At 39.0% G+C, this 72,089-nt stretch overlaps 1 protein-coding gene across 1 annotated transcript; it reads left to right on the top strand.

Moving 5' to 3' along the window:
* Positions 1-29,854: 29,854 nt before the first annotated feature.
* On the top strand, positions 29,855-65,098 carry TPPP (tubulin polymerization promoting protein). Its single transcript, XM_080609874.1, has 3 exons — positions 29,855-30,977; positions 56,965-57,118; positions 64,109-65,098. The coding sequence occupies exons 1-3, from the start codon at positions 30,667-30,669 to the stop codon at positions 64,301-64,303; spliced, it is 660 nt and encodes a 219-aa protein (XP_080466000.1). The 5' UTR covers positions 29,855-30,666; the 3' UTR covers positions 64,304-65,098.
* The last annotated feature ends 6,991 nt before the right edge of the window (positions 65,099-72,089 follow it).

Raw genomic sequence — 72,089 nt, 5'->3', positions numbered from 1 at the left:
ATAAGGTGAATGTGTTTTCCAGCTGCTGTTTGTAGATCCCAGTTGCTAGGGTGCTTGATATCACAGAGCATAACGATGTCACATGGTTACGGTTTGCATATCTTTGCTTTTCTTGACAACGAGGTTAAAGACTATACCCTGAGCACTTATCTGATCAGAACTGTCCCAGAAAATTAATGCAAAGAGAAAAAAATCTTATGCAGCCCATATAACCATAAGGATGTTGGATCTCATTAGGAACTGTTATACCTGCAAATGGCTTATTTGAGGGGTAGACATGAAAATCTGCCTTGCTTACACATTTTATTAACTATAATTAAGGGAAACATGTTGTTCCATAAGATAACTTTCTGCTGTAGGCACAATGTCTTTGCAGAAAAGAGAAGCTTTTACTCTTTAGAACAACGCTGGCTGCTTGCTTCTTGCATTAAAAGAAACAGCCATTTAACCATGTAGTCACTGGACAACCAAATCACACACCTCATTGCCCTCATCTGTGCTTGTAGATTGTAGCACGCTGCTCCCTTCTCAGTTAAATTAAACAGCTAGTGTTCTAGGAGTTCACAAAGAAAGCAAGCAAGAGTTTATTCTTGGAAAACCCCTATGCTCTGTGCTTGAAACAAGACTAAAACAAATCAAGACAAAAAAAAAGTTACCAAAATGCTCTTTCAGGCTTTTATTTTCCTCTACTTGGCAATTATGATCCTATGTCTTCAGTGTTAAACCTTGTTCGTTCATGATCTAAATCAATTCTGTCCTGAACTCATCATTCTAGCTGTTGGCTGTATTCTAAGCTACGCAGCTGCTTAGTTGCATTTGACATGCTGTACTCTCTTTTTCTACCAGCAGTCAGGATCAGAACAGCTCACAGGGCTCTAAGTTCCCCAGGAAATCTAACTGCTGTGAATCCATTGGCTTGTTAGAACCATTCAGTGTAGTGACCTGCACAGTACTTGAAATCTTGAAATGACAAGATTGTGATTTTTATAAAACTGAGATATATACATGCAATAGAACTTTTTAAAATAAGCTAGATAGGATATTTTGATTAAAAATGCTTCAGTGTGTTTCTCAGGTTTTCATTGCATTAATACATTGGCATTAAGATAAAGAATCTTCATCTATAAATTAACCTTCTATGAAAGATACTATCTTAAAAAGTTCATTCTGACAAACACCTTGCAGTTATCTTGCCAAGGCTCCTCTGTTCTGGGAGGTATATTGCTCCCGGATTTCTGGCTTGTGATAAAGAAATCTCAGGATTATTTCAGTTTTCACATGAGCAGTAAGTGTTCTAGAAATGGCTGTTAAGAATCATTTGATTGGTACGCCTCCTTTTGGCTGTGCTTTCTTTCTCTTTTCCTGCTTATGTCTGAACATGAGGGAAGGAATGAAAAATTAGGATGCAACTGGTCACTTACTTTCAGGAAGTGACTTTCTTCTCTTGAGTTAAGGTACCTAAGCTGTTCCATATGGTCAGTATAAAAGGCAGCTAGTATGAAACTGTTAGTAAAGTTTGTAGTTGTGAATCTGTCATACTGAGCACATTTGTTTTAGAGAGCACGACTGATCCTTATTCATTTATCTATTCCATTGCTTAGGGAACCAAACTATTTAAAAAGAAGAATTACAAGAATTACAGACTAGAGTCATAATTTGAATGACCAAACAGCATGGTCCCCATTTCAGCAGGGACTTGAATGGAAAGCTGTTTAATGGACAAGTACAGGATCTGACTTCCACTGCTATCAGTAACTTATTAGTCTCCTGTTTTAGATACACATAAAACATCTGTAAATGAGCTTCAAACATTCATGTAGCTGTATGAGAATTATAACCATATTGTAATATGAAGGTAAACTGAAATTATTAATGACCAGTGTAAAGGAGGCAGAATATTAGTCCAGAAGAATCATTGTCTGCTTTGACAGGAATTAATTGAAGACTATCAAAGAACACCAAACTACCAGAGAGATGCTCTAACCACCCCTAATGTTCCAATATTCATGATTCTTTAAAGATACTCTTCTGAAAAAGTAGAGATTGAAAGAATCACCATCAGAAACCAAGCAGTTCTGCAAGAAGGGTACTGAAGATTTAAGTTCCTACAGTTTCCTTAAAATCCTTAGCCTAAAATATGGTCCAATTCCTTATGATCAGTCATGTCAATCATGTGGTAACAGAGGTGTTAAGTTACCAAGATCAATTCCAAAAGAGCTCCTGTCTGTATAGTTGTGGCTAAAAATAGCTGATGTTACCACTTCCTAGTCTTATCAGGAATTTGTTATCAGGAACTAACTAAATCCTAGATGTGAGAGAATCCGTATCTGTTCCTGAAGGCTCATGGGTGCCAACATGAGAGTTCTGTGAAATTCTCCAGTTTGTCAGTCAGATTTTCTCTTCCCATGCCTGTATCATATTTTTCTTCCTTGTTTTGTTGTTCATAACATTTTTTCTGTTTACAAAGGTTCACAGAAATGCTGGATCTCTGGATATTAACTGGCCTGACCACCTTGGTCAGCTGGAGGTTATCAAGTTATCCTAACTGCGATTTGAAAACTTCCAGGGCTGGAGATCCCAAACCTCTTCAGCAAACCCTTCCAGGGCTACACAACCCCCCTAGGGGATGCTTGTCCTGATGTTTTTCCTAACTTCCAGCAAGAAAATGATAAAACAAGGACTGTGTACTTCATCTTGGAACAAATTTAGAGCTCTAAAATAGCATGTAAAAAAGCAAGACATCTTTCTTCAAATTACATCCAAAGATTTAGCTATCTGTATTTTGAAGGTGAAGAAGTGGGATGTATGTCACACCAACATTTATCCAACTAAATAACGTGAGAATTTGTACCAGGTCGAAAAGTAAATATATCACATAAATTTTGCTGGTTTTTTGAGGTAAAAACCTGGCAATCCTGAAAATGGAAACTCTCATTTCTCCTGCCCCCTAGCTGCTGCCTTTTTTTAAAGGATTTTCCAGACATTCAAGGCCATCCTTCTAGGGCTGGTTGGGAAGAACATGCAGACTCCTGTTAGAATTACTTTATTATTAACATCCACTGATAAAGGGATGCTCTATAAGGAACTTTATACATCCCGTGCAAGCTTCCAAAGCCCTGAAGTGTGCTTAACTGAAGAAATATCTTTGTACAAAACCACACTCATTTTTTTCCACATGTGAGATATTTCTTGCCTCCCCTTTTTTCTTAAAATCTGGCTCACACTGCGTTTGACAGGAGTGTTACAAATCTGTGCCATGCTGCACATTCTTTTTCTTATAAGTGACAGAAAAACTTCATTGTGCTTTTGTCAAACCCCTTCAAATGATTATGTAGGAGAAAAGTGTTGCCTTCTTTTTTCATTCATTGTCTTTGTGGGTTTATTGTTTTCAACTGGGGGTTTGGTTGGGTTTTTTCTTTAATATTTTAGTGTAAAATTAGTTCTGCAGGGAAGTAAAAAATATGCATTTGTATGTTTATTCTATTTCAGAACATTAGTATGCCGAGGGCATGATGAAGCAGATTATATTGTCTGCTTTGTTGCCTTTGGGAAGGAGTCAGGCTGTCACAGACTGGCAGCCGAGCAGTTTGTGGAACAGCAGCTTTATAGTATGATGTAATGTGCTTTAGAATCACTTCTAAATCGGGTCAAAAGAAAAAAAAAAATTGATCACAGCGTTCCTTTGAGAGGATTTTTTTTCCTCCCTGTCGGGGTGCTGTAGTAGATAAGAAGGTGAATTTGGTCATACAAACCAGGCAGGCTCTGGCCTCATGTAAATGCAGTTCTTCCTTGTTGCTACCCAGGGGGTTTTATGCGTTTAAAAGAGAAGTACATTTGAAACAGATCAAAGGCATTTAGGTTCCTTGTTCAAATGGCACTGTGAAGGCGCTGTAAGTAGTATCATGCAAGAATTGCCTGGGATTTCCCATCTAGTCCTATTCACTAGAATTGTCGCACGTGTACTCCTGGCCAGCAGGGAATTCTGTAGGCATCACTGCTGCCTTTTGATCACTGCTTAGCATTCTCCATAGGTGAAAATTCATCCTGACCTTCATTGTAAGTTTTCCACTGTTTGACGAAGTACTAATTGTAATTATATATAACTTTATAAGTGTTTGTTTTTTTTTTTTTTTTATTTCAATAATCTCCCTAGTGGACTCCCAATCTGAATACAAAGCTTTAAGAACATTTTAAGAATGTTTTGACTTCCTGTGTTTGTGGGTAAGTTTGTTTCAGCTCTAAGAATATGGACTTTTGCATCCTCGGTCCTGAATATAAAAGTGTATAGACAAGTTTCCAAATGTAATGGTTTCCCACAGAAATTAGTAAGAGTGAGAGTAGGTAAAGCCTGCAAAAAGTTCCACAGGGAAGTCTGTCTTTGGAGATAGCAGAGAACTTGACTGAATAAAACACTGAGCACTGAGCCTAGCTCTGCTTTTGCTGTGTGGAATGACATGACCTCAAGAAGTTGTCTTCAGCCAGTAAAAGTTATTTTACTATTGATCTGAATACATCCCACAATGTTTCTCAAGGGAAATTTAATTTATATTATTAGCAACAAAGTTTTTAGCAGACTTCTCAACGGACCTCTGAGAAAGTTACCATTTAAAGGTGCAAAGAATTGAAATAGACTAGTATGGATTGCAAAGTGAGCCAGTGGTGAAAAATAATTTCTTTGCTCAGAAGTATTTTTTAGTTTTCAAAATGTTTGTTAGTTTGTAAGAGAGCCAGTGATCTGATAGTATTTATTTTAAATCTTTTTCATTTTCCTACCAGTTCCAATGAGTGTGGGCATATGAAACAGAATAATGGAATTTTCAATTCTTAATAATTCCATTTGGTAATTAGTAGCAGTTCTTATCACTCTTGTACCAGTTGAGTTTTATGCTCCGTTTGATTTTGCACAATATTGCCATATCCTATTTAATATCTTTTTAACATTCTGATTAAGGTGTTCATTTTAAATAGCTTTCATGGTAATGAAAGATATACTTGGGGAGATTTCCTTTTAAATATTATCCTTACTGCTGTATTCCAGTGCATGTCTTCTGTTGCTTAATAAAGTTACGTATTTATTTTACTAACAAGCTTTCTGAACAAATTAGACACGGTAAGAACCTGTATCATGGGAAATATATGCTTCAGCTTTCCTGTGGCTTATTGTTAATGCTTGGGTTTCTTTTAGTCTTTAATGACACCTGAAATGCATATGCACCTGAAAAAAGCGTTTTCCATTCCTTTTTTATGTTACCAATTTTGTGTGTATGTGTTGCGATTATTGCTGGAGAAGTTTAATTTATCTTCTTTGAACAGCGCAGCTTTTGTTAGCTATGTTCCCACAAACATGTATAAAATGTTTGGGCCTTTGTGTATGTATACTATATAATCTGAGAGGAAGAACAAGTTATGTCATGTAATACTGAGAAGATACAAGGGAAAAGGCATGTATCCAAACAATTACTTAGTGGCTGGAACTATTTGACAATATTTATGATCTGTTTGTTTGCTGTTAGTGATATTCCCAAACAAAATGTAATATATATCGAAACTGAGTACAGATTTTCAGTGCAGTACCTTTAAACAATATATCCAAACACATTCATTCACCTTACCATTTATGCATTAGTTCTTTTCAGATTTTAAAGTCCATCTTCAAGGTACAGGTTTTGATATTCCACAGTCTGTTCTAGATGCAGTGGTTTTTTTTGCCAGCAGTATTTATAATTGCCTTGTTTTTTGGTATTTAATGAAAAAAAAAAAAAGCAAGCAGAATAAATTTTAATTTTAACTCTTTAAAATTAATTAAAATTTAAATATAATTATTTCCTTAATCCAACTTTCCATAATTCTAGTATTTAGCCTTGTGGAAAAAATGGACTATTTTAAAACAGGCTGTAACAAATAATTAAAAGAACTAAATGAAGAAAGTAAAAACTCAAAGCTTTGTACCAGTTTTAATTTATACTACTCTGCTGAAGAATTTGAAGGATAGCCATACAAAAATAGAAAGAGAAAAATGCAATAATTTAGTTTCTTCAAAGCAACTGAATTTCTTGGAGATGGTACAAAGTATTGCTGGTTTGTATGCTCGGAACTAGCTGATCTAAATCTGAGAATTTTTCCATAGACTTTGGCCATTTTGAATTAGTGTTTGGTTTTAATCTGTAATGGTTAACTGGGTGGCCAGAGACATATCGGATGTGCCTATGAAATTCTGTGCAAAATGACTAAAAGCTTTTGAGGATCTTGCTCATAGTGGCTTACATAAGGCAACTGCACCATGTGGTCTGTTCTAGACACATGCAAAACAGTCTCTTGCTTAGCAAATTGCCAGGATTATCAGGATAAATCTATTTTTGTCTGCTACAAATAGAATGTAATATAATGTTATTTCTCAAATAGTGCAATTTAACCCCTAAACATTTCTTCATTTCCTCACCACCTTTTTCTGTTATGATTTCTTTATTTGCTTGTTATTCTTCATTTGCAAGAAGATCTGTGCTGCTCTTTGCTGAGTGAAGATTTTTAATTTCCTGTGTAGGGTCTTTGCTTCACAGGAGTAAATTGGGATGTAAACAGTAAGAGGCAGACTACCCCCCTGTTTGTCATATGTTAGCATCTAATGTCGTATGTAAATATCTAATGGAAGAACCTGCATTTAATTGTGATATGAAGAAAAACATAACCTACTGCACATGTGTGGACAGCTAAGGAAATCAAAAGAAGAGAATTAGCTGATCTTGTATTATTAATAAAAAAAAATAATCTTATTTTCACATTCTTACTTTTTCTTTTATGGGACTGTGCCCAAAAGATGTGGGCTCTATTTCCCATTCCATTTTATGATTGTGAAGAAGTTAACATGTGCTTTAGTTGTAATAAGCAGCAACCATAAACTGTACAGTGCTTTTCAATACAATAAATTTTCAGTAGCTTGTAATTTTGCAATAATTTGGCCTGAAATCTTGCATGAGACATATTTCAGCCACTAATAAAAATCCTCCACAGGGAGAACCTAGCAAAGGAATTTGGCTCTTCCAGAGTTTAAAGGAGAGAGGATCAGTTGCCCATGTTACACATTCTATAGGGTTTTGCCTTTGGAAGACTGCATTCATCAGTATTTCGCTGTCTGGGGAAATGGAAAAGAAGGGGAAGTTTCCAGATACTAGAGTAATATGTTTTGTTCATGCTAGAAGGCAATGCCCAGTGATGAGGCATCTGTTTCTACATGTTCAGAAGTCTTGCAAAAGCTTGAAACATAACACTGGAAGACATTCATGTGCTACAGGGGCTTAACTGGCCTCCCTCTGGTAGCTTGGAATCCTGATGTGCTAATTGACAGCATATGGAGATTTATCAGTTCTCCCTCCTCTCTTTTCACTGGCACCCTGGTGCTGTAGGGCACGGAAGTTTAACTGACTTGAATACAGAGATGAAACTAGTAGAAAGTCAATGCAACCTGGGAAGAATTGGAGCTCCTAGAGATCACTTACAGTTTTTCTGCAGTGTGATAGGTTATGTATGTATGGACTTCTCTTTTGATTCAGGGGTCAGAACCAAACTCCTAATAGCATGAAGGAACACAAAAGTGTAGATTAGTAAGTTGCTGCCAGCACAGTCCTGTAATCTTTGGTGCTGAGGTTGGGTGGTGACAGAGGCAGGGGCATTCACTTAAGGGAAGAGAAAGGGAATTCTACAAGAAAACAAGTGTTCTCACTGATAGGTAGGTCCTAAAAATAGCCTTTGGAAACTATCGGTGGTTTTTTAAATGGGAAATTTTAAACAAAGCTGTTTTGCTCTTCACCCCTTGTGTCACTGTACCTACTTAATAGATGCTAGCAGAAAAACAGTAACTTAAATTCGACTGTTCACATATTCTTGGCTACACATGGTCCCTCCACTGAGCAACATTGTCAAGGTTTTGGTAGCGGTAGGGCTGCAGGGGTGGCCCATTCAGGAGGAGATCAGGCATGGCCGAAATAACAGAGAGGAGACCCAGGAGGAAGTATGACTCAAAAGGTCCTGTGACTGTTGGAGGAGCTCACGCTGGTGCATCTGACTAAGAAACAAGTAGCAGCAAAAGAAAATGAGAATGATAATGCACTGACCCCAGCCTCCTGCTCCAACTGTCCTAACCAGCGGGACTGAATGTAACTTGCAGTAAGGAGGCTGGAGACCAGATAGGTGTCTGGAAGGAAGCTGAGGTGTTCTTGCTGTTTGTCTTATTTATGGAAAGAAGGAATTGTGGAAGAAGGTCTAATATAAACACCTGAAGACAAGGATATTTTGAGCAGCTTCATCAAAGTTTGACAGAGGGTATGTCTGTGCCTTTTACTGTGAAAAGATCATTCTTCACCTCCACTGAATAGCAAAAAGGATTCTTGTATTAGCTCTCATTATTGACCAGAAAATGCTCTGATTTTACTCTAGTTGACTGTTTTCTTCATATTTTGTAATTGTTTGGCTTTTGTTTGTAATAGATGAAGGCCTAAATTAAGAGCAGGATTCAGGTATTCAAATAAGCACTAGGTGGCCAAATATGACATTAGACCTAAATCAACAACACAGAATATGAGAACCTTTATTGTATTTGGCCCTTTGCTTTTTGTCATGTTGAACATATGCTCCCTAAGCAGTACAGAACAGATTCAGTTTTGCTTTCTTTTATTTTGCTTTCTTTTAAACTGACTTTTTATGGCTTTATTTAGTAACAGTACATGAGAAAGTAAGGGAATTGTAAATAAAATGCTAATTCCTTTTATGTTAGTAGTAAAACTCTTAGTTTTAGTGGAGCTCGAACTTCACATGTTGATTCTAGGCTGGATTACAGTAAATTCACATGTGGTACCAGCATATATTCACACTGATGGGATGAGGCCTGACAAAGCTCTGTTTGTTTTAACACTGCTAGAAAAGAAAGTATCACAACTAGAGACTGTTGGATAGGCTTCTCGTATTGTCTCTACCCAAGAAAAAAGATGACATGTGGTACCTGCTTGGATAACAATCAGTTTTAACACAAACCTACATATCACTTTGTTTCCTAATCGATGAACACTTATTAACAGTAGTCTGTTATAAATTGTCATAGTAAAAGCATTCTTACTTTTACACAAAAAAAAATATCGTGGAATTTAGTGTCAGGCACAGTCATCAACATTTGAGCTGAACAAATGGGTGAGTTAAAGAATGCTTCATATGTTTTCACATCTGCTGACACAAAATAACTTCAGCTAAACGGCACAAAAGAGTACCCAGCTTCTCAGATTCTTGCAGTTAATTGCTGTGAGTACCTGAAGGGCTGCTTCTATTTTGTGGGTAGCCTTGGTAAGCTTTTTATCTTTTATTTTGACTTCTCCACCTCTCCCTGAAATATTTGAGAACGTAGCTCACCAGAGGCAGAACAGTGTTGAAAAAGTCTTGCACTAACAAAAAATCTTGGTGTAGCCATTCCCACACAAATGACATCAGATTCGTTTACTGTCTTAACTGCAATGCTGAATCTTTGGTATTACACTCCACTGATGCCTACGCTGTCTCCAGTTCTGAGGTTCACTTCCTGGCCATTTCTGCTCCTGCCAAAAAGAAAAGCGTGATTTATATCTCCTCCTAAGAGTATTTTAGATCTCCGTATAAATGCTGAGCTAACAAAGATAGAGTGAAGTTGGGACTATATATGATAAATTGAATAAACTACCAAAAAGGGACAATAAAATGTTTTTCAACAATCAACTGAGGGAAAAAGAAATCAGAAAATTAGTAAAGCTGCAGCAACTATTTTAGTCTTTGTCTATTGTATGAAATCATAGAGTACATAGGCATTTAGAAGTGTTTCAGTGCAGTGGGCTTTTGAATATGCCATATTTAACTATAAAGTCAGCAACTTTAACTACAAGGTCACTTCACATAGAGCTAAGATATTCAGTGAATGAAGGACCTGCCTTAAAAAGGTTTTTGGCTTGTTTTTGTTTGTGTTTTTTTTTTTTTTTAAAAAGAACTGCTTCTTTTCATAACTTTCACATCACTGGGTTTTTTCCTTTTCAGTAATGGCTTTGCGCTACAATATATCTATGCCTCTCAGATATCCGTTACTGCAAAACGGAGTATCCTCAAATTACGTCTGCAAAACAGATGCAGAGGGAGACTATGCATATTGCTAGCTACTCCATGGAAAGCCTGTACAAAACACACTACTGATAATCTACTACAGTACTGGAAACACTACTACACTTTCCTGAATCTTGATCCAAATTACTGGATTTACTGCAGAATTGTATCCTGTTCTACAGCTGTTCTGCATTGTCCTACTTTTTGTTCTTTTTCAGTTTTTGGTAGGGGGTTGGGAGGAGAATATAATATGGATTAGAATAGCATTCCACTTGAAAGAAAGAGCATGTGATAAGGGACTTTCAAAAAGGGCCTGTGTGCAACAAAGGAGAGTGAATGAGATAAGCTGGTTTTAACTTTATAGCTTCTCAAGCATTATGTGCTGTGATTCGGGCTCAAGTTTTCATTAACTTTTTTTTTTTTTTTTTTAATGGGAGCTTTGGCAAATAAAAATAAATAATGAATTTAGTCATGGTCAGGAATTTGCCCTGTACTGTTAGTGAGATCAAACTATTTCATTGATACGTGTGCACGTCTTCTGAACTCTGGCTTCCATATTTGCATTATTTTATTATTAATTTATATTTCAGTAAAACTGATGTACAGCATAAATTTCATAAAAATAATGGGATTAGTTTTTATTCAAAGTTACAGAACATCACACTGCAAAATGCAGAACATCCTAAGTGAAACTTCCTGTGCATGAGAATGGCCCTTTATGCTTGTTTATCTACTTGAAATTCTGCCACATTGTTTAGACAATTAAATATTCCTTGCAATTTTATACATGAAAAATACATTTGTACTGCTACTGGGGATCTGGCAGGTAGCTAGTTTTGCCCTCCTGTGTCTGAGAGTATACACATAGCCCTATATAAATCAACTATGTGTAACATAGTATAACTTATTGGCAATACGAATGTTGCATGTAAATATACAAATGATAATATATTTATGACTATAACTTGGAAAATTGTACTTGGTTTTCACCAGATGAAAGACTGGAGTAGACTTGATTGATTTTTCTTTCTATTCCAAGAAGTGGTTAAAAAAAGCAACAACAACAGAAGAAGCCCTATTTTTCTAAATGGAGTGACTAGCTGACATTTAAAAATTATTCCATTATTTTGATGTAAGTTTCAACTAAATTAATACCCTTTGATTCACACAAATATTCTGATTAAAACTTGTCATGTATGAAAATCACAAGCGAACTAAAGTTGGCTTTTATAATAATAATGCAATCTTAGTGGAACATTTTCCTACCAAGGCCAGATGACTTGAAAAAATTTTTCATTTACTGTTTAATAGTTCTGGCTCAAGACACGATATATAACTGCTGATTCACTGAACACCCATTGTTCATGTAATCTATCATTAAGTCAGTGTTGCATCTCATCTCTCTCAGTCTGGCAACTGATGTTGGCCACGAAGTTTTCCAGCTCTGGTGGAACTGGCCTCGTGTATTAGCAAAGGAGATGCCTAAGCAGCAAAGAATTCCCTATCTTATAGAGAACTAGAGAAGGAAAGAAAAAAAAAATAAATAATGAAACCTTTGAACAGAATTAAAATGAGGATAAACATAGAAATAACAGGGATGGGCAGTAAGTGTGGGAACTTGAAAAAGAGCCTTATCAACTGAAGGAAGCAGATCTGCATCCCTCCCAGAAGACTTTGTCTTGAAATGAAAGACGAACTGGCATGTTAGCTGATGGGGAGAATGAAATAGGGAAATGTGTACAGTTTTATTTTGAATGGATCTATATACTTCTCATAGTGTTAATTAAAATCAGTAACACTCTGGAATTCAGCAGGAAATCTGTTTGTGCTTTTCTTATTGTCAAGCACTGAAAGGGGAAACTAGGGCCAGTTTTTCTACTCTGCTGCCATCAGCCCAGAGGCAAGAAAGTTCATCCTTAGGCTTGTAGGAATTTTACGTTCTGAAAGTCCCTGCAGGACTCAGGGTATGGACAATGCCTACACTCTGTTCCATTCCTGGATTCTAAGGAAACATGTTTCTGCTACAGTGGCTTGGGAATGTCTAACAAGAGTGTTTCAGAGAGAATGACATTTGATCAACCATATTTTCAAATGTTTCTTTAGAAGACCAAAAAAGCATTTAAAATGCCAGGTCACACTGACAAATCATCAGGTTCAGGTCACATGTGAACTTACACAGTGGCCTGCGCCTAGAAGAAAAGACAGTATCCTTCAGCCACAGCTACAGCCTACAAACACAGCTGTACTACCCTCCTGGGGAAATGCAGCTAATCTTAGGATAAGATAGTGAGATATTAAAGGTCATGGTCAAAGGTCTTTTCTTCCTGTGAGTGAATGGACTTCCAGAGGAGATTGAGCTAATCAAGGGTTGGACTGCTCCCTGCTCTGCTCTGTTCTGTAGCAGAGCACTATTACCTTATCAATGTAAAACTGAGCAGATTATTTTCTGGACTGAGAAAGAAAATAATTCATTGTGCAGGGATAAAAGCAGGCTTCTGGGAGCTCTAGGGAATTTACTGTAAGAGTGTAATTGTACTATGTAAAGTAAGTGTATTGAGTGCTGCAGAAATCCACAACATAGATGCACGTTGGCATTCACGTTATTTTATTTCTCAAACAAATGTCCCAGCCACACATAGCACTCCATGATAGCATTCTTGAGTTAAAAATGAAAACAAATGCAGACAAAGAACTTTCCAATCTCCTGCCTCAAAATACCGAAGGAGTTAATTTGCACACAGGATTACAATTAATCCAAAGTTTCATTACTTTATTAATGTAGTGTGTTAATATGATGGGTTGATCTTGGCTAGCTGCCAGGTGCCCTCGAAGCCACTCCATCACTCCCTTTCTTCAACAGGAGGTAAGACAAAACGCTCAAGGTTCAAGATAAGGACAAGGGAGATCACTCAGCAACTACCGTCATGGGCAAAATAGATTTAACTTGGGGAAATGAATTTATTACCAATGAAACGAAGTAGGGTAGTAAGAAATAAGAACAAACCTAAAAAACCCTTCCCTCCACCTCTTCCTTCTTCCTGGGCTCAACTTACTTCTGACTTCTCTACCTCCTCCCCCCGTGCAGTGCAGGTGGATGGGGAATGGGGGTTCAGGTCAGTTCATAATTCTTTATCTCTGCTGCTCCTTTTTCCTCACACTCTTCCCCTGCTCCAGTGCGGGCTCTTTCCTATAGGAGACAGTCCTTCAAAAACTTCACTAATGTGGGTCCTTGCCATGGGCTGCAGTTCTTCACTAACTGTGCCAGCACGGGTCTTTTCCATAGAACCATATAATCATAGAATAGTTAGGGCTGGAAAGGACCTTAAGATCATCTAGTTCCAACCACCCTGCCATGGGCAGGGACACCCCACACTAAACCATGTCACCCAAGGCCTCATCCAACCTGGCCTTGAACACCGCCAAGGATGGAGCACTCACAGCCTCCCTGGGCAACCCATTCCAGTGCCTCACCACCCTCTCAGTAAAGAATTTCTTCCTTATATCCAATCTAAACTTCCCCTGTTTAAGTTTGAACCCGTTACTCCTTGTCCTATCACTACAGTCCCTAGTGAAGAGTCCCTCCCCAGCATCCTTGTAGGCCCCCTTCAGATACTGGAAGGCTGCTATGAGGTCTCCACGCAGCCTTCTCTTCTCCAGGCTGAACAGCCCCAACTTTCTCAGCCTGTCTCCATACGGGAGGTGCTCCAGTTCCCTGATCATCCTCGTGGCCCTCCTTCAGGAAGTCCTTCAGGAACAGACTGCTCTAGCACGGGTTCCCTGGGTCACAGGTCCTCCAGAAAACCTGCTCCAGTGTGGGCTCTTCTCCACAGTGTTTTAAGTCCTGCCAGGAGCCTGCTCCACTGCAGGGTCACAGCCTCCTTCGGAGACCATCTGCCTGCTCCAGTGTGGGGTCCTCCACAGGCTACAGGGTTGATACCTGCTGCACCATGGACCTCCATGTGCTGCAGGGGGATGACATGCATCACCATGGTCTTCACAGGCTGCAGGGAAATCTCTGCTCTGGCACCTGAAGCAGCTCCTCCCCCTCCTTTTCCACAGATATGGGCGTCTGCAGAGTTGTCTGCCTCACATTTTCTCGCTCTACTCTTCTGGCTGTTGCTGTTGTACACCATTTTTCCCCCTTCTTAAATATGCTGCCACAGCGTGCTACCACGGGATTCAGCTTTGGCCAGTGTTGGGTCGGTCCTGGAGCCAGCTGGAACTAGCTCTGTCTGATATTGGGGCAGCTTCTGGAATCTTCTCACAGAAGCCTCTGTAGACCCTCCGCTACCAAAACCTTGCCACTTAAACCCAATACAGGCAACCCTAAAATGAGGTTTTGTGATTTTATACTACTGTTTTAATAAAATCAGTCTGGGAGGTGTAAAAGACAAGCATCTTGAAAAACAAACATCAGTTGAAGAATGGAATAAAGAAACTAACCTTTTTTTCTTATCCCCACCCTGGCCCCTGGAGGGTGAGCTACCTGGCAGACTGTGAAACCAAGGATGGAATGAAGGCCAGCAATGATTAGATTGGCAGAACATGCTTGCCCTGAGGTATCCTGGATTTCTTTTTGTGACTTATTTGTGTTTACTAAAACTGGATGATGGAACATTGTCAACAGTATTCAGGACTAGGAACTAAATTCATAAATTTAGTTAAATTGCTAAACTAAACCTCTAAATCCCTCTCTATTTGAGGACAGGGTGTCTTAAAAGTGTGACCAGAAATTAAGAGTTGCTATTTGGAAAAAAAGTCATCTCCGCACACTAAATGACACACAAAGACACACTCCACACACACAGAATAACAATGGCAAGCAGTGGAACCTCCATCCCTATGGGGAACTCAGAGAAACAGATTCTACGCCCCAGTGCCCCTCAGGACTCTCACAAAAGAGAATTCAGGGCCATTGTCAGCTTCTTTCTCTGTTTTTGGTTGGGTTTTTTTAAGGAAGACAAATTGTGAAATTTGTCTGAATCCCATCACAAAATCAAATTTGGAAAATTCCCATTATGCAGCTTTTTTTGCTTAAATTGATGGCCTGGATTCTGGCAGAAAATTCTATTAGGGAAACAGAAAATTCCATTCTGAACTGTGTGGGGTGGCGGAAGGAATTGACAATAATACAGGACTAACTCCATAATAAATATTAGGAGAATAGTCTCCACTGGGTTATTTACCATACCGTGTTTTATGTTAATCTATATTGCATTCACTTTTGCCTTCAAAACTACGCTCCAATTTAAAACTACCTGTCTTAACCCAGTTTTCAGCTGTACGGTAGGGATTCTTCTTAAGATTTAAGCCAGCTCAAGCTTCATAAAAGGTAGGCTTCCTGTGTGTGCATGGTGAAGTTAAAAACTTGGAGACAAAATACAAGCAGATTTTGGGTTGTGTTCTCAAGAGAGATCACAAGTGCATCTGCCATACTCTACCACAAAATCTTCATCAGTAGTGCAGCCAAATTCAGCCCTAACGTGAAGGGGCCTTAAAGCATTTATGACATTCTGGGTCATTTCAATAACTGCATTAAGATACTGAAATAAGAGTTTATAGAGTAGGTTTATAATAGCTTAAATTATTGTTGCGCATCTTAAGGCAAGTATAGGCATGTAACTATTTAAAACAGTTAGCTATGTGTCTATCTTGCATTTGAAAAATTGAGACTCCATTCATTGCACATTAACTGGATCATTTTGATATTCTTCCTCATCTCTGCAGGTAGATTGTTTTAACTTGATTCCAGCACAGCAGCTCTCAAGTTATGGTCCATGAAGTTCTTCCGGGTCATTGGAGACTGGTTATAAATTCACGAATAGGAATGCAAAACAGTTTGTCACATTTCTGCTGACTTCTGAAGTGTCTCTGTACTCTCAGATTTTGAATAGGGTTGCTGAAGATCAGGTTAAGCGGGGGCACCTCCTCGCTGTGCCAACGCTAGGCTTGCTCCTAGGCAATTGGCAAGCTGAGGGAACACGAGGCTTTAAGGAACGCCTACTGCACCGCACGGCCCAGTCTTCTACATGATTTTTATTTACTTTATATCAACAACCACAGCCGAGCAGCAATCTAGACCCAAACCTGCCACAGCCTGGGAGGATACAGAGCACTGCCGCGCCACTTGGTCTCTGCTTTTCTCTCGGGAAGGGGCAACAGGATGCTCGACAAGGCAGAAACTGCTGGACCTGGCGCCGCCGGGGTAGGGAAGCCGCTGCCCAGCCCCTCGTCGCCTCCAGCTCCTGCCGACGGGAACTTTGAAGGAACCGGCGCCTCCCGGTTTCCCTTGCACCTGCCCTTGCCCACTTGCTGCCGAGCACCGGGCAGCGAGCAGGGAGGAGAGGGCAGCGACGCCGCCAGCCGTAACCAACCATTTAAGGCAGAAAAGGCAGCAGCTACCCCTGCGCTAATTCATTACCTCAGGTTCTGCGGGGGGCGGGAGCGACCGCCCGCAGACAGCCCGCCTGGCCTATGGGGGCGAGCGGCGGAAGAGCGGGCAGGCGGTGCCGGGCTTTCGCCAATGCCTGGGCAGCGGGGGCGGTGCCTGCCGGAGCCACCGCGCCGGCTTCGCACGGGCTGCCGATAGCGGCGGAGCCTGGGCGAGCGTAAGGTTGGGCTGGCGGGACGTGCCACCCCTCGAGAGCCGGTGGTAAGCGGGCACCTCCTGCGGGGCGGGCAAGGCAAGACTCTCTCTTTGGGGGGTGTGTGGGGTGTATGTGCTTCTCTTGCTCTCTCCCTCCTCTTCAGCGCGCTGGTTGATTTCTGTTAGGTTAGCGAAGATGCAAGATGAGGGTGCGGGCACGTTGGCGGAGCTGCCGTGGGCTGGCGGCCCCCGGTGTCGCGGCGCGACTGGCGGCTCCCTACCGTTCACCGCCTTCACAGCTCAGAGGGGCGCAGGGCGCGCTGCCCTGCTGCGCGCTGCAGTTATGTAACGTCCGCGGGGGGCTGCGGGCACGGCGGCGGCGGCAGCAGCTTCGCCGCACCAGCATTAACCCCCTCGCTGCCTCCCCTCATTCTTCTGCATCCCTCCTGCGGGAGACCCGGGGAAGGAATCGGCGGGGAGAAAGGCGCGGTGTGGAGCTGCAGTCCTGTACCTGCCCCTCGGGATGGGCCTCGGCAGGCGCATCTCTCCGCCACCAGGGAAGGGGTGCGCGGCCACAACCTCTGCGGAGCGAGAGGAGGTTGTTTGACGCGAGCTCTTTGATCCGAGCGTGAATGAGCGATGCTGGTAGCTGGCAAGCAAGGTCTCTGCCTGCGAGCGGCTCCCGGAGGAGCTGCGGGAAAGATCCACCTTGCGCGCACACGTTCTGCTGTTAGCTGTTGTTGAGAGACGACAAAGCCTCAACCGCTGCAGCTGCTGCTTGTCGAGCAGAGCAGGCGGTCCCCTTTTGTGGAGATTGATGGGTAAAGACGATTTGTCTTTTTTTTTTTTTCACCTTTTAATGCCAGAATGTTAGCTGAAGTGGCTTTGTCTCTGCCAGCCGCTCCTATATGGCGTTCTCCAAGAAAACCAGCATCAGATGAGGGAGACTGTTGATGGACTGCAGCGTAACACCCGCACGTAGAAAGCCGAGTGCAATACTCCAGAGTGAAAAACAGGATGAGACAGAATCCTGTGAATTAATCTGCTTCCCCGGCTAGCTAGTCTGAAAGCAAATACACACGCATGCACAAATAAGCAGAGGTTGCACGTATTTTTCCAGTCCTGGGTAAAAGTACCTGGGTGAAATCCTTCCACGGGTAAGGTGTTGAACACACACGTGAAGTGTGTGTCTTAAACAGCAATAGCTTTGAATCTTGCAATAGATGCTGACAAGCAATTTCCCTATTCGTGTTTTGCAGGGTCCACAGGGGAAATTCTTACGGATTTTATAGAGAATTGCATAACTGCTTATGTTTATTTAAAAAGAAAAGGAGGGGCAAAACCAACCCCCAGCCTGAAATGAAACACGTGATAGGAGACTGTTTTCACTGACTGGGACTTCATGCTGCTTTGTCAACCAGTATCATTAAATAGCATGCTTTAGAAGGTTGGCAAGCATTAGCATGATAATGAAACATTAAAATTTATGTATTTCATTCCTCTAGTGGTGTGAAAACTCTAGGGAGAAATGGAGAAATACCATACACTTTCATAGTCTCTAGCTTAAAATAGCATGACTGTTTATTGAGTGTATATAATTATTTATTTTTAAGATGTTAATGGCCATTTTTCTGATCCTTTAGTGATGAGGCATTTCTTTTTCAAATTATGGTTTTTCCAGGCCTACCCCCAACTCAATCTTACCCCTCCCAAATCTAAAATAAAATGCTGTTTTGAATACTTTTGTACATCTCTGGGTCACAGCCATATTCCTTTAAATAGTTTATCATCTGTAACTGCTGAAGTGTATGCCCAGTATTAAATCATAGTACAGTGTAATGCTTAGACAGCATGCCATGCAAGGATCAAATTGCAGATAAAGTTCACATAGGAATCTTCTGCAGTGCTTGCACTTGACCCTCATAAATGTAAGAAAAGATCTTTATAAATGGAAATATACATCCAGCAGGTAGTTCTTTCTGTGCCAGATTTAAGCTGTGGATTGGCTGTGGTGCCGAATAATGTATTTAATTTTTATAGTAGATACAGTCAACTGTATGATAGAGGTTATTTTTACTTTTTGTACCTTGAAGGAAAAAAAGGCTCTTTAAAGGAGGGAGGGGTAGGTAATTATGTCAGTTTATGTTAAGATTAGTGGAATTAGTGTATTTTGATTGTAGAGACAATTAATTACACTTCATATATCTCAGCATGCTTTAGAGAATAAGCCAATGTTTAAACTTGATACCTTTTTCTCAGAATATAAAATAAAATGTAAATTAAAATAATACCAGATATTTTTCTTGCTTTGCATACATTGATTCTGTAAGTCTTCAGTGTGAGAATGTGACTGTATTCACAAGCCTGTATCACTGTATGAAGAAAAACTTATAACAAGAACAGTCTTTCCTGTGGTATCGTCACTCAATGATGTCATGTCCTTTCTATTTGTACATGCATACTGCTTGCAGCAATGAAATGAACTCTTTCCAGCGAGCAACAAACTGGGATTTTTTTCTTCCTCCAAAACCCATTTTTATGCCATGTATAACTGAAATCAAATGCAGATATAGAAGTTTTATCCCTAGGTTTTTCTCTGCCTTGCTGGCATGACTGGCATGGGCATAAGTGCTTCTAGGTGCCTCTGTCAGTTGAGAAGAAATATTTTGCTTACTGTTTGTATTGCCATGGTGTCTGGGAGCTGTGATCTTAACTAGCATGTTAGGTGCAATATAACCATGGAACAAAATTTTGGGCCTGGACCCCAAAGTGTTACAAACCAAAATAAAAAGCAAGACACTGTAAATGGTACAAAAAAGAACAAATGCAGCTGTTAAAAAGGATACAATAGTATGTGTGTCCATTATCCGGCTATGTATTTTATCTTTCTTGTATGCTAGACCAAAGGGAATTGTAGAACCTCATGTAAGACTTGCACAGTTCTCTGAGGGAAGCTCTGGTGTCAAAGGGTACTCTTGGGACCTGTGAATAATGGTTTGATTTTGGGGAATTTTGTTTAACTTGACTAAATGCTGAAAGTTGAAATAAAAAAAAAGCTCTACACTGACCCAATATGAAACATTTTATCTTCAGGCTACTTAGTTTTTAATATTCTTTAAATTTCAGGTAATTTTTTTAATTTTTGAGACTGAGCTTTTGTTTCAAAATCAAAGTGTTGTACGGGAAAAATCACATTGTTTTGCCTTTTACCCAGTGTTTCATATAAGCTGGTTCAGCTCTTTATTTGCTTCATCTCCCTCATGTGTCCCAAGCCAACAAAAAATTCTTAGGAACAAATACACCTTCAGCAGAAAGAAATTTTTTAGTGAGTGTATCACCCTGCCCATCCCAAATTACCCATACATAAAAGTACTGCAAGGATTTCCCATTGCAATGTAGTCTGGTTATTCGAATACTTGGAAATAGCAGTGGAAGTAGCTGTGCACTGAGTGGATATTATTAGTAATATACACCAATAAAAAAATTGTCATTCAGTAACAGGGCTTGTACATGTGGTACAGGACAAGTACACATAGCCTGTTTAGGTTTCAGGACACATTTTCTGACTCGGTATTTATCTGAAGTGCTGACTGAGCAGAAAAGAATGTTTTTGTGCTGGTCATTTTTCTTGGCTCACAGTGGTATATCCATCAAAACAGATGGGAAGTTTTTCTGTATTGTTGTTATGTGTAGTGGGTGGGCAATTCAGTTTGCTTCTGCTAAAAGGGAATCTTAGCTGTGTCAGGACTCAGACTAATGTGGAGAAGATTAGGTTCTTACTCTTGCCAGCTGTCTTCAGGTTCCCTCCTCCTTATCTTTCCCCTGCCTCATATTGACCTGAGTGTGTGATACAAACTTACCTTGTCCTGGATAGAAAACCAAGAGCTAAAAACCAAGAGTATACAGAGCAAAGCTTCAGTGCATTATGAGGCAGATGAAAAGACGAAAATAAATCTGCAGTTCAACTGTTTTAAATGTTGCGAAGTTAATTATTTCCCAGCTTGGCTAAACTCAAAAGTATGCTTGTTTGTCAGTGTTCATATATTGGAGCAATCATCAAAATGAGTATGGAGAAACTTAAAAAAAAAAAAAAAAAGATAATTAAGGATGTAACAGTTTTAGCTTGGATCTCTGAGGGATGCAGTCCTAGTTCAAAGAAGTTCTTAAATGCACATTTGAGGTTCCTATTTGGAACAGTCCTGTTTGGGTCAGTGCTAAGGACACTTGCAGTGGAAGTTCAGATGCTTAGAGGTCTTGCTCACAAAAGCATTTTTTCATTGTTGGTGACTCTGCTTATTTTTAGATTAAAACCAAATCTGTATCTGCCTGTCTCATCCAATTTCATTATCAGAAACCATGGCCACTACTCAAACAGTTCATCCTACAGGACCTCATAGGTGTGAAAGAATTTATTGATGATTTAGAAAGGAAAGTACTCTCCTATTTTGTACTGAGCTATGGGTAGTTTAAAAAAACTGTACTTAAAGATTATTTTTTTGGGTTCAGACAAAACTGAAGCAGCAGACTTGTAAGTCTGTAAGGGATCTTCAGACAATCTAATCTGACTCATGTACTAGTTACTTTTAACTAGTTATCTGAGATGAGTAATGTACATTTGATAGAAGTCTGCTAGAGATGGCAGTGTATCTTCTGTGTTAAATGGAGCCTAATGTGCAGATATCAGGATGTGAAATATTTTCAGCTATTCTTATTAGTGTTTCCAATGGTTGTTTGTCTTTCCCTAAGAAAGTCTTATTTCTAATTTATATTGGCATAACCTGAATTTTCAGCTGTTAAGTTTTTTGATATCTTTGACGGTAAAGAGGCATTTTATATGTGATGCAGTTTTTCTACAAAGGTGTTTGGATACCTCACTGAAGTGACTTCAATTACCTGACAAGTTTCACTGGTGGAATTCTGTCTTTTACAGTAAAATATCTTGTCTCGTGACTTTGTAGCTCTCATACCTTCTGTAATTCTTTGATCAGAGGTGATGCTGTGTGACTGTTAAATCTTAACAGTGCTTTCAAGACCTTGTGTATGTGATACAGTGGCATTATACTGTATTGTAGAGCTAGATAAGAGTTATTTAGTTAGATAGTTTTTGTGTAGTTTCAAGTATTATCAGGTGAACATGCATCTTTTAAAAGAAAAAAGTTCTAACAACAATTGCTGATAAAGATGTGTGTGGCTGTATAGGTGCTCTGTTTATGCATATGTGAAGTGATATTTTATGAAGTGGTTCTTTGCAATGGAAGAATATAATTTACTAAGAACTAAATTTAATTTTGTATGTAAGTGATATTGTAGCAGTAACTATGTAGATGGGTAGCAATTGTTTTTGGAAATAGAACAGTAACAGTCATTTGTCAGCAGTCAGTAATCTCTGTGCTTGATAATGTGTTTTCTAAGGTTGTTCCTTTAATGGCATATATAACTTCACCACAGTCTGACATACTGTTTTGCTAAGGAGGAACATTCGACTACTTGAGTAACCACCTTTTTGTTACTCTGTGTGTGTCCTGCAAAAGGTCTTAATGTAGCTGTGTGAAATAACCAGCCTTGTCCATAGATACATGTATATTGTTAAGAGAGCTCAAGGTTTAACCGTGCAGTTCCTCATACAGCCTGTGAAAGGATTTTTCTTTAAAGATGGGTTTGAATGTAAATAGAGATGTGTTAGCTTTGCTTAGTCTGCAGTATTCCCTGCTCATTTTCCTGCTGTGTTATGTGATAGGGAAAATGTGTGGCTCTCATTCACTTGAACATCAGATGTGGAGAAATATACCCAGAGCAGAACTCAGAAGTGCCTTAATTCTGATTCCTACAGATAGCTGTGAAGGAAGCTTAAGGGAAGCTTTAAGAGCATTGTCTAAAACACTGCATTTTATTAGGAGAATGTTGCATTTCTCCAGCTGTTTATCCCTTCCTTCAGCTTGGATGTTTATGTAAAAGTGTGGGATAAAGATTCCATCTGCTGTACTTTGTCTCTGCTGTTTTTATTTGGCATAAATTATTACAGACAGAAAATGAGAATTCATTTTAACTGCAATTCTGTAATATTTTTAAAACAAGGGAAAGATAGATCAAGTACTAAAATAAAACAGAGGCAGACAAATTCAAATGCCTTACACAAATTGATAATGTTATGAATCCATTTCACTCATAAAAATAGCATCTTTCATCCTCATTGAAAATTTGTGCTGGAAGGTCTTGAGAAATTTTAGATGGCAATTATTTGTGGTGCAGTGGATAAGTTTTACCAACTGTACATAAAAAGATTCTGATAAGAATTACAGCTTAAGTACTTGTGTGCTTACCAACACTTGATGTGCAGGAAGGAGTAGCAGGAGAATGGAAGGTAAAACCAGGTAACAACATAAAACTACTAGGTGATGTGCCTGTGGCCAGAATTTTTTGTAGTATGCCTTTTTTCTAAAAACCAATGACCTTTCAAGTTTAAGACCCTCTATGAAATATCTTTAGGAGGGCTGGAAGCTTAGCTAGGTTGAGGAGCTGAGAACATGAGAGGTTGAGGCTGATACACTTATAGGAGAATGGTGTAGAAACAGGAAGCTTATAGTGAGGTTAAACCAGAATGTTAACAACATATGGTTCTTCTGATCTTTATGTGTTAACAGACTTATATTGACTTGCTGGCTGTCTTAACTGCATTGCAAGGGGTCCACCGTCTTTCTACTTTCCCCCTACTTTATTTCCAGTTCTCAATAAAATCGATAGATTCCTGGATACTATTTTCTTGAGCATTCATTGAAATGTATGATGTGATCACATGCATGAGAGGTGCTATCTGACTGAATGTAGAATCTTTTTCTTTTCTTGGCCAACTAAATACATGTATGGATGGTTTTGCTGATTAATCCATTGTATTTTCTCTCCTTTGGAAGTTGAGGATGCAAAGAAGACCAGTTGGATAAAATTCGTCCATGAGCTAGGGAATTTTTTGATCTGAATACCTGTTACAAAGAGCAAGAGTGTTGCAAAGCCTACATATTCATACTTGTCTTGAGGACTGGCAAAAATGGAATAGAATACTTGAAAGATTATGGTTTTTTACTTCCTGGTGACATTTTGCAGGTAGTAGAACAGTATCTTTGCTTATTAGTCTAGAGTTTGTGCTGCGGATCACCTTCCCTTCTCCCTTCAGAGATCATGGAGACAAAATGTACAACAGAATTGCTGGGTGGCAAGCAGGCTGCATAAAGACTGTCTGGGGAATTTCTGTTTTGGATTATATCTTGGTAGATATTTAGGGTACATTTAAGGTACCATCTCCACTCTGCCTTTTGGCCAAAGCCCTGTGATGTGACTGTAAGCAAAGCAGGACCTTGCACTTTACGTAAAAGCAACAGCAAAAGGATTTGCAGAACAAAAGTAAATTGAGGACAAAACTTGTAGATTTTCATGGCTTATTTGTGTGAGACATATCGTCAATCTTAGCAGTTACCTGAACTGAGGTCTGCTTGATGCTTGAATGCTTTCTGCCATTAAATAGCTTGCATTGAAAGTTTTCCTTAGCTCACAGGACTTTTGACCTCATTTTAGCCAATTCTTGGTTAGTAAATATTTTAAAGAACAAATGGTTTCAAAATAAGCTGCCTTTCCTATTAACTGGATTATATCTGATTCTGTAATAAGTAACTAGTGTTCTAGTCTTCTATACTGTCTTAGACAAATACAGCCTTACTCATTTCCATGGCAGTTGATGCTGCAAGACTTCCATTAAAAACTGTTTTTGTAATACTTGCTGCAAATAAAAGCAATTCAACTTATACCGGAACAGAATACTCCTAGCATGCTAGGAGCAAGCTGGACAAAGCAGATAAGAAAGTACGTGGCAGAGCCCAAAATGATAGGTAGTCACACCTTTGATAGTTTCCTGTTGACTATTTTGTTGTTGTGGGAAAAGCATTTTTTAGTGTGGAGATCATAAACTGGGTTTATAAGTTTTCAGGTTTATAAGGTTTCAGGTCTTCCTCGTTGGTGCTGAGAAATGGGTTACTTCAAAGAGCAGTTCTCCCAAATCTAAATCAAAGCCATACCAGAATTCCTGCAGTATGTTGACACCTGGAAAGGATGTGGATAAGTGAAAGAGTGTAAATGAATATAAATCTTTAAGTAGACCTGACAGTTGGCCAGTACTGAGTCTTTGTGCTTATTTATGTATTCCTGGTAGTCATGCAGCTATAGAGAATTGGCAACTGAAATTCACGGAAACAATAACTGCATATCCCCTCAGTCTTGGAAGAATCCATGTTAATACGTGACTTTATCTAGAGGAGTTCTCCCAGCTATCTGTCTGCAGATGAGTCTGTATTGTAGTCTCTGGCTGGAAGGAAGTTTATATGGGAAGGCTTTTTCTAATGGGTTAGGCATGTGCTGAGAACACAGATCTGCACTTTCAGTCTATTTTAGCATGAACTAGTTATGACCTCAGTCAGTTTGATCCCTAGCTCAATCTGTCTGTATAGATATCTCTGTATAATGTAATGTATATTTACCTATTGTAGAGTGAGACAAGGTATGAGAACTGTTGGGGTTTTTTTCATGATACCAAAGCAGTATTACATGACACAGGCTATAGCAGTCCATAACACAACACCTAGTTGTCTAAATATTCTGTTGGTTTCTGGAACTCCATTTTTTGTGACAGTTGTTCTTTCACAAAGCCTTCTGAACTCTAGCAACTGCTTATACCCTTTTCTTAATGTCTTATATGACTGCTTTTGGTGATGTGGACCTGCTAGGTTGGAGTCAGCAGTAGATAGAGAGGATGGGATTGATTGCTGTATTCCTGCTTTCGTTCCCTCTGCTGGCTCTGGAAAGAGATAGTGTTATCTGAGTGCAAATTAGACTTTTGGGATGGTGATGAAAGATGATTCTTTGGTTATCTGTAATTGTTATAGTCTGCATCTACACAGCCCATGCTTTTGAACAGTGTCTTGATTTACAGAATTTTAGAATTGGCATTTTAGAGTAGCCACTTCTTTGTCACTTCCGACTACCACCCTACTGTGGCCTCTCCCTAAATTACTGCTAATCTTCTAGCAGAAGCTAGCAAACATGTAATCCCTTTGTCCAGGGAAAAATGGGTGAGACTCAAAATTGTATTTGATCTTGAATTTTTGGCAAACAGGTTATTCTTTATTTCTCTTTGAGAGATCATTTCTTCAACATGACATGATCTCCTTCCTCATCAATAATCACTGAAAAAAGTTAAAGCTGACCCCATTAAACATTTGATTTCATATCCCGTGTTGTGTAATTCTTTACCTTCTAATACAGTATATTAGTGTACATATTTCTCTTCAGAGTGTGTTCTTTCTAGTGTTAAGAAACAAATTTTAAGATGAGACTAGATCAATATTTTCATAAACCAGGTAGCTTTTTAGTAAATTTCATGCTATCAGGTGGGATTTTAACAAGTAAACTGTAATTATGGTTCAGCAAGAGAAGGAGCATCCATGACAATTTTTGGCAACCAATGTGGGTTTGATCTCATGATTTGAAACCACAAGTTGCTTTTTAACACACATTTCTGCTGTGATGTGCATAGTTGAGTTACAGTTGTGGGTGACATGGGATTAGGCAAAGCAAAGTACTGACACTGGCTAAAGAAAGATTTTTCTTCAGAAGATACTTAAATGTAGGCATGTTGTTATTTTTTCGAATTTCAGATGAGACAGTGGAATAGACGTTTTCTTTTTATAGTTTGTAAATTGTGCAATTGTTGAATCTTTCAAGGATATTCATACTGAGTATAGCTTCTTGACAGAATTGCTAAGAGCAAGAGGGTGTTATACCTGAAAATGTCTTGGAAGGTTTATTTGGCACAAGATAAAACTGCAAAATGATAAGAGATACACATACCTTACTTAGCAGATCTCTACCTTCTTTTGTCTTGTTACTTGCTTAAAGATGTAACTGGTTTTTGATATCCTGTACAGACATATCCTAGACAACTTTTTGCTTCCTCATTCTCCCTCTTGCCAGTTAGTGTTATCCTAGAAAATTTCTGGTTCTAGTTTCCAGCTCCAGTGAATTTGAAATTGTATGAGCTTGGAAGAGACTGCTGCTTTTGGAAGTCAAGCTTCCTTGAAGATTAATCATAGATCTTAATGTAATTCTCTTCTGCATAGATTGTGTCATCAGTGTTTTTGTTTTCTTCTTATTTTCTCTCACCACTGCTGTGGTAGAAAAGAATCATAGAATCATAGAATAGTTAGGGTTGGAAAGGACCTTAAGATCATCTAGTTCCAACCACCCTGCCACGGGCAGGGATACCTCACACTAAACCATGTCACTCAAGGCTCTGTCCAACCTGGGCTTGAACACAGCCAGGGACGGAGCATTCACAACTTCCTTGGGCAACACATTCCAGTGCCTCGCCACCCTCACAGTAAAGAACTTCTTCCTTATATCCAATCTAAACTTCCCCTGTTTAAGTTTTAACCCATTATCCCTTGTCCTATCACTACAGTCCCTTGTGAAGAGTCCCTCTCCAGCATTCTTGTAGGTCCCCTTCAGATACTGGAAGGCTGCTATGAGGTCTCCACTCAGCCTTCTCTTCTCCAGGCTGAACAGCCCCAACTTTCTCAGCCTGTCTTCATAGGGGAGGTGCTCCAGTCCCCTGATCATCCTCGTGGCCCTCCTCTGGACTTGTTCCAACAGTTCCATGTCCTTTTCCTGTTGAGGACACCAGAACTGCACACAATACTCCAAGTGAGGTCTCACAAGAGCAGAGTAGAGGGGCAGGATCACCTCCTTCAACCTGCTGGTCATGCTTCTTTTGATGCAGCCCAGGATACAGTTGGCTTTCTGGGCTGTGAGTGCACACTGAAGCCGACTCATGTTCATTTTCTCATCAACCAACACCCCCAAGTCCTTCTCTGCAGGGCTGCTCTGAATCTCTTCTCTGTCCAACCTGTAGCCATGCCTGGGATTGCCCTGACCCAGGTGTAGGACCTTGCACTTGGCATGGTTAAACTTCATCAGGTTGGCATGAGCCCACCTCACAAGCGTGTCGAGGTCCCTCTGGATGGCATCCCTTCCCTCAGGCGTATCAGCCGAACCACACAGCTTGGTGTCATCGGCAAACTTGCTGAGGGCACACTCAATCCCACTGTCCATGTCACCGACAAAGATGTTGAACAAGACCGGTCCCAACACCGATCCCTGAGGGACACTGCTCATTACCGGTCTCCAGCTGGACATCGAGCCATTGACCACAATTCTTTGCGTGCGGCCATCCAGCCAGTTCTTTATCCACCAAATGGTCCATCCATCAAATTGATGCCTCTCCAATTTAGAGACAAGGATGTCGTGTGGGACAGTGTTGAACGCTTTGCACAAGTCCAGGTAGATGACGTCAACTGCTCTGCCCCTGTCCATCAGTTTCATAGCCCCATCATAGAAGGCCACCAAACTGGTCAGGCAGGATTTCCCCTTAGTGAAGCCATGCTGGCTGTCACCAACCACCTCCTTGTTTTTTCCTGTGCCTTAGCATGCCTTCCAGGAGAATCTGCTCCAAGAATGTGTGTAGCCTGATGAATTAGACAGTTTAGACCAATCCATTTTGGAAAAAAAACTATACATCTGTAGTACTTGGACCTTACAGTTTAGTGTGGATGCTTATTGTTTTGGTGTTTGTGTTGAGCGACTTTCAGAAAAGTTTATTGAGGTGCAATTGCTGACCTTTGGAGAGCAGGCAGGGAGAAGAGGAAATGGAATTGGGAATTGAATTGATTATATTTTTAACTTTTTAATGAACTTTACATTTTCAAACTCTCTCCCCCTCTTTGTGCTTTTCCTTTTATTTCACAGGTGCACATATAACTCTCTGGCTACGGTTAGTAAATTCCTGTCATATTAATTTTAATTTAGCGTTTTGGTTTGTTGGCCAAAACTTATGCTGACAGTGTAAACAAAATAGAAGGATACCCAAGCTCAAGATACAGCAAGGTTTTTAAGCATTTACTGGAATGTTTTCAAAATTGATAATAATGCTTTGGCCATGCTGCATCTGTAAGGGACAGAGGACCTTCACTATAGTTTTTATTAAAAGGTTGTTTCTAATCATGAAGCTTAAAAGTAGCTGCTGCATTACTGGTAGTTATGGTTAATTCTGTTGCAGCGTGCAGGAAAGGGTATGCCTTGGTTATTGAAGTGACAGAGGCTAAGCATTATCAGAAGAGGTAAAATTTTAGGATTGTTTCTGTTGCTGAGGAGTTTGTATTGAATTACAGTATATAAGACAAAGAACTTTTTGTCTGATGCAGAAAAAGACATTAATTAGAAATAAATACCAATCTTTGCATGTGTTAGTCACATACATGTACAGCTGTGGCTTTAGAAGAATGGATGAGGTGAGTATGGTGAACTTTCCAGCCCTTATCTAGTATTTGCCAAACTTCTGATACCTGAGGCATACCTTTATGGGTTAAAATTTGTAGCAGCACCACGGATGTGAGTCTGGGCAACAGTCTTCCTGTAGGTGCTGGGACATCAGCAGTGCACCCTGTCCCTAGGCTTTTCAGTGCCTCTTATTTTTGCCAAGCTAAGATGTATGGGCAGAAGGCAAAGACTTCTGTGACATGCTTCTGGCAATATTAGGGTTTTTTTTTTCTTTTTTGCTGCACATTCAAAGTATTTAATTTTTCAATTAATAATTAAAAAGCCACAATCTACGAAATAAATGGCTGTTTATTAAAGCCTGGATCAATGGGCTGTGGCTAGTAGTAGGAGGTTCAACAAAGCAAAGTGACAGGTCCTGCATTTGTGCCACAACCCCATGCAATGCTCCAGGCTTGGGGAAAAGTGGCTGGAAAGCTGCTCATGGAAAAGGACCTGGGAGTGCTGATTGATGCCCGCTGAACATGAGCCAGCTTGTGCCGAGGCAGCCAAGAAGGACAATGGTATCCTGGCCTGCGTCAGAAATAGTGTAGCCAGCAGGGCCTGGGAAGTGATCATCCCCTGTACTTGGCACTGGTGAGGCCACACCTCGAATACTCTGTTCAGTTCTGGACCCCTCACTACAATGTTTATAAAAGAAAGACACTGAGATGCTGGATTGGGTCCAGAGAAGGGCAGTGAAGCTGGTGAAGGGTCTGGAGAATTAAATCTTAAGGAGCAGCTGAGGGAACTGGGGTGGTTTAATCTGGAGAAGAGAAGGCCTGGGGGGACCTTACCACTCTCTACAACTACCAGAAAGGAGGTGATAGTGAGGTGGGGGTTGGTCTCTTCTCCCAAGTAACAAGCGATAGGACAAGAGGAAATGGCCTCAAGCTGCACCAGGGGACTTTTAGATTGGATATTAGGAAAAAATTCTTCACAGAGAGGGTGAGCAGGTATTGCAACAGGGAAGTGGTGGAATCACCATCCCTGGAAGTGTTCAAAAACTGTATAGATGAGGCCCTCACCAGTATGGTTTAGTGATGGTCTTGGCAGTGGTGGAGTAATGGTTGGACTTGATGATCTTAAAGGTCTTTTCCAACCTAGTTGATTCTATGATTCTATAATTTTACCTTCAGAAATAAAAACAGATAGCAATGCTTACAATGTAAAGGGCATATTTTCTTCCAAATCAGTAGAATGACTGTGATGATTGCTATTTAAAACCAAAGACACAGTAAGTGTTCTCTTGTTGGCTGATGTAATGATGATGAAATATGAAATTAGGTTTGTACTCTTTTTGAAATGTTCTTTCTCTGCTTTTTTTTTTTTTTTTTTAATATATGCTAGCTTTTTTTTTTTTTTTCTGTTCTAGGTGGGCAGAGTGTTAAACAGTTCTATGTATATAGACTGTTGGTTGACGGTGGAGGGCACTGAGTTCATGCTGACTTTATAGATCTCTTATTCTTCATACGTTGTGACATGGATTGTAGCCTGTAGCTTAGAAGCTAAATTACTGCAATTTAATGTGATGAGTTTACCCTCCTCTTCTTTGTAGCACAATGGCTGACAATAAAGCGAAGTCGACCAAACCTGTGAATAAGACTCCTCCAAAGTCTCCTTCAGATCCAGCAAAGGACCGAGCAGCAAAACGATTATCATATGATTCAAACAGCTCCCATGAGGGAGCCATAGCAGGAGAATTAAGTGCTTTGGAAGAGGCTTTTAGAAAATTTGCTATCCATGGTGATACAAGAGCCACAGGAAAAGAAATGCATGGGAAGAACTGGTCAAAGCTATGTAAGGACTGTCATGTGATAGATGGGAAGAACGTGACAATCACAGATGTTGACATTGTCTTCAGTAAGATCAAGTAAGTTCGTTTCTGCCATTGTTTCCTTGTCTCCCCAACATGTTTTGTAAATATCATAAATATGTTGCTTACAGATGTTGAGACACTATTTGTCTTTGTCACAATCAGTCTCTTTCTTGTTCCTTTATCAAACTGTGTTGTTTTGTCTGAAATAAAGCTTTCAGCTTCTGTTTTTCTATCTTAAACTGACTTCAGTGTCACAGATGTTGCACTGTACAAAGACGTATGATATGAACAGGACAAACGCAGGTTATTCCAAGAAACAATTTTTTTGACTGCAGTAAATGATGTGAATGTTTCCTGAAGGATATCTGAATGAAGTCAGGATGTAGTGTTACATCTTGGCAAAACTCAGCCTCAGAGGCTAAGATGGGATATTACTAAAAGCCATTATTCTAACAGTCCTGATGTCTAGCACAACATCTACTCAAGTTTAAAGTGTATGGCCACATCAAACTGATGTTGGATTTGTGATGCAAATCCATGGTTATGATTAATTGGTTAGGATTATTTCAGTGATCCTAGTTTATGTTTGTAAGCAGATTAGAGTTTTCGTGAAAATTCCTCCAGAAATTGAAAACCTAGGCAGGCTTGATCCAGAAACTTGTCAAATCCAAGAGAAGACATTCAACTGTTTTGACATATTCTGTATGAAACTCCAGATAACTTGTTGTTCTTGCTTTATGTGTAGAATTGGATTATTTTCACCTTCCCTTTCCCCTGGTATATGATCTGATAGCCTTGTTTATTATGGTTTTTCATTACCACAGTAACTGTTTAAATTGTCTCACACCTCCATGTGTTGAGGGACATGTTTGAAGAAGGGCCCCTTAATTGTACTTCTAGCTTGTAGGAACATTTATTTGGCTTGTGCTCCCAGCTACTGTGGTGTAATGCTGGGGAGGACATGCAAACTGAGTGGCTTACAAGGGTAGTTGGAAAAACTTCCTAAAAGCACTGATCGTGTGGAGTGCATCAAAGCATAGAAAGGCAGAGAAGGCCCTTGATCTTGAAAGGTTGTCTAGTGTTAACATGCATAGTTAAAATGACATTACTTATTTGATTTCTTTCTTTCTTTTCTCCTCAGGGATCTTACCTAGACAACTGAGAACACCATATATGCATGTATCAGTCCTTTTGTTCTTGTATCAGTCCACTTTCTCTTTGAGTCCCTAGCTGTATTTTTTGGAAGTTGTGTTGCCAGAGTTAGGTATACTATCAGTGAACTAGCTTATTGAAATGGATGTTTAGGCTGTACAGTTGTTTGTTTCTTGTTATAATAGACAGTGCTGGCATTTAATTTCAACTTTTATTTGGGTTTCATCATCTTAAATTTCTCTGTATCTGTCATCACAAGAGATAATAAATCTTAGCATTACTTAAATTTCTCTGTATCTGTCATCATAGGAGATAATAAATCTTAGCACTACTTTCTCATTACAGTATCTAGGCAAGTTAGTGATAGGACAGCCCAATGATATGGCGTAAACAATTGTGCAACATTAGCAGATATAAAGAGGTATCAGTTTTGGTGCCTGCTGCGGTGGAAGGAATTTGAACCTATTCTACAGGAATAAGTTGTGAGGTGGTGAGGACCTGAAGCTCAAAGGGCATGTCAGCATATCCCCTTGCAGTTGTTCAGCAATATCAGCTCTGGGGTTCTTGACTTTGCCTCTGTGGGGAGGTGCCTGTTCAGCAATTTCTCAGACATTCTTCCCATTACCACTGTGAAATGCTGTCATTTCTCTTGGAAGAAGCACACCATAGAATCATAGAATAGTTAGGGTTGGAAAGGACCTGAAGATCATTTAGTTCCAACTCACCTGCCATGGCCAGGGACACCTCACACTAAACCATGTCACCTAAGGCTCTGTCCAACCTGGCCTTGAACACCGTCTTTTCCTCTCTATTATTTCATAGTTTAGAAGATACCTGTATCAAATGAAAAAGTATTTTTATCTTGTTTATTAATTACTTGCTCATTCCTCACCTGCACATGTACATATAACATGCGTTTTACAAGCTCTTCTCTTTTAAAATTATTTTATTTTTAAATTAATATTGCTTAAGTGGCAGATGGGGAAACTTAGATGAGATTTCCTGTCCTTACTAGGAAGGTCTGTTTTTTCATGTGCATGCTTTCAATAGGTATACTTCCACATTTTCTTAAGTGTGGGGTTTTGTTTGTGGTTTTTTATATATATTTTTATTCTTGAGAGCATATGTCAGCAATTCCTTTTAGTCTAGATCCCATTTATTCACATCTAGTATTTTAAATTTTAACAAGGGAAGATATAATGGCTGTAGTTACTCAACTGTTAGTAATACGTTCTAACTTAGGAAGCTTATGCATAGGCTGAGTGTACAGGGTTTCTTGAGCATGTTTAGACAACTGCTTTTCATTGCTTTCTTGTTTGCCTCACATTTAGCCCTAAACTAGAGGATAATAATAGATTTGATAATGCATCAAAACAGGCATACTCACAGAATAAACCCCTACTCATTTCCATTTTACCAGCAGCTTTTTCCCAGCAGAGCACTAAGGTTTTTTGACAACCGAAATTTTTCCCCTTCTATGTTGAATTAAAAACATTGAATGCTATAAAAGAAATCTCTCACTCCCCAGAAAGTGCAGAGTACTGCTTCCATGCCTCAGTAATTGAGTTATGCTTATGAGTATCAGAAGGCTCTGTACTTCACTGTTGTTTTCAGGTTTTTCAGGTAGACTGTGTTTCAAAAGATGGACTTTGGCCTGAGATTCTTGTGGTCAGCCATAGTGGTTCAGTGGGATGGGGCTGGTGGGTCTTTGCAGTTGTAGTCTGGCCACAGAACACATGCAAAGATAAGAAAAAATGTTCATCATATCCAACTGCACCTGCCATCTAGCACTGTGAAACTTCCAAACAGGTTTTCTGTTGGGTATATTACTGGGGAGCCACTGTGTTTAGCAAGGTTTGTTTTCTAGCCAGCTATACTTACAGTTTATGATAACAGCACATGTTGTTCAGACAGTAGAAAATAATTAATCCAGCAGAATTGTTCTTTGGATTTATGAATTACTATGTAGGAAGCCCATGTTTGTCATCCTGCTAACTTTCCCAGGCTTCATTTATTGTTCTGCTACAGATACTAGCAAAATAGATAGGAACTGTGTGTTGCTAATAGGGTAACAGGGAAATTAGTAAGAGATATGTTTACCTAAGAGCTACTGAAAGATAGGGTTTTATTCTGTGATTGGTAGCTTTCTCTACCGCAGGAGAGATTTTATCAGTTCAGTCCTGAGGAGTAATGAAGACTTTCTTACCCACCTCTACCAAACCAGGTGAACAAAACTCCTGAAGTCTTAAATAGTCTATAATACTTCTTCAAAGCTGGGACTATGTGTCTGTTTTTCAGAGATTAGTTCATTTGAGGTTAAGTTTATGGTGTTATAAAGGTTGAGGAAATTCTGCTGAACCTTTGTTACAAATAAGAAAATAAGTGTAGAGTGCTGTTTTTCTTCTGCATGAAGATGTCAGGTCAGTCTGAAGTGTAATTTGTCTATTTATCTTGCATAAAAGGTCCACTGAAAGCCTTCCTGTAATCACAACATTTGACTGTACTTTAGGATGAGAAGAAGGAATGGTTTAATGCAAAGAATGTGGAGTAGTAGACATGAAAGAAGAATTACTAGAATTGCATTGTTTGGCAAGAAAAGATGTAAATTGGGTGATCTCACACACACACCCCCTGCTCCCCTCCCCCACCAACTATTTTTGTTCAGCCATGATTTTTATGTTCATAAGAGTCTCACAAATCCTTCCAGTTTGGTGGATTGTTATATAAGTTGTTGTGTGTTTAAAGCTGATTTAATAGATGTCTTTTTCTGCCTTTTTTCTTTTCTATTTTAAAAACTTCCTATTGTCAGCTCAGAAGTATACAAGAAATTTAGAAGCAGTGAATTGTGCAATGGAATTACTTGAAATGAAAAGCCAAAGCCCACTTCTGAGAGTAGCCACGTGTATGAATATTTATAATTTGCATCCCTAGAGATCAGAGGAAAGCCACCTACATTTATGCCAAATATTTGGATAGTATTAATACACTTGGCATAGACTGTCATTTCTTTTCTTTTTCTTTTTTTCTTTTTTCTTTTTTTTTTCTTTTAGGCTATAAAAACATGCAATAAAGACATCTCACATGATACTATCTTTCTATGCATGTTGCATCTGGAAAAGCAGAAGGAATTGTGAAAAGTGATCACAAAGCTTTAAAATATCGATGGGATGAAATTATTAAAAATGCAGCCAAACTAACAAAAGTGTGTATATGTATAAATACAATTATGTACTAAGCTTTCCTTACTGTATTTTATACTTTCACAGTCAAAACTTTGGGCTCTTTTCTTCATATGTTCTTTGGACTGCATGCAACAGTAACGCTATGGTTGGACGGTGGAGTCTACTGAATTTAGAGACATACAACTTGCAGCATGCAATAGCATTTGAAAATGGAGGCATTTTATGAGAATGGGAATTCCATGAGTATCTTTTTAGTAGCTGAAACAATTACTTGCCTTGCAAATTTTCCTCATGAACTGTTTCTTTTATGTTACTCTTCCAGAGCTGCAAAAGTTTGTAGGCTGTGTATCTTGTGTTATGCTTGCAGAGTGCAAATATAGATTTAGTGAATCTTGTTGCCTTGGAGAAAGCAAGCTCGTTGGTGACACAGGAGAAGGGCTCAGAAGTGTTCTGTATTTGATATGAAAAGCAACATGTGGCTGCATTCTTCTTAATTCAGCAAGACAGTGAGACACAACAGCATCAGAACTTCAGAGGTTTTGTATTAAGGAAAGCAGAATACCCAAGAAGAATAGATATTAATGATCTCTGACCAGCATTCCGGCATGTTGCCTTAGGAACTTAAATTTCTTTGTTTACGGGGGTCAACAACTGCTCTGGGAAATTTGATATGTTAGCTATGCCATACGCATACTCCACTTGTTGTATGTAGTTAATATGGTAATAGTAATAGCTCTGATATAAATACTTCTGATCTTATTTTAGAAGTGTTACCACTCAGCACTGCAAGAATATGGTTTAAGCACTGCCATAAAACTGCTAATTCTATGACATTATTAGATAGAAAAATAAAAATATTTCTGTTTACACTGGCATGTTACTATGGTTGCAGGCAGGCTTGGGTGACGTCATGCCTTGGATCCATTGTGAGCATTTATTTAGGTAGTTGTCTCCATGGAAACATTTGTTTGTTTTGATGTTACTATGTGTTAAATTTTAAACAAATTTTTGTGGTTCTATACTGGATTGTTATTGAGGACTAGTTAATCTACAGAAGCTTTGTAAATATACCTTACTCCCTGCCCTCTAAAATATTTTTGGTAAAAGATCAAGTGAAAGCATAATTGTCCTCTCAAATTCCAGTAATAGTTTCTTATGTTGCTTTGACATGTTTTCTTGTTGCTGAGGAAGCCATGTGTTCTAAAGGCCAGAAACTCTCCTCCATCTTTCTGAGAAAGGAAGGTTTTGTTCCCATGGAGAATCTTCACAACACACTTTATTGTGCCCTGACTTTTGAGCAGTCCCACCCATACTCTATCCTTAGTATATCTTGCACAGTCAGCTGTTTAGCCTAGTTCCCACAGTTAAGATCAGTCAGGTCTCTACAGGAGTGCTTCCACCTGAGATCAACTGGATTTTAATTCAGCAGTAGTTCACCAAGACTGTGAAAGAATTAAAATGGATAATGTTTGCTCTAAGCAGCTGGCAGGATAACTCTTGGCAAGAATGAGTACATGCTTTCCGCATTTGTCAAGTATAATTGTTGCTTTTTCTTTGTATTGAACAATTAGATACTTCTTGTTTTCTTAATATGTTTGAAAGGAGTAGTACTTTGACACCTGCATTCATTCAAAACAAGTATCTCTCCATTAGGTTTCTCTTTAATTTGTTTTATATGTAAATGGATATGAAATGGTCTTTATATGAATGAAGCACATAGTAGTTTTAAGTTGTGTTTTACTCCTCTACTGGAGAGATTCTTTTAATAGTGGCATAGAATCTGATTTGTGTAATCCTACTTTTTGCGTGAAGTAGAGATAACAGTTAACTTGTGTACTTTAATATGTCTGCATCAGGAAGCGAATTTTAAGTGGATATAGAATGATATGCAGAGCATAATCTGTGCTAATAAATCCCTCCCAGGAAAACTGTGAAGTAGTAGTGCAGTTACAGGTAAAACTCCAGGTAAGTTACAACAGAAAGTGTTGTTTACCACAGTTTCTGTATGTTAATTGAAATTAAGATCCAGTTTCATTTCTTGCCTGAGAATGCCAAATTTAATGTTGCCTTTTGCACTTTATTCTTGAAAAGCTTTTTATCTAAAAAACCAAAAACAACTCTTCTCCCCCTTCTACCAAGAGGCATAAATTCTGGAAGTAAACGGTGATCACTTACGAGAAGATGGATGTAGATTCACTTTCAGATACGCAGGCTTGTTTTGTGCATGTAGTGTGTAAGTCCTGTACCCATAATGATGAATGCTTATTATGATTTTAAAAAAATGCCTTTTTTTTCTGTCAGTAGACATCACAGTAGACACAAAGCCTACAAATGCAGTAGTGGGTGATTCATTGCTCAGCTGATACGGAATGCTGCATGATACTATATACAGTACTATAGAACACTACTATAGAGCACTAGAAGTAGACCTCTGGTATGAGATCTTGTCTTGTGCCTTTTCTTTTTTTTTTTTTTTTTTTTTTAGTCAGCCTAATTTCATCAGATTTTACCATCATTAAAAATTGCCTTATTTTAATTTATAACAGCATCTATGTGAAATCTATGTTAGTTTTACTGATTAGGAAGCAAGTATTTTCTAGACTGTGACACAGCAAAGTAGACTTTGTCTCTCAGTTTTCATGGATTGAAGTAGAAGTTGGTTAAGATATAAAGGATCCAGGTCCTGTCTACAGGATGCTCTTGCCTCTCTTTGGAGGTCAGGGCAGTGGTGGCCTCTCTTGTGGAATATGTGCTGTGGTCAAGGCCCTGAGGCTCCAGATTTTAAAGGGGAGGATGAAGATGACACTGGCGTGGTATTTGTGGAAAACCCAAGCTACACAAGGTGAGGAAGAGACAACAGCTGGAGACCAAGTGGACAGAGACTGTCAAGCTGGAGAAGGCTGAAAGTTTGTGACTTCTGGCAACAAGGAGCCATGATATGTTCCACCTACAGAGGGGCTTTGGACTATACAATTTCTATAACTTAGTGGATTCTGAAGAGGCAGCAAGGCAATCAGTATGCAAGAATTTTGGCTGCAGGAGACAGCAAGCTGCACATGCATAATGATCTTTATCTCTTCCTGTCCATTGTGTCCTGCCTACACGTTGCCCTTGCTCTGACCTGATGGCACTGCTCCCAGCATACATTAGGCCTTAGCACAAGCTGTGTGTTAGCCAAAATCTGAGCAACAGTTGAGTGAACAGTCACAGGCTCAATCCTTGATCACTGAAAGATCATGTCTTTTGTCATCCAGAGTATCTGATGTGCTGTTACACTTCCCTGTCACTGTCACCATATTCTGGCCACAGTGCTGTAGCAGGTGTCAGGAGCAATGGGTACCAGTCACAGATAGTTACTGGAGATTCCTCTTGTGAATGATCCAGGCATATATCTTTTGTTCCCACCATATGTCTCAGGAGTTTCGTTGTTTAGCAGGTGCGGGATCTGGGATTGTTGTAGATGGACTGCAAAGATTTGTCGAGCTTTCTAAGATTGACTTGTTCCTTGTCTTCCTCATGGGTACCAATAGTAGTGCTCCAAAGGTAACCTGGAGCATATCAAGAGAGACTTCAGAAATCTGAGAATCAGAGCGAAGCACATTGAGCTCTGGTCGCAATCCCAGGCCTTGGTACTCATTAGTGCCATTAACCAAGCTAAAATGACTGGAAGTGATCCATGAGATTTCTGAACTGAATTAAAAAAAAAAAAAATCTTTTGTGTATGGTGAATGATTTAAGGAGATACTCTGGACTTGTTATTCGCAATCAAATAGAAGAACTGGTTAAAGATGTAAAAGTTGAGACAGCCTTGGCTGCAGCAACCAGGTGACTGTAAAGTTGTAAGATTTTGAGAGAAGTGAGCAAGATGAATAACAGAATTACAAACTTGGCCTCCAGAAGGGAAGATCTCTGCCTGTTCAGTTTCCCACCAGAAACTGCCCTGGATGGCAGAGGGGCCCAGGAGAGCTGCTTAATCTTTAGGACAGCTTCCTATGAGCACAAGAATGGTCCATTCCCAAGTGCAGGAAGTTAAGCAAGCCTGGCAAGAGGGCACCAATGGATGAGCATGGAGCTTCTGACTGAGCTCAGACACGAAAAAGGAGTACACAGGAGGTGGAAGCAGGGAGAGACTATGTGAGAGGAATATAGCCCATGTATGAAGGAACAGAGTGAGGAAAGTCAAAGTTCAGCTGGAGTTGAAACTAACAAGGGGAGTAAAGGAGCAAAAGTGTGAGCCAGCTGCTCGGTGTGGCAGGCAATCTAGTGACAAGTAGAAAAGGCAGAGATACGCAGCACCTTCTTTTGCCTCCATTTGCAACCAGTAGGGTGTGCCTTCAGGATTCCCAGGTCCCTGACTCTGCTAGTGGAGCCTGTGGGTTTGAAGCAGTACCCACAGTAAAGAAAGATAAAGAATCACTTGAACTGGTTAGATGTAGAGGAGTCCATGTGTTAGGTAATGGTTGCCACATCCTACCTCGTTTGATCCCATAGGTGCTAAACGACATAATACCTACAGCAGAAAGGGAAGGTTTCTGTACTATCTGAACATTCGTAATTCAGAGGAAAACTTTACTGCAGTGTTTTGCATCAAGCAAGTAAGTTTCTGCTTAAGCTGTGGAACAACTTTAAATCAAACCTAAATCTTTCTCAGTGGTGAAAAGCAGTGGAAAATATCTTCAGGTGAGCTGTTTCAGTGGAGACAAGAATTCATTGTAAAAAACATCTCACTTCATGTCTGTTTAGAATGTATGATATTCCTGAAGTCTAGTAGTTTTTCTTGCTGTGTTTAGCTCCCCATAATGGGTTTTGGAGATCCTTTTTGGGAATGGTGCCATGTTCTTTGCAAAGCTGCATGGCTAGTGAGAGCTTGCCACAAACTATGCTACCTGCAGAAATGGATGCAATGTAGCTACAGCTGTGTGGTGCTGCACTGATCTGGTTGCCATGGGCAGGGCCACCTTCCGCTAAACCAGGTTGCTCATAGCCTCATCCAACCTGGCCTTGAACACTTCCAAGGATGGGGAAGCCACAGATTCTCTGGACAGCCTGTGCCAGGGCCTCACCACCCTCACAGGGAAGAACTTCTTCCTCACATCTCATCTAAATGTCCCCTCTTCCAGTTTAAAGCCATTTCCCCTTGTCCTGTCACTACATGTCCTTGTAAAAAGTCTCTCTCTGTATTGTAGGCCCCCTTTAGATACTGGAAGACTGTTGTAAGGCCTCCTCAGAGCCTTCTCTTCTCCAAGCTGAACAAGCCCAGCTCTCAGCCTGCCTTCATATGAGAGGTTCTCCAGCCCTTGGAGCATCTTTGTGGCTCTCCTGTGGACATGCTCAAGCAGGTCCCTCTTGTGTGAGGGCCCAGAGCCCCAAAGGAAGAGCCTGACCTAAGCAGCACTGAATTGTTTTCCTTCTTTTTTTCCCTTGACTTTATTCTGGAAGGAAGAGCCCCGAAAGTTTGGGGAACCTTTTAGTCTTACACTGTTACCCTTTTTTCACAATTGTGGTGCAAGCTTCATAGGATACTTAGGCAAAAAGTTTTCTAGAGTGCTCCTTCAGCAGACAGAAAAGTACAAGACTCTAAAAGAAAGGATAAACCACCATCATCTGGTGAAAAGGAGTCTGTGCTGTAGATCTGTTCATCTGTTTGTCTCTGCTGATATAGCAGAGCATTGTACGGCCTAGTGCCATTTGTGATCATGGGCACCAGCAGCTGCAGAACAGTGGTGATCTTTGACACCAGGCTGTGACTCTCATGACATATGACAGCACTTGCTTCATTGCCCAGATGTCTTGGGTCTTTATTCTATGTCGCTTAGTTGCAAATTTTGTTTAAAAATGAAAGTAAGCTAATGAGAGGAGCAGTTGTACTCATTGTCATTGTAAAAGACAATTTAGACAAAAAAGATAGCTTTTACATAATCAGAAAAGTGTGTGCAAGGGTAAGTTGTTTTTCTTTCAGTTAACAGCAGATATACAGTGATACTGTAACATGATTGTAGTTCATTACACCATAACTGAAAAATAAGAATGAGAAAACAAGATAGGTTTGTGTTTATTGTTTGGAATCTAACTCAGTTATACAAGATCTCCAGACATACTCATTGTAATTCCTAGTGAAGTATCAATTAAGCCTGAATTTATCTGCCTCATAATATTTAAGGTGTTTGTTACTCATTGTGGAGTGGTGATTGTTGAGCTTCTGAATGGAACTGATCATGCTGAGAATGGAGAGTTTATCCGTCCCAGAGCAGTGTGGGTGAAATACAAGAGGCTACTGATGAGAAAATCGTAGAGGAGAAGGGGGACAGCTCTTACTCATCATCACATGCAGTCTATATTTCACAAAAAGGTGTTGTGTTTTCACTTCTGCAAGAATGAGGCTCTGTGATATGGGATAGATGAAAAGCAATGACTGCACTGTTTGCCATCCTGTCAAGTCGCTTCACCATGTAGAGTGGCTACTACTGCTGCATGCAAATCTGAGAGTAATGACTGTAATCTGATTAAACATTTTTTGTTTCCAGTAAATCCTGGGACTGATATAAAATGAACAGTGAAGAGTATTTAGTGTAGTATTACCTTGAGAGGACCAATATATTTACCATTTGTTAGCAGCTCATCCTATTAAGACAGCACAACTAGCATGATTGGTTTTCCAAGCTTTTGTAGTAAAAATAAATAAAAATTATTTTCTTTTACAGAAAAGCTGGAACTGTGGTTTAGTTTTCCAGGGAGGTTGCTTTTCTTTCATTATTTCACCTCAGATGAGAGCAATAGGAGAGCTTTATATTATGCTGAAGTGGATGGCATAGCTGGAAAAGCTGTTGGACTGAAATGCACAGAACTAACTTGGTCACTTTTTTCAAGACAACAGACTGACCTATTGGGTCTTCTCTAGCCAGATGAAGAAAGTTATAGAAAGGGTACTCAGCAGACATTTAAAGAAGCTGTTCGGTTTTCATCCTGAGATGAACTGTGCTTGCTGATGTAGTTGTCCGATTTTGAGTTTAATTTGCGAATCTAGCTGATTGCAACTTCCATCAACATTGGCCGTTTTTAACAGTTTGTCTAATTTAGTCCTGTGTTCTGTGACCAGCAATACAGTGTCTCATGCATGCCTGGGAGATTGTTCCTTTTATTCCCCTTTTAGATGCTACACAGGGTCGCCCAGTCTTTGGCTACCTGAAGTTATAGTTCTGTGTCTTCAAGTACTAATCTGTGAAAGGTGTAGTTGAGGTGGACAGTGAAGTGACAGTCACCTGAGGTAAATAGTGAAGGTACATAACAGCTATCAAGGCTTAATGGTTGCCCATAAAGAGCTGGATTTCTGTAATGTTAGGGACACTGACTTGATGTTATCTACCATGACAGTTGACATTTTTGGAAGTGTTTCAACTCCATTTGTCAAGGCCTTGAGACAAAGAAGATGAAAAGATGTACTTTCTGGAGACAGTTATCCAGCTTATGCCAAGTGTTGATTAGATTCATGTATGTGCTTGCTGCAAGTGTAATCTCTTAATCATGGAAGAAGCCACTTGCTGAACAGCACAACTTCTTCAGCATACGTGATGATACAGTAGTTAAGTATTGACTAACCTCTTAACAGTGTTGTTAATTGTCATATGCTGGGGTTTTTTTAAAAAATAAGCTCTTAAAGTGTGCCTGATTTGCATGTATTAGGAAGAATTTGGCCAACATTTCTGCTTGTCATCTTTGGTTAGTTCTACTTGAAAATCTCTGAGGCTCTTGGGAGCTTTGAAGAATGAAAGGATTTGCCTTCTGATGCCTCCAAGTGGTGGACACCCTGCTTCTGCTGCAGGGTAGAAAGGCACAAAGGCATTTTTTTGTAGTTGTGGTCTCATAGAGCTGCTTTGACCTGTGTAGGTGTAGGATAAGGTGTTTAGCAGTGCAGAAAGCTTGCTTTGCCTTGTGTTCTACCTTATCAGACTGTTTAGTAATTGAGGCAAAGTAGAGCATTGGCCTGAACTAGTTGCTGTTGAGCTCCTCCTGGTTTTGCTATTCTTATTGTGAGAAGTTAACTATAAATACATGCATCAAGTACTTAAGCTAGTTTTAAATTAACTACATGTATCAACATACCTAATATAGAGGTTTTGTGGTTAGAAATGGACAGCATGTAACCCTGCAATGATGTATGTTGCTTGTTAAGGGGGTTTCCACAGTAGACCTGCACAGGATGGTATCTGCTATACAGCACATGGAGCTTAACAGTGTATATGTACATGACATTGTCTTAATCTATTGTTTTTATGTCATTTTATTTTTCTGCAAGAGACATAGCTTTACAGGCTATGAGGATATATTTGACTTTCTTATGAACAACAGTCTACTCTGTGGACAGCGGTAGTGGAGTATGAGACACTAGCTGTTTAATTAGCTCCCATGGAAATTTTTCAGCATTCCTCATTCAGAAGATTCTATATTTCAATCAAATGGGTATATAAGAATATAGTAGGTAAGACAGTCTTCTGACATATGCGCTGGAGTAAAAGCACAGAATTCTAATACTAATTGCAGCATTAACTGGCCACAATTTAGAAAACTTACCCTCCTATACCAAACATTGTGGGAATTAATATTGCTACATTGAATATTCTTCTTGCACCAAAATAACGTACTGTCAGCAAATGACAGTTTGGAGCAATACTTGACTTTCTTGTTTTAGCTGCTAAAATCAGAGGCTTTGAAAAAAACGTAAGCTTTAACACTTAAGTTATTCAGGAAAAAAAAAAGATGGGAAGCCTTATTTTCTAAATGTAAGTAACTAAGAGCTGCTAATATTGCTAATTGTAATAATTCCTGTTTGGAAATGAAACAGAAAGTGCCCTTTGTACAAAGCAGAATTCAAGAGGGCAGCAGTTTGTATTCAAAAGTTAGAGTTGTGACCTGACAAAGAAAGAGATGTATCAAAAGGGAGTTTGTATTCCTCTTCAAGAAGTGTTTTTCAAAGGAAAAGCTTCTATGGTATTTTGTGCTTATTAAATGCTATTAACTATTTAGTGATATTTGATCACAGCAACGTTGTTCAACTGGACTAATCTAACAGCAGCTTTAATTTCATCCTGGCAGGCGGGGGGGTCCTGTGCCTTGATAGATTTTGCAGCAGATGTAAGATACAGGCTAAATTTGGCAAAAAATTCTCCTAATAGTTCAGTAATTCTAGCTGCTTCTTTGGTTCAGTCACTGAAGTTATGTTAGACATCTCCAAAATTGTTGGAATCTTTCCCAGCGTTGGTTTGATACCTTCCTTCAGTAGCTGTTCATCTAAACAAGTCACAGATTTCCAAAAGAATGTACACTTGTTCTTTCATAGTCTCCTCTCTGCTTTCACTATTCATTCCAACATCTTGGAGGCTTCCCAATTGTTCCTTGTCATTTTGGTTTGTGGTGATGATGATGATGTCCACAAGATAGAAAACTATGTTGGTAAACCTCCTTTTATTGTAAACTTTTGGATATTCTAAATGCAGCTCATGCTCTGAATTGAGAGAATGTCTTTTTTGGTGTTAACTGTCATAATTTGCTGCATTTCTTCTTGATTGGTTTCAGATGCACGTGAGTCAGCACTGTAAAGACAAACCTTTAATCCAGGGAGGGGGAGCAGCACATTTTTGTGAATGTTAGAGTTTTAGCAGAGATATAAATTTCCCATACAAGGAACACACATAGCATGGAAGATTGGAGACCGACTTTCCTGTGACCATCCAATTTTCTCTTTCATATATGAAGGCTGTCTTCCAGAAAGGGAGGCGTGTGCAGTTTCTTCTTTATTTAGGTTATACATCTTATTTATTTGAAAGAGAAATCGTGATATTTCTGCTGTTGTGTAGCTGCAGTCTGGAGCCTCATTTCTTGAAGGCTGTGATTTGGTCCTTGGCTGTTGATTATGACAAACTCATGTCTTGTGGGTTTCTCTGCATGTGACTTCCAGATACGGACTGCCATTGTAGTTAGTTTTTCTTCTTTCACTTGGCATTTCATTCTTAATTTCACACCTTGCTGTCTCCCTCCATGGTAAGTCCCATAGACTGAGCTTGTGCTCCTAAGTTAACCCCAGCTGTCTATTTTTAATGCTGCCACCTTCTCATATTGCCAGCAGAAAATTTTAAGATATACATACATTTGTGTTTTCTCCCTGTCTTCAGGATCACTAAAACAGCCCCTCCCACATACACATGCTTTTTTACTTACCTGAATATATCTGACCTCTCAGGAGAGTTCACTGTCATTGAACTGTCACAGGGTTCAGAAATATCTTTCATGCCTATATGTGATTTGATATGGAAAAAACCCAACCTTGTGAAATACTTTGAAAAATGGAATTTTGCTGTTGTAAAACCATCTGATAATGATGTTTTCTTGTTGGGACAGTCTGATAAAAATGTGTTAGTTTTCAATTTGATGTTATTAAACTCTAAAGGAAAGCCCCATTTTGGATTGAATGAGACTGATGCTCTGGCTTTCATAGTCGCATTTTTGGAAGCAGTGAGCTGCTATCACAGTCCCAAAATACATCAATCCATGTCATTCAGTGTTCAAATTATATTTCAGAAATAGCTATAAAAAAATGCTTCTGATGTGTAGTATGAAGTACTATTATATTCTTCTCTCAAAAAAAAAAATCCCAAATCCAAACCAGTCTGCAACTGGAAATATTTACTTAGAGGGTAGGGGGAAATGTCCTGGAGCTGGAATGGAGCTGGGTTCCTCAGTTATCATTTAGTGCTTTCTAAATATCTTTGCCACAAAATATGAGTAAGCTTGCTGTATTTTGGCAGTACAGTCATTAGCAAACAGCTGCAGTGCCTGAATAATAGAGTGAATATGCTCTATATTCATTAATTAAAGGTTGCTTTTTCTATCCCTTTCCCTTCATTTTTCTTGTCTTCAGTCAGTGACTTTTTTCCTTTATATTGAGCAGTGTAACTTCTGTATTAGTGTAACTTCTGTATTAGGATGGGAGTTTTGTCAGAGACATCAGTGGAACAGTGTGTTCCAGACGTCTTTCCCTATAGGAACAAGTAACAAAATGTTCAAGTTGCACTTGCGATTTTACTTGAGCTCCCTAGTGTTTTAAAAACATGTCCTCACAATACACACCCTTTGCCTTGCCACCATCTTGCATTGTTGTTTTCGTGCTGTTCTGATGTGGATTGGCCCAACGTGAGTGAAATAGCCATTGTAGTAACTACAGATATTCTGCCTAGGAATTCAAAAACCTGAATAATATTAGACATAATAAAGATATGGAGCTAGGCTTTTTGCTGAAACATCACAAAATCCCAGGAGAAACAAGAAAGAAATTCAAGGAAAGTTTACACCACATAAAACTGGAGGGTTTTTTAATGTAATTTTGAGGAAAAACTGAGAGGAGAAAAACTTTTGGGTAAGGTGTTGCTAGAACAAAGCTTGGATCCTCACTGTTGTTGTGTAATAATGAGTTGGATTAAGTTATTATTCTGTTCCTTGTGCAGTGGTTCACTTTTAAGGTCCAGTTCAGTTCTTAATGAAAGCATAATTTAAGCTCTAATATCTTGAGATCTTACAATGCCAAGTCCTATTTAATAATACCATTGTTCTTTGACCTCTTGTAGTTGTGTTTTAATTTTGTCTCAATCATGCAAGATGTCGTATCAGATAATCATACAGTATTAGTCCTCCATGAGATACTGAGCTTTTCTGTTCTGAGTCTCGTTAGTAAAAACAGCACTGTCTTATGTAACTGTTTGATTTCTGTTGTAGAGATTTCATTTTTCCTTCCACATCCTATTCTTAACTGGTCTCAGGAAAAGAGGTAACTTGTCTTCCCTGAATATTAGCACAGTCAAAACATAGATACTGCATGGGGAGAGTAAGCTCTAAGGAAAGCACTGGCTATCAAAAGCCTGAGGGAACTGGGTGCTAGCAAGAAAGTTCATTGAGTTACATCTCCTCCATTTCTGAGTGTCCTGTATTTAGCTAATAGCTAATTTAGCTGATAATACTTAATAGTCTGAAAGCTGTCCTTCAGGATCTTTTTCTTCTCATACTTGCAAGCAATTTTGTAAGTTTCTATGGATTAACTGCTTGGGAACACTTTTGCTTAGAAGACATTTAGCTGTGCAGCATTGGCCTTGCCCACAGTCACAGCTTGTGACTGTACTTAAGCTTCCTTTCAACAACGTTTGTGTTGGAAATTGTTTCATTGTATGTAGACTGGTCTCCTTTTTAATCAGTTTTTTTTAATACTGCTGGGAAAAGTGACTCAAAATAAACCTAGCTGCTGGGTTGTGGTTTTGGGGTTTTTTCTAGGACGTGAATGGGATGTGCCAGCTCATATGGGATTGCTGGTGAGCTCTGGAAGGATGCTTTATCTGTGTTTCCTACTTTTCTTTCATTGGGTTACCAAGCAATGGGTTAATGCGCACTGCTTTAACTGGCAGAGAAAGTACAGGTGATGCCAGTTCCTTGCCATATACTCTCATCTGTAATGCCTTTGCCGTAAGCCTCTGCACTTCAACAGCAGAAAGAGCTTTTGAAATTGAGAAAATAGCTTCTTACCACTAGCTTGTGTAGTAAGCTCATCACAGGCTACAGAAGACTGACAGATGAAATGATTAGCTATTGAAAATCATTAGTAGATCTTCAGCTATCCTTAACTGCTTTCATTTATTGGTATAAGGCTAACTTAATGAGCACTATGACATCATCCTCTTGGATTTTCATGTTTTGGATGTGTTCAGCAGTGTCCCTGGCAGCTGTGAACTGTATTACATTGTTAGACTGTGGTTAACAGTTTCTGCTTCCTTCCCCTATGATATGTGTGTGTGCCCAGCCTCGTGCATATCGTTAAGATGACAAGAACCAAAGAGAACAGCAAATAAATTGAGCCCTCTGGAGAAATAACCAGCATATCTGCAGATGCCTGATTGTGAGGCACAGTCCTCTTGCTTCAGCACTAGTTTATCCCTTGCCAGTTGGGTCTAAGACCTGTCTGCAGGCTCTCTTTTTTTGCTATTACTTACATCTGTCTGTACTCTGACTAACTTCCCTACTGCTGTCACGCACCCCTGCTACACCACAACTTCCACACCAGTTGTGCTGACAAATAGTGCCAGTCATGCATGCACCCAAAAAGTAGATTTCTATGTTACTGAAAAACATGCTCTGTAAATTGCATGTCCCTTACTGGATTCTTCCACAGAAGTAGACAGCATTCTAAGGATAAAAATAATACACTTGTGATAAAATTACTAACCAAACCCCAAATAAGTGGATTCTGCTACTCTTACAAGCTAATTTCATCTCTTTCTTTAAGTCCTATATAATCATCAGGCCTACTTTCTGCTTGGACTTTTCCTCATAGTTTTTAAGTCCCATTAATCTCTTCAGCACTTTTAACTCATTCCGGGGTTTGCTTTCCTTTGGAAGCTTTTATCCACTACATGTTTTTGCCAAGTCATTTTCCTTCTCCAGTCCCCCTATTTATTCCCTTCCCAATACTGTTTCATCTGATAGGCTCATAACTTTTGCATTTGTCCTTTTTTTATTGTTGTTGTTTTTAACTTCAGATTTTATTTTAATGGAATGGAATTTTCACTCTGGGCAAAGCGTATAGGAAAGAAATACTGGAGAAATAAAATCAAGAGGAGAAAAAGGTTAACTTTAAATATAGAAGAGAGTTTTCATGAAAGATTCTTAAAATATTTAGGTTAAAATAAAGCCTGATAAAGGTATTGGCTGCTGGTGTAGTGAGCTGCTGATGTCCTCATGCTTTCATTAGAGGCTGTAGTGGCAGGACAAGGGGTAATGGTTTCAAACTTAAACAGAAGTTTAGATAAGAAATAAGGAAGAAGTTCTTTACTGTGAGGCTGGTGAGGAATGGGTTGCCCAAGGAAGCTGTGAATGCTCCATCCCTGGCAGTGTTCAAGGCCAGGTTGGACAGAGCCTTAGGGGCATGGTTTAGTGTCAGATGTCCCTGCCCATGGCAGGGAGGTTGGAACTAGATGATCTTAAGGTCCTTTCCAACCCTAACTAGTCTATGATTCTATGTTAAATACTTCAGTAGCTTGCAAGGTTCTAGCAGCCTGCTTACCCTACCTAGGGACCTAGCTTTACTTTGGGACTGTTTTTTGGCTGTGAAATGTGGAGGTGATGGCCAGTAAAAATGCTGAGCGGAAAAGAAACAAAGCAGAAAGTGAAAACTATAAAGCACAAGGGAAAAAAAGTAAACTACCAGCCCTGTGCCATAATTTGCTTCTTGGTTAAACAGATCAGTCTTGAACTTTGTGCTCGTAACATTGCAGCACCATTTTCTTCTTGGAAAAAAAGAGTGTCTCTGTTAGATGAGTGATGTATTTTGCAGAGACCAGTACAATCCTTTTTTCCTTCAAAGAATTTGTCTGTGGTGCCCTTTTACTGTCAATGTGTACAATACAAATACCACTAACCATTGCTATTAATGTACATTACGTCTGTAGACTTCATCAAGAAGATTTGGGGTGTTATCACAAGTAGCAAGAAAAGAATAATTTTCAGTTCTACTGAATGAACAGCAGTGAATGCTTTGGGAAATACCACAGTAATAATCCCAAAGTTCATGCTCTAAAGTGGTAAGTTAGAAAAATCTATTGTAAGAAAATCAGGGAGTTTCAGCTGTACTGAATTTTTAATATGGGAGATTGCTCTTGGAGAAAAGTGAAAAATTTTGAACAGTTAAGTAGGATTTATCTATTATTTCTCTTCAGTTAAAGATTAAAAAAAAAAAAAGAAACATGATTTAGAGAAAACACTTCCCATTTCACTTCTTTTGTCTGTTAAGATAATGCAGAAACAGCTAAAGTTCAAAATCTGGTCTGAATGCCATTAGGAAATATGATTTCGTTAGGTGTAAAAAGTCCAACTTACAGACTGTTCTCAATGTTCTTATGACACTTAAACTTATTGTGCCAGTAAGTCAGAAACTGTGACAAATAAGCCACACAGGCATAATGTTGCCAGTGCAATCCTTCATGCTGTCTCCTGAATGAATGAGACTGCCTTGGGAAGGGAATAAATATAGGGAGTACCCCAAATCCTGTTTGTTCTGATTTCCAAGATATGACGTGTTTGAATTTTACTTAACTGCTCAGTTGACTGAGGCACCCACATCCATGGTGAATTTAGACTAAATAAACTCTACAAACAAAACTCCTTGTACAAAAGTTTATGCAAAAACATTTATTGAGCTCCCACCTCTACTTATGCTATCTTCAGACCCTTGTCAGACTGTCTATACTCCTTATACCTTTCTGGATAGATGAGAATTCCCACAGCAAAAGAGTACTACTGGTTAGTGTATCCTGCTGTAATTCTCTCTGGTATGCTACTCAGAACACAAGTTTCTCAGAGTATTTTCACATTTTCTTTCCCTCTTCAATCTAAGAAAATTTAAAGGAAAGGTGACCTTTTGGGATGAGAGTATGGGGTGACTTTTGGTAGCTTGGAGATTAAGACAGAAAACTGTTTTGGAGACCTTACTATATTAACATTGAACTGTAATAGTCCTATGGAGATAAAGATTTCTAATATTGGTCAAAGATTTTGTGTGTTGGGTATGTGGAGTGTACAGCTTTGCTTTCATTTCAGCCTGAATTGTAGACAACTTAATACAAATAGTATTCAAGTCCAAATAACATAGTAGTATTAATTTGCAGCAGCACATTTTCACACTGCATTGTTCTGATCTTGTGAACACAGGGCACTGTTAATAGTAATATTTGCAAATTAAAACTGTGTCACTTGCTATTGCAATCTCTTCAGGCCTGTGTTTGATCTTTTATACTCTGTTCACTATGCTGGTGTCCAGGCTCAGAAATGAGGCTTTTACATATGTGAATTTGAGTTCCCAAGAGCAAACCAAGGAATTCAAGCTTTAGTTCAGAATCTTGCCATTCATACTGGTTACATGTGGAGAGACCCATCAAGGAAGCTCCCTTGATGGGAAGCAAAGCTTCCTAAATTCTTCTGAGTGTGTTCAGTTTGCTCAAATGGTATGCATAGATACAAGCAACTTTCATGGGTGTACCATGAATACATTGTTTCCTTCCCTTAACTATGGTACATTAGAGCAATTCTGTTTGTTGTAAGAAGCAGAGTTTAAAATAGAATGGCATGTAAGAATGTATCCTTCCTAAACACAAAGGTTTATTTGTGTCATAATAAAGTACAGGGCTTTAAGAATTTATATTATTAATGTCCTTCTTATGTATTCTTTTCATTGAGGTGGCCAATCATGTGACTTCTGTTTTTGTAAAAGTCTTCCCCCCACACCCCCTCTTCACATTATTGTTGCGCTCTTCCATTTTGTCTCATTTTCTGGTCAGATAGTTTTAATTTGCATTTCCAGGATCTGATTGTGTCATATTTCTGTAGCTCTTCATTAATATTTTTTTCTTTTTTCCTTCCCCTCCCCCCTTTTCTTTTTTGCTGTACACTATTTTATCTTCTTTCTAGGTCTCTGTTAACTCTCTGGAGTGCTAAACCTAAGAGGAGACTGTTAATAGTTGAGAGATCACCCTTGGCATACTTAATTGTAGACAAGTTGTTTGAACTTGTAACACTTGGAAAATGAAAGTTAATATATTTGTTTTGTTGTTCCCATGGAAACAAGATATTTATAATGAGCTCCTAAAAACAAGTTACAGATATACACAAGGAAGCTGATTCCTTGTAGCAATTGCTTAATAGAAAGAAACTGGTTTGCTTGGATGGTTTTTTGTTGCCTTTTTTTTATTTTTTTTTAGCTCGTTCTCTGAAAAGCTGGTGTAAGGAAGGGGCTTTGTGAATGGGAACAGAAATTTAAAAATGGTGGAAGTAAACTGAGGTTACAACTGCCTTGTGTGTCATGCAGCATTCTTAGTACTATCATTTTTCATACTTTGGGTTGGAAGGAACTTTAAGGTCATCTAGTTCACGCACACACACACAACACCCCCCTGCAAGGAGCAGGGACATCTTTCAACTAGATCAGGTTGCTCAGAGCCCCATCCAACCTGACCTTGAACACTGCCAGGGATGGGCTTCTACCACCTCTCTGGGTAACCTGTTCCAGTGTTTTACCACCCTTACCATAAATGATTTCTTCCTTATATCTAGTCTGAATCTACCCTCTTTTAGTTTAAAACCCTTACCACTTGTCCTATTGCTACAGTCCATACTAAAAGGCCTGTCACCATCTTTCTTATGAGGCCCTTTTAAGTACTGAAAGGCCACAATAAGATCATAGAATCATAGACTAGTTAGGGTTGGAAAGGACCTTAAGATCATCTAGTTCCAACCACCCTGCCACAAGCAGGGATACCTCACACTAAACCATGTCACCCAAGGCTCTGTCCAACCTGGACATGAACACAGCCAGGGACGGAGCATTCAGAACTTCCTTGGGCAACCCATTCCAGTGACTCGCCGCCCTTACAGTAAAGAACTTCTTCCTTATATCCAATCTAAACTTCCCATTTAAGTTTTAACCCATTACCCCTTGTCCTATCACTACAGTCCCTAGTGAAGAGTCCCTCTCCAGCATTCTTGTAGGCCCCTTCAGATACTGGAAGGCTGCTATGAGGTCTCCACTGAGCCTTCTCTTCTCCAGGCTGAACAGCCCCAACTTTCTCAGCCTGTCTTCATAGGGGAGGTGCTCCAGTCCCCTGATCATCTTCATGGCCCTCCTCTGGACTTGTTCCAACAGTTCCATGTCCTTTTTCTGTTGAGGACACCAGAACTGCACACAATACTCCAAGTGAGGTCTCACGAGAGCAGAGTAGAGGGGCAGGATCACCTCCTTCGACCTGCTGGTCACGCTCCTTTTGATGCAGCCCAGGATACAGTTGGCTTTCTGGGCTGTGAGTGCACACTGAAGCCGACTCATGTTCATTTTCTCATCAACCAACACCCCCAAGTCCTTCTCTGCAGGGCTGCTCTGAATCTCTTCTCTGCCCAACCTGTATTTGTGCCTGGGATTGCCCTGACCCAGGTGTAGGACCTTGCACTTGGCATGGTTAGACTTCGTAAGGTTGGCATCAGCCCACCTCACAAGCATGTCAAGGTCCCTCTGGATGGCATTCCTTCTCTCCAGTGCCCAGAGCCCTCTCTTCTGAAGGCTGAAGAAGCCCAACTCTCAGCCTTTCCTCGTAGGAGAGGTGTTCCATCTCTCTGATAATTTTTGTGACCCTCCTCTGGACCCACTCCAACAGATCTTTCCTGTGCTGAGGATTCCAGAGCTGGATGCAATTTTCCAGGTGGGGTCTCACCAGAGCAGAATAGAGGGGTAGAATTACTTCTTTAGGCTTGCTGGCCACATTTCTCTTGTTTCAGCCCAGAATATGATTAGCTTTCTGGGCTGCAAATGCATGCTGCTGGCTCATGTCCAATTTTTATTACACCAGTACCCCAAGTCATCCTCCACAGTGTGTTTTTGTGGACCTGGAGGGGGCCAGTCTGTGGCTGAGTGTGTAAATCAGGCTATGTAAGTTAGTAGAGAGACTTTGCTTCTGTCTTTTCTATGTATTCAGTCTGTTTTCTGCTCTGCATTCAAACCAAGACACTACAGATAGAAGAAAGGGTAGGAGCATGCTGACTTGCTAAGTAACAGTGATGACAGCAACTGCTCAGAGGTGTTTTGAACCTTCCTCTAGAGACAGGATGAGCTGTAGCATTGCTACTTTAGTAATTTAGATGCTATGGTACATGGCATACATGTACCGTACATGGCATACAAAAAGTACCAGAACATGTCGTAAGTTAATTAATTTAATCAAGATCTTGGGGGGGTTCCACAAGACTTCACATACTTTGCAACTGCAGAGTTTTTGAGTGAATTATTATGCTTTTCAAATGGGTTTGGTAATATTGTAATAGTTTGAGGGAGAGGGGGATGTTTCTGGAGTATAGAAAAATTAAAGCTGCTTTATTTAGAAAACCTGCGTTATAGTTCCAAAAATTCCTTTTTAAATGTCAGTCCAATTAATTTTTTTTGCTGGTAAAGATCTGCCATGATGCACATTTCTTTTTCTTTTGGGTCCAGCAGTGATACTACATGGATTGTATGTGTATCCAATTTGTGGTACGCTGGGGAAAACACTCATTTGCTTTCCTTCATTAGTGTGACAGGGAAAAGACCAAATGTGAGAGTTAAGAATGTCTGTGTCTTAGACCAAAAAGAGATGTTCTTTTTTCCTTTTGGCACCCTTATGCATGCATTTTTTTCCCTTTTAATTCGGGCGAGGGAGAGGGACAAACCAAAAAACATTCAAACCAAAATATTTTCCACGTGTTTGTAAATATAAAAGGAGTCAACATGAACTTCAACAGATTTTGCCAAAAGTGGTCGCTCCCTTTTCCATTGTGATGATCCTGACTAATAAACTGTAGCTATCCTGATTGGAGACTTCCAGGTAACAAATGTGCTACAGAAAATTGCATTTGAAAGATTTGTATCTTAGACTTGGCTGTGAGTCTCTAGTGAAAAAGGGCCTTAGTGCTGTGTCATGCTGAAGCTTTGCAGTGATTGCTAGTGCCATCTTTTTCTAAACGAGAGGCAAAACAAAATGAAGTCCTGACCTTTTGAGCTAGTTAAAAATTCTTGGACATATTTCATCAGAATAGGGATGTTAATCCCATTAATGAGAATCCTGGACAAATTCCAGGTAGTTACTTGCATTTTATTCCATGTGTCTTTTTGATAATGAAATACTGGATTATATTCTTCATTTCCACAATGTTCTTTTGCTAACTAATTCCATGGGATACTTCAGCATATGCTTCACCTAAAGCAGAAAGTAGTTGCAAAGAGCAAAGTTTGGTCAAAAAAGAAAAACCAAAACAAAACCACAGATAAAGTTTATTTCTGGCTAAAATAGGCAGTGTAAGGGATGTAGGGATTTGCTATATGTTGTGCTGTATTGGAGGAAATACAGGATACTAGGAATGAATGGTACGTAAAGGTTGTGTTAGTGATGAATTTTATTGTAAATAACAATTTTCTCCTTGTTTTGAAAGCCTGGGATAAAATCTCATTTTCTGTTTAATTGAACTAGGAGTAACTTCCTAACTATTGCTGTTTAAAACTGAGAAATCTCACTTCCTCATTTTATTAGTGGAGCTACTCTCCAGCTGGGGGCTTAGACCTCTTAACATGTCTGAGAAAAGATCAGAGATAAATCAGTGATAGATAAATGGCTGTTTGTGATGCTTGAATAAAAATTAGATTTCTATGGGTAATTTTTCTAGCCTGAGATTTCTGTTTCCAGTGCACCTTTTCCCTATCCTTGCATCTATCATTTATTTCTTTATAAACAGCTGTCACTGTTGAAAGGACTGGTCTGGGTTGTGTGTTGTTTTGTGTGGTTTGGTTTTGTTTGGGTTTGTTAATGTATTTATTTGGAGGGGGGTACATTATTTAAGATTACATCAGCATAAGTATCAGAATATTTTTTGAAATTTTTTCTATTTGATCTGTTAAATTTTAGCTTAAAATGCATGGCTAAATTTTGGCACGTAAATTCTTGTTCTAAAGATCAGAAAATCTGCAATTTAATAATACAGGAAAAGGTGTGTTTTGTGTGTGATATAATTCATAGAAATAAAAATTTTTCTTTTTAAAACTGTGAATAATTTCACTGATGCTGTAGCCTCATACCTGAATTTTAAAATGAGGAGCACTAGAAATAGTTTTATAATAGGGAAAATAACTGTGTACTCCACTGCATTATCTCCTGCCTAAACTGAATCTTTCAAAATTATAGAAAACAGACTTGCATTATTCTCCTTCTGGTTAAACACATCTCTGTAGTTAATGCTGAGTTTCTTATTAACTGAATCCTTTGGCCTGATGGATGTTAAAGATCTGCAGGAGTGACTGTATAAATACATGTTTGTAAGTGTGAATTTCCCACTCTATGGTCAGATTTTCCACTGAAAATCCCTATAGCAAAATCCTCTCCACTAAAGTAAACCTACACAATTAATTTATTAGTGTGGAAATATGGGCTATTAGTGAAAATAACAGCAAGTCTTCAGCTCTGAATTTCTGGGGGGGTATGTGAGTGTATTGGACTGCTGTATTGTGTTTTCCATGAATCTGTGAATGTTTTATGAAGTTGGTCATCTAAAGGAAAACAGATAAGTGAATTTAAATGCATCACTTTAAAAATCCTTATTCTTTAATGGAGGAATTTCAGATTTTGTAGATGCTTTTCAATAGTTTGCTTTACACAACAGCATTTTTCTTAATTTACTTGTGAATACATGAAAAGTGAATAATATGGCATTACCAGTTATTCAAAGAGGAATAAAAAAACCCAAAACAAAACTCACCCAAGATGCTTCAGTTTGTCTTTTACGCATCGAGGCTGTACAAGCGATCAACCAAATGAGACCATGAATTTGATTTGATGAGCTGCAGGCATTCTGACACAGGCCAGGTCCCTTTATTTCATCTTCATTTCTGAACATTGATCAAGGGAAATTTCTAAAGCACTATCCTACCGATGTACATGAAGAAAGTGATGTTCTTGGGATATGTTTTATGTGACACCATAAATGGGCTGCATGGGTCTTCCTGCGTTGCAACTGTGTTGCAGTTTTCTGTTGTTCATTGTGGTATTCCGCTATTCTTGGAATGCTTGTTGTGCTCTCTTGTGATTTGTTTTAATTTCTGTGTGTTTCTGTAGGGGAAAGTCTTCCAGAACTATCACTTTTGAGCAGTTCAAGGAAGCTCTTCAAGAACTCTCAAAGAAGCGTTTTAAGGACAAGAGTGATGAGGAAGCAGTTCAAGAAATATATAAACTAATTGAAGGAAAAGCCCCAATTATATCTGGAGTAACGGTATGTTACTGATCTAATGGATGCATTGTTCTAGCCATCCTTTGTTCTACTGCAGTGTTGTTGAATTCACCTGCTTGCATTTACTATCCACAAATTCAAGCAGCATGCCTCCATGGGCCTGAAGGCAACAACTGTACTAAGCTGACTGGGAGCAAAGATTATGCAACAGCTAAGTATTGCACTACTGTGTATTCTTCTGTGGCACTGTCATTGCTTCTGCTAGGAATTGTAGTACCACCTAGCAGCATGGTCGGGAAAATTCAAGGTGAGCTCGTGTGTGGTTAGAACGTAGAAATGCTCATCAAGAGCAATGTATCCAAATCAAAAAGTGTAGAAGGGAATTAAATTTAGAACTACATTAAACAGATATGTGAAAAGGCAAAAAGACTAAAGACATCCTAAGGTAGACTTAATACACCATGTGAATCCCAGAACACTGGCAGTCTGTGCATAATTACCATGTCTTTGGTTTTTCACTTGTTCCGAGTATATCAGAAATATAATGGGTTTTATTTTTCTTTTTTAAATATTGGCATTAAACTTTCTATGTGAAAAGGAAGCCATAAAGCCTAGTGTACATAAATTTGGTTACCCTTTTAAATGTCAAAGTTAGGCAAGCTTTTACCCTGTAGTTTATGCAATGCTAGAGTGTTTGACATCAACTTGAATAGTCCTGTCAGTTTAGTTCATCTACTTAAAATTTGTGATCCTCCTGAATTTTGGCAGTAGAGCTGTGAATAAAAATGTAATTGTAAATAATCTTTCCAGAAACTGGTTCCACACAAACGAACAGTGGAAATGTCAAATGGGGAGATTTCTTGAGTTGTACAATTTGTCAGATTTTTACAAGATTTTATTTTATTACTCCCGTACTCTATTTTGAAACAAGTGACAGAGACTACAATAACAAACCTTCCTTTTTGTCTTTCACTCATTATAGTGAGTTTGCATAACTTGTTCATCTAAGAAGCGATTTCCTGCTTGAATTGTGCACAATCTTCTGAGGCTCACTCTCGATTCTATTTTTTGGTATTTCAGCAGTCAGATATTGAAATAATCAGTGGCTGCTAATAAAGGAACAACATCTTTCTGCGTGGATGACAGGGTGATGAGAGAGCTTTGCAAATGCAGAATAGCATCATGTAGGTGCTTTAGAGGTATATAAGTGTGCCAGCAATAGGAGGAAGGGAATGGAGGAGGAATATGAGCCGGAAGTGTGAGGCTTGCCTGTACTCCTATTGTATGTGCAGTCCTGGGGAGAGTTGGAGAAGTGAAGAAATAACACGAGAGCAGGGGGATCACAATATTCTCTCCTGCTTGCTGGCAAAGTAAGGGGGAGGAGGCAGAGCTTAAAGGAAAGGAGATTCCTGGCTGAAGGGAGAACAAAAATTTTGTTTGTTTTATAATGCTAGTTTAGTTTCCAGGTGATAAAAATGACCGAAACAGTTGAATGTCAAAGGTATTAAAATAAATAAATACAGGGCCACTCTCGCCCCAGTATCCAGGGAATGCAAATATGAAATCTATATGCAAGCATTCTAATACCTTGTTTACTTGGGGAAGTCTGCCCTGGAAATCTTAAGTTGGACTGGTTAGAGTTATATGAAGCTTTTCTTAAAATGTTCTAGGATAACTCAGTCATGCCATGTAGTCTGTGCCTTGCTCTGTGTAGCACGGTTGTAGGCCATATAGATTTGGTTCAGGTTTCAGACAGAAAACTTCAGTATGACTACTGGCAGATTCATCTAAACATATTAAGGAGGGAGTTGAAAGCATGATTACATGAGGCTTGTGGATAAGTACACTTTAGAGGCATTTGGAAATTTTTGTGTCATCTTATGTTTTGTGCTCTCTCTTTGGGGGAGGAGAAGAAGGGGAACAGAGTGATATATCTGTACTGAATGGCAGCCTGGGGAAACCAGAGCTTCCATAGAACGGTTGGACAGTTTACTTTCACATCAGATAATAAGGATTTTAGTGCATGTTGTCATAGAAGATTTACTTTTTTCTTTTTCTGTTTTGTTTTTTTTTTTTTTCTTCTCCTTCAGAATGTTGTAGAATTACAAAAATCCCTGCTTATAGTTGATGTGGTTGAGAAGGCTCGGCAGCCAAACATTGAAATCAAGTGAAATTTTGAGCTGCTTTCTAATCTGCAGCAGAAGGTGTATGGTTGCCTTGGTCACACAGGAAGAAAAACAACAGGCAAGTGTTAGGCATTAGTTGAGACATAGCTTTATTAGCTCATTTGATAGTCAACTGGTAATAGAATATACAGATCATATATCTTTAGCAGTTTACAATCAGACACATAAATGAAGTCTAAGGCCTTTTAGTTTCCCTCACTCCTATACAAAAGCTACAAGAGCAAGACTGAGGTTCTTCCTTTTCCTGTACCAAAAGCTGTGTGCTGTAAGTATGTTGAATGCATTTCTATACCTCCTGTGGAGCAAATACTTGCTTTGGTCATTGCTGTCTCTTAAAATGAAATCAGTGTATTCAACAGGGTACTTGACATAGAAATGTAGAATAATTTCAATTGGAAAGGTTCTGGGGTGATTTCATTCAACCTTCTGTTCATAGGAGGACTAACTTCAGAGCTAGATCAGATTATGCAATGCCCAGTTCAGTCAAATTTGCTGTAAGGGTGTTGCGGGTGGCAGGGCAGTACAGCAGTGACAGCACTGTGAAAGCTGGGTGATGGGTGCTCAGCATGATGGTGATGTGAGCAGGATTGTATTCTCACAAAAAAGCACCTTTTAGGGAAAGAGCAAGGAAGCCAGAGTGCAGCTCACAGAGTGCACCAAGTAAGACATAGCAGTTGTTGCATGATGTTATCATGAGATCTTTCTTATTATAGGAAGGATTTAGTAATCAGCGTAGCTTATGGTGACACAGAATTTCTAACAATTGGGATAGCTTTCCTATTACCTAAAATTGCAGTTACCTGCACTTTTCAGTCACCTGGACCTTCTGCAGACCAGGTAAAATTCTTAATAATCAGTGTGCAGTAGAATAATAATCTGGATGGTGACTTTAAAAATCACGTGAGTCAGTACATGAATCTCAGAAGAATAATAATTATGGAAGAAGTGCCATGATACTCTAGCCCAGGGTGAGGGTGCTTCCTCTTTCCTCTTCCATCATTATGTGAGCATTCCCTGCTTAATACCAGGATGTGTGAAAGCCTCAGCAGTCTGGCAGCTTATGCTGGATCAACTTCAAAAACCTTTTGGATAAAATGATGTATTTATACCTGTCAAGTTGGGGCATTGGACTATCCAGTTTCTATAACTTAGTGGATTCTGAAGGGGCTGCCAGGCAATCAGTATGCAAGAATTTTGGCTGCAGGAGACAGCAAGCTGCACATGCATAATGATCTTTATCTCTTCCTGTCCATTGTGTCCTGCCTACACATTGCCCTTGCTCTGACCTAATGGCACTGCTCCCAGCATACATTAGGCCTTAACGTAAGCTGTGTGTTAGCCAAAATCTGAGCAATAGTTGTGTGAGCAGTAGCAGGCAGCATCCCTGGCTGCTGAGGGGCATGACTTTTGCCATCCAGAATATCTCGTGCTGTTACACTTTCCTGTCACTGTCACCATATTCTGGCCACAGTGCTGTAGCAGGTGTCAGGAGCAATGGGTACCAGTCACAGATAGTTACTGGAGATTCCTCTTGTGGACAGTCGAGTCATGTATCTTCTGACCCCACCATATGTCTCAGGAGTTTTATTGTTTGCTGAGTGCGCAACCTGGGATTGTTGTAGATGGACTGCAAAGATTTGTCGAGCCTTCTAAGATTGACTTGTTCCTTGTCTTCCTCATGGGTACCAACAGTAGTGCTGCAAAGGTAACGTGTAGCTTATCAAGAGAGACTTCAGAAGTCTGGAGTGAGAGTGAAGGGCATGGAGCTCTGGTCTTGCCTTCCCAATCCTTACAGAGAGGAAGAGAGCTTGCATAGAAGTGGGCTACGCCTGGCTGTATGGCTTGTGTTGCAGAAGGGCTTTGGCTTCTTTAACCAGAGGAATGAGCACTACTGAGCCAGGGATAGAATAAATCTAACACAGGGGAGTAAGAGTGTCTTTGCAAGTAGGCTTGCAAATCTGCTGAGGAGAGTGTTAAACTGGTTATGGAAGCTTACCATAACCTGAAGAAGGAATGTCACATGGGGAGAGCAGGTGTGTCTACGTGACAAGCTTGATAAGGGAGGCAGCAGGACTTGGGGCCCATCTCAAATGCCTGTCCACAAAAGCAGGGGGAACAAGCAGGATAAATTAGTTGCAGAGCTATGACTTCACTGGGATTACGGAGGTGTAGTGAGACAGCTCTTCTGAAGTTGCTGCAATGGATGGATAGAGGCTTTTCAGAAAATACAGTGGGGAAAATGAGGAAGCGAAATTGTGATCTATGTAAAGGCTTAGCTTGACTGCATCTGGCTTCGCCTTGGGGCAGGGGATGCAGCAGAGCACAGACTAGCAAAGATGATGATATAGAAGGCTTCTAATACAGACCTACTGATCGTGAAGAGACCGGTAAAGCCTTGTTTAGGCAGTTGGAAAAAAAGCCTTGTAGTCTCTGGCCTTGGTACTCAAGTTAAAATGACCGCAAGTGATCCATAACGTTTCTAAAATGAATTAAAAAAAAAAAAAATTCTTAATGTGTATAATGAATGATTTGAGGAGATACTCTGGGCTTATTATTCACAATCAAATGGAAGAACTGGTTAAAGATGTAAGAGCTGAGACAGCCTTGGCTGCAGAAACCGGGTGACGGGGAGTTAGATCTGGCACAGGAAGGTTTAACTTACTAATTTCAGTTTGCTCCTGAAAGTGGTTGCCACTTAAAGTATTTTGGTGTAGCTCTAGCCAGACTACTAGTTGGTGAAAATTTTAGGTGCTATATTTAATGTTAGGACTTGCAGTGTTGTTACTGGAAACCACTCCTTTGAAAGTCATCACCCTGATTAATTAAAATGGTGTTACTTACTACTTTCTGGCTTTATTGAAGTGGGATTGCTTATTGCTTTCTTTTGTGCCTGTGTATCTCTGCATGCTTAAATGAAAAAATGTGAATAAAATCCACTTTTTTCATTGAAGCTTGATCTTTCCTCCTGACTTTCTACAGGTTTTCTTAATGCATGTGCACATATTCCCATTAATAATAAAATAAATTAATAAATAAAATCATTTTGGTATGGAGTCCTGGCATAATCCCAGAAAAGGAAAAACTGTCCCTTTGAGAATGTTTTTTCATTCCCCGTTTCACAGTCAGTTTTAAGTTTTCATTCTTTATAAGGGTCCTGGATTTTATCAGAAAAAAAAAAAATAAATATTAAAAACCTTACTAAGATGGCTAATTTTGGTGCTGATTCTGAAGGCTCCAAGAACATTTCACTTACATAAGCAAATCTCTATGGCAACCTTTTCTAGGAAGAAATGCTATTAGATACTAAAGTTTTATGGTTGAAGGAGCAAATGCAAAAAGCCATTCAGTTTCAGTGAGGAACTGGGGAAGGATGATTACATTTGCCAGAGTGTAGCCATGAAGACCATGGCTAAAATGTGTATCCTTCTGGTAAGGAGTAATATTGGCACCTTACCTACTGAGCATCCACTACCATTTTTGGCAGTGTAAGCATTCCCAACTGCTTTTCTACGCAGAAGTACTGTTACTGAGTTATTGGTATTTTGAAAAGCAGTGTTGTATCCTGAATAGCTAGCACCAATATTTGCAGATCTCCCATCAGAGTGTTGATATTGGTGAGTTAATTTAGCACGTGAATAATTTAAATTTACAGAACTGAAAAACCAATAGCTAAAAGCCACTGTATGCATGATTGTCTTGGTTTCAACTGGGATAGAGTCATTTTTCTTTCTACTATATGGATTTGGTTTTAATCTGAGAACAATGCTGATAACACCCCAACGTTTTAAGTGTTGGTAAGTAGCGCTTACCCTGATCAAGGACCTTTTCAGTCTCTCACGCTTTGCCAGTAAGAAGGGGCAGAAGAAGCTGGGAGGGAGCAGAAACAGGACACCTGACCCAAACTAGCCAAGGGGGTATTCCATACCACAGCACATCATGGCCAGTATATAAACCAGGGGGAGTTACCCAGAAGAGACTAATTGCTGTTCAGGCTGGGTTGGGTATCAGTCGGTTGGTGGTGAGCAATTGAATTGTGCATCACTGCTATTTAGTGTGTCTCTTTACTTTCCCATTTTAGTTTTAGATTCTCTCCCCTTGTTATTTCACTTAGCATTTTTATTATTAGTAGTAGTAATACTGTTATAGTGTACTTTAGTTATTAAACCGTACTTATCTCATCCTGTGAGTTTCACATTCTTTTGATTCTCCTCCCCATCCTGTCTGTGAGTGAGCAGCTTGGTGTTACTTTAGCTGCCAGCTGGGTTTAAACAATGACAGAGAGCTGTGTTACTTCGAAAGCCTGAGTCTCACCAATGAGCATTTATTTGGGCTGAGAATGGATAGAGTGGGAATGAAGTTTTTATTGAAAAATTTGTTTCCGAGAGCATTTGCGTCACTGTAATGAATCCTAGAGTTTAGAATAAATTTTTCTTTTGAAGCAATGAATTCTAGCTGTATTGGTTTGCCTTTTCTACATTGCTGGAGGCAGCTTTTATGCTTTAATTGTGATGTAATGGATTTTGAATATGGCTGCTCCTCATGACTTCTTCGTATCTTTGGTGCTTAGAACTTGATTATTAATCAAGAGTATCTCATATTGAAAGTCTTTTCCAGAAGTTTTTTGACATAACTTGGCCTATTTTGTTCTTGCCTATATGGTTATTGTCATTGTATGTAATGGCAAGAAACAAGCATTTTTTGTATACTTTTTGCTGAAAGTGAGTAGTTATTTACATAGTCTCCATCATTAGCCATTATTTAAGTGTCAGTAACATGTAAAAATATCTGTAGTAAGAATGATTGATTTCTGATGGATTTGTTTTGTTTCTTTTCTTTCTTCCAACAGAAAGCCATTTCATCTCCAACTGTATCACGCCTTACAGATACATCAAAATTCACTGGTTCTCACAAAGAGAGGTTTGATCCCAGTGGGAAAGGAAAAGGCAAAGCTGGCCGAGAAGATCTGGTGGATGATTCAGGATATGTATCTGGCTATAAGCATGCAGGCACATATGATCATAAAGTACAAGGAAGCAAGTAAGGTTGAGGGTTTACAACACAGAGAGAGAAAGAGATGGGGAAAGAGAATATATTTGTAAGAATGATGTAGATGAATCCCATATGTTTTGGTTATTGTGAATGCTTAAGACTATGTTGTCAAGAAGTCGTTTTCAGGAACTGGAACTGATTTCAACATCTGCTGAGCTACTTGCAACACAACGCCACTTCATTACATTCCTCATGTGTATATTGGCAAAAATAAACATATAGGTACAAAATTTACATAGTTTTGCTGAGCTTTAGACACACACAAAAAAAAAAAAAAAAAAACGGAAAAAAAACAAAAAACAAAACAAGAAAAAACCACCCACAAAATTTAAGAGCAGTTATATCCACACTTTGTCAATTTAAGCAAAAGATTTCAAACATTCCTAAATGTCTAGTTGCCCTGAGGATGTCAAAGAGAACCTCATGAAAAGAGGGTCTTTCATAGCAACCTTTCTGAAGAATATCCCATTATTTATGCAGTTTGATTGGACTACTGGGTTTGGGCTTTTTAAAAATGTCTTACATGGGGTATGGCACTTTCCTTAAAACATTCAACAATATGCTATTGGGAAGTAAGTGGTGGTAACATACAAGGTTCTAGCCTGTAAATGTCATATACCACTCATGAAAAACTGAAAAAAAAACCCGTCCCTATTTCTAGGACAATATAGGTTTTAAAGTATTTCATGTCCAACAGAAAGAGTGGAAAATACCAGCCCTTATTTTCCTCCTGTCTATAATTTGTGCTTGTTACTGTATGTACTGTAGCACAGTTCTGACTGGCTGGATTTGGATGGAGCTACTGTACTAACCTGAGAGACGAGGAACAACACATTACTAAGAAAGTCTATTAAAGCTTTTTGCAGCCTGTTTTCAAGTTTGCACTGCCTCACATTTGAAATGAAGGGGGCATTAAACTAATAATGCTTTAAAATAATTATTATTACTAAATACTGCCAATCAGATTGCTGTTAAGTGAATGTTATTATGCACATACATTGCCATATATTCCCTTTCAGGTATAACTTACGTGAAGAAAGTTTACAGCCCATTGAAATAAGGACATTTACAATTAATATCCATGTAATCAGGTGCAGTTTGCCCACAAGAATATACTATTATGACTGGGACACATTTTATGTTAGATTTGTTTGAAGCCAAGGGATTTGATTCTCTGTTCACTTTTGCTGCCTAACTTGGGAGTAATAATATTGGTGGGAATGGCTTTCCACTCCTATAGAAGGAAAACCGATTCCACAGGTTTAAGGTAAAAGCAGCTGAGTGTGAGCTGCCTGAAGGCCCAAAATGCCAAAACACCTTAATAGGAATAAAAATAACTCATTTTTCTTATTGGGTAAAAAGGAGAGAAAAGGCTGTTCCGATTTTCTGCAAGAGCTGAACACGTACACTAATGTATTACTCTGCTTCTCTAAAGTTATGAAAGATTTTCAGTATTCAAAAACAGCTTCTAGCAATTCTGCTTTGCTTTCCTTCAAAAAGAGCTCATGTGCTGATTTTCATGTGTAACTCTGAATAAAGGTTAATAAATTTATACCTCTCCCTCAACATATATCAGCATCCCACTCAGAATACATAAAATTTAGTGAGCACTGTGTGCTGCCCTGTGCCATGCAGGTCAACAATCTGTATTTGGTCAATGTCCAGAAACAGAGGATTGCTTTTCAGTCCTTAAACTGTTCGTGTTTTGTTTTTCTGACATAGAATGGTAGCTTCTATTCTTACTTTGCCTTCAATGACCCTTTGAGCCCATATATCAGCCTGAAACCAAAACAACAATAGCAAAGGCAAAGACTTCCTTGTGAACTTGGAGATTGTTTTTGTTTGTTTATAACTTATTTTGAGTTTTGTTTCGAGGAGGGAGGGAAGCTTGCCAAAAACTCAGCTCATGTTCCTGTAAAGATTTAAATGCCTTTCCCATAGTTGGCTCTGGTTACCTGGAAAGACTTTTTTTATGTATGTAAGGATGCTCAGGATGAGAAGCATCGAGCTTTGTGAAGCCTTTCCTAGAGTTACCCATTGTTCTTGATAAATTTCCATGGAATGAAGGATTATCAACTCCTGTGTTGCACTAGTGACCTGTCACACTCTGAGACAGAAGGTTGCATGTTGTGATATCAACAAATTATTCCAGCGTGGTAGTAAACTGCCTAAATATAGAGAACCTTCTTCCACATCACTGGTGCCTGTGCACCTAAAGAAGGCTCCAGATTAGACCTAGTTTTTATGAATAAAAAGGCTAAGCCTCTGACCTTTGATACGTGCTTCAGCTAAGTTACAGGCAAAACCAGTATCCCTGTTCTTCCCATTGGCTGTAAGACATGACTCATAACTCACTGATAATTGAAGAAATCTGGACCCAGCCTGAATGAAGGGTGAAGTCCAGTTTACTGCAGAGCCCTTTCAGCATACTGTTTGTTGCTAGCTAGCTGCCTTGTGCGGCACATCGAGTGACACTTAACATGACCTGCACAAGCAACAGGCTTTCTCAAGTATGCAAATGCTGAGTGTCAGTAATGCCAGACTGTTGATTGGGAAGGTTTAAAAGTATAATTAGGTTTTAAATTGCTAGTTCATAGGGTGAGGGAGACCAGTGCACTCATAGAAGGCATGCAAAGGATTGAGAGTGAGGACAGATCCAAGCTAACACTGACAAGGAATTGAGCTTCTATTTGTTTAGGAGAGGCTGGTAGAACTAGCTAGGGTTCTGCCAGAGTTTACTTGGCATTATTTGTACAGTATAAAATCCCTGCCATGTACCTAAGCACTACGTGTGGACCTGATGCAGAGTTTTTTGAAATATTTTCAGTTGTGTAGAAACTTTGGATCAGGACCTGAGAAGATGCTACAGATAGTAGTATTTCATGTTGAGGAACACACTTCCTCGTTTCTTCTTTGTTTCTACAGTTAGACAGTTTTAAAATTCTGTTGAACAGATGCATGAGAAGAGATCAGTCTAACATGACAGTGACAAATAGAAGTTGTGGCTGAAAAGTACTTTGGAAAGATTTTTTCCATTTTACTACATTTGGTGTGGAAGATAAAGGCTGTGAATAAAAGCACTATATGCAGCTGTGTATGAGGGGTTCAGTCAGCTATTTCAGCTCTTACTTTTGCACTAAGATCTGCAGCAAATTAACACCCTAAATACTAGCATGAATGTTAGCCGTAAGTTCTAGGCCTGCTTGGGAATGAGGCAAAGTACATTTTCTGGTTCATCTGCCATTCAGTGAACTCTCAGGACAGCAAGTACAGCTGGTACCTCAATGATGAGGGGAAGAGACAGCTCAGGAGGTGACCCATTTTCAAACTGAAGTGTTGTAGAACATGTGCTCTTCCTGTGCACCATACTCCAGACTATCTAAATGTCATGTGTGAAGTAAGGACATGGGCACCTAATAAGGTTTACAGTCATCTCCTTTTTTTTTTTTTTTTTTTTTTTTTTTTGGCATCTCAACTCATTACATCTAACTTTCCTGTCTGATTACCAGCATCTTATACTATGCAGCACTCTTCTACATGACATCTTCTGTAGAACCCTTCCTAATTATCTTTGCTTCCATGCTTTCATTACTGCTGAACATGCTACCGAAAGAAATATAATCAGAAAGTTCAGGTAGCTTTCAGCAATAACTGTCTTAAAGAACAAATTCAAATTATACTGTTCACTTAAAATCAAACCCTTAAATACTATGGCAGTACATAATCATATCTGTATCTCCACTTGAGGATTAATTTGACTATCAAAGCCTTTGGAAGACTGAGGACAAGAAATAAAAATCCTCACTGAGGAAAAATCCTCACGGAGGATGCAGAATTCAAATGGTTTTTATTATTAGTGCTTGCTTACTAATTCCCTCTAGTCAGTCCATGTGCTTTAGTTACTTGTTGAGAGTTTTGCAACATACTTCTCAATATGGAAATATCAGAAACAAAACTATTGTTCTGCTTTTTGTCTCTGTCAAAGCTATCACAAGAGAAGCAGGCATTAAAAAACATACTGTTTCAACAGTCCTATGTGAACAGTTATCATTAATTGTAATCAAATATTTGAACATTTGACAGTGGCCAAGATCTAGCCACTTTTGGGGTTTTTTTAGACCTACAGTATTTCTTGTCTCCTTTTCACTTTAGGGAAGGAAAGGGAGATTTCAGAAGTACTCACGTGTCACAACTTGTGTTTTTCATCAGCATAGGGATTGTCTCTCAAAGATATTTTGGATTGAAGTATGATATTTTCCATATATTTTACTGACTTTACCTAAATTAAAAATTTCTCTGACAACTTTTTTGCATTATAGAAAGCTTTGTTCATGAACTACCATTTCAATCATGCATATTTTCTCTCTGTTGGCTCAGGTAATATTTTTTATGGTAGCTGAAACTAGCCAGAACTAAAATGCAAATGACTGCTATGGGTTTGGCTTGCAAGTGATAGGTATCTGTAACCTATCTGTGAGGTATCTGTGCATCTATAAGCATCTGTAGGGAAAATCCTTATGTATCTTTCTCTAAAACCAAAACAATAGTTGTAATTGATAGGCTTTTTTCCTGAAGGCTTGACATAGTTATAAAATATATTTTAATTCTTTGTGCCTGCATGTATGATATTCAAAACATAACCCTGCCTTTCAGTGATGCATGTATTCTGCGGGTATGTGCCTGTCATCCATGAATGAGAATTCTGTTTGCACTGGCCAAGAAACAAGCCTTTTACCTTCATGATAGAGCAAATGTAATGTGTTGCACTAGTACATGTCTTCTTAACTGACTGTTAACGTGTGTGCCAAAATAACTGCACCTTTGTGTACATTGTTTGTAGTGTGACTATTATGATCTTGGCTCGTCTATTAGTTGGTAATAAGTAGTGTAATACACAAGACTTGTACAGGTTGGTTTGTGTGTGCACATACTCTTTGGATCCAGCTAAGTAATTAAACCATGTAGATGTTGATCCAAACCTCAAATCTTACTAGAGCCAAATTCTAGTCCTGCAGCCAATGCTGTTCAGCTTGGCCAGTTGGTGACACTGACATTCTCCCTCCATAGCATGAAGGTAAAGATCTAACGAGGCTTCTATGTTTTTACAAGTTTAACCTGTCCCTATTTCTAGGGGAAGTCCCTCTTCGGTGATTCTGACATAGACTTGATGTGACAAGAAGTGTTTCTTCATAGTGAGAAAGTAGGAGTGAGAGTGAAGGCAAGATTTCTTCTGAGTGCTCTCAAGAGACCATTTAAAATTATGCCTTGCATGGGCCGTATATTTTCCTTTGCCCCAGCTTTGTGAAACAAGTTGGCACTCACTATATATACATGCAGTTATTCATCATAAGTAGGTATAAAGTCATGGTGTATTGAGGTGGGAACAGGAAACATGACTGTTATACAATGCCTATGGACTTGAGTCTTACAGAGACTTTTATAAAATTAAATACCTGGAGAATAATGACAGATCTCAAACGTGTGTGAAATTCTCACAATCTGGAGTGCTCAGCTTGATACATGTATACCTCCTGTATTTGACTGCTGTATTTGGAGTGTTTGCCCATAAAATGGCATTTAGATATTCAGTTACTTGTTCTGTGCAACCCCAAATGCCCATTTGGCTTACCTAATATAAGGTGGGAATGATGGACCAGGATGTTTTTTTTAAGTCTTCAGAATCCTAAAACTAATGAGAGACCCTTAGTAGCATTAATGGTTGCCCATTAAACTCAAAAACAATGCTTTAAAAGATGTCGCAGCAAAGAATGGTGCTTCAGGTAGCTAAAGAAGCTATCCTGCAGATAGAAGCTTCACTTCTTAATTGTGCAAGTAACTTGTTTTTGCAGGGAGAAATAACTGTAATATATTGATATTTTTTCATGTTTTTCAAAATGCATATGGAAAAGGTGGATTTTAAAACAAGTTTAAGATGCAACTCTTTGTTGTCAGAAAAGATTTGAATTGGCTTGTTTTATTCAAACTAATTGATCATCAACTCAAGGTAATCTTTGGCAACAGTGAGCCTCATAATAAATGAAAGGAAAAAAAGCCCATCCTATTTGCTAGGTATTCGTGACAGACATTTGAAATACTGGTAGTCTGAAATTATTTTGGTTTGTAAATAAATTCTCTTTCATAATCATGCACATGTGCTTGCACACATGCACTACTTTGGGGCATATTTATGAGTGATAAGACTACAGAAGAGGCTTTTTTCCTTGTAATACCTTAGATTTGGAAATAGACATTGAAATGCCGAAGTGACTAACCCGATTTGGAAAAATGTTGAACACCTACGATATTCAAATCATTGCAGATAAATAGCCAATTAATCAATTTTCAAATATAGTTATACAGTGTCTCTTTTTGTTACTGTAAAGCTTACAGCACTGTATGAAGTGAGTTTTGTTGTAAGCATTTGTAAAGGTCTTAAAGATGAAGTTAGTGATAATTTACCCACCTTCAGTTTTCTTTATTCAAGATTTTTCTACTACTTGGCTCATTTTTCAAAACAGATCGTGAACACAAATAAAATTACCTTCAAGTTAATTAAAAATGTATCCCTAAAAGTACACTCATTCTTCATCCATCTTTACATTTTGATCAGGAGCTATAATATCAATGAGCAACAAAATAAGAAAAAAGATGGCAATTTGTATCCCCACAATGGTGAATTATGTTAAGATCTAGTTTACATCAGATGAATTTCTGTATGCTTGCATTTGCTCGTATGCATCTTGGTTTTAAACAAAATAATTAAATAATGTGAAATAATGCAGCCTGGGCTCTGTTAAATAAGGTTATATTAATGCAACTGAAATACTGTATGTCTGTAATACTCATGCTAAATATATACTAGCTCTTTACAAAGGCTTTCTGTAACATCAGTTAACCTACGGTCTCTGATGTTCTGTATAAAATCCTGTTGGCAAACTGCTTTTGTTAGCACTGTAGTGTATGAAATGGCAAGGTTATAGACAAAACAAGTTACGGACGCAACAAAAGTGTATTTGTGTTTATCTTTGTGCTGAATTCAGAATATAGAAGCTTTGCCAAACTACTGCAGCAGAGAAAATGTTTTGTATAATGCTTATAATACAAAGTAATTTGTCTTATATTCTGTAAAGCAGAGAAATCATCAATGTTTGATAAGTATATTGAAGTTTTAGCAAGGTTTTATGTTTCACAGATTTAAATATTAAGGAGAAATATATATTTATATAAAAGTATAATTTTTGAATGCTTGAGGTTGGATTTCTTCAGTCATGAACCATTTATTTATCCACATTATGCTTTATTCCTTTGCTAGCTTGTTTATCTGTCCATGCTGTTCCAACAACTATTTCTAATTTGGTTTAGATGGTTTGATTTTTTATTTGCACAAATATGAATGTGCATGCTGTCTGGACCTGATCATAAAGTGTAGAGGCAAAACTGTTCTGTCTTTGATTACCCAGAGCACTAATAAATATTTACTCATTAAATAGTTGTAATGCAGAGATAGGTCTTGACATAGTCTTCCTTGGATCACTGTGCAGTATGATAAAAACTTTCAGTGAATTTTACTGTTTCTTGTTCCTATTTTCATTTGTCTTTCATCAACCAGGAAGCTGCTGTGTGCTAATAATTACCTGCAATATTTATAATTGCAGGCATTGCAAACATTAACATTCAGCTGTACTAGCCTACTGTGTTCACTGTGAAATTTTCAACATGGTAAAAATTATACATGATCATTTAACCTTACAAGTTTACTTTTTTCATCACTAATTTAA

The sequence above is a fragment of the Psittacula echo genome (genome assembly GCF_963264785.1).
Source record: "Psittacula echo genome assembly, chromosome: 2".
Lineage (NCBI taxonomy): Eukaryota > Metazoa > Chordata > Aves > Psittaciformes > Psittacidae > Psittacula > Psittacula echo.
Note: the sequence above shows the minus strand (reverse complement) of the source record. Positions and strands in the feature narration are given on the sequence as shown.

Bases quoted from the DNA above. Each gene is read 5' to 3' on its own strand.
- TPPP (XM_080609874.1), top strand. From the start codon at position 30,667: ATGGCTGACAATAAAGCGAAGTCGACCAAACCTGTGAATAAGACTCCT. The intron at 30,978-56,964 runs GTAAGTTCGTTT...GTGTTTCTGTAG, and splicing joins ATTGTCTTCAGTAAGATCAA to GGGAAAGTCTTCCAGAACTA. The intron at 57,119-64,108 runs GTATGTTACTGA...TTCTTCCAACAG, and splicing joins CAATTATATCTGGAGTAACG to AAAGCCATTTCATCTCCAAC.